This window comes from Mytilus galloprovincialis, chromosome 1 (genome assembly GCF_965363235.1).
Source record: "Mytilus galloprovincialis chromosome 1, xbMytGall1.hap1.1, whole genome shotgun sequence".
NCBI classification, from domain to species: Eukaryota; Metazoa; Mollusca; class Bivalvia; order Mytilida; family Mytilidae; genus Mytilus; species Mytilus galloprovincialis.
Genome location: NC_134838.1, coordinates 72,526,424 through 72,598,512, shown reverse-complemented (window position 1 = coordinate 72,598,512; position 72,089 = coordinate 72,526,424). Strand labels below are relative to the sequence as shown.

At 30.5% G+C, this 72,089-nt stretch overlaps 1 protein-coding gene across 1 annotated transcript; it reads right to left on the bottom strand.

Moving 5' to 3' along the window:
* Window positions 1–28,174: 28,174 nt before the first annotated feature.
* Window positions 28,175–69,396, bottom strand: LOC143083056 (receptor-type tyrosine-protein phosphatase epsilon-like). Its single transcript, XM_076259214.1, has 23 exons — window positions 69,224–69,396; window positions 68,214–68,387; window positions 62,154–62,354; window positions 60,253–60,387; window positions 59,014–59,151; window positions 53,930–54,035; window positions 50,061–50,128; window positions 48,502–48,740; window positions 46,682–46,769; window positions 45,336–45,403; window positions 44,935–44,971; window positions 43,960–44,057; window positions 43,108–43,245; window positions 40,107–40,252; window positions 39,632–39,767; window positions 37,078–37,227; window positions 35,938–36,037; window positions 34,821–34,894; window positions 34,110–34,235; window positions 33,329–33,439; window positions 32,514–32,662; window positions 31,567–31,702; window positions 28,175–30,350 (listed from the first exon to the last, which is right to left on the bottom strand). The coding sequence occupies exons 1-23, from the start codon at window positions 69,387–69,389 to the stop codon at window positions 30,279–30,281; spliced, it is 2,856 nt and encodes a 951-aa protein (XP_076115329.1). The 5' UTR covers window positions 69,390–69,396; the 3' UTR covers window positions 28,175–30,278.
* Between the last annotated feature and the right edge of the window lie 2,693 nt (window positions 69,397–72,089).

Genomic DNA, 72,089 nt, shown 5'->3' with positions numbered 1-72,089 from the left:
AGAGGACGTAGTAGCATCGTGAAAGAAACGAAAATTTTCATTTTCATGCCGCTCATACCGCGACCTCACCACGATCTAAATTTATTTTAGATCGCGTCGAGCGTGGTGCAATCGTGGTCTAGTGGGACTGGGGCTTTAATTAGAAAAGCTTGTGATAGAGAATGGATTTAAAACGACTTAATTTTAGCGGTTTATAAGAAAATGTGATAAACAATTTTTTTTTGTATTGTTGAAACATATTCAATGATGCCAAAACGTCAAGACTCCATGTGATGTTTCTGTGTGAAGAAAATCCTTATTTAAATGTATTACAATATTATTTGTCAATCTAAAATTGAAAAGATGATATAGGACCAATGAATACCGCAAGCCTTACAAATAATTAAAGCTATGCCGTAATCAACATGGTATATTTCATAAAAAAACTTACTTGTAAATAAAAAATACTGCTAATATTATCAAAATAATTGCAATGACAGCACCAAGGCTGCCACCTATAGTTGCTCCGTTAGATTCGTTTTGTAATTCAGATGATGTCACTGAAATAAAAAAATTCATTTAATAAATATAAATTGTTAGCAGAGTATTCCTTGATTTATTTCACTTGACTGGGCGGAGTTTACCCGTTTGCTCATCATAGACCAGTCCATGTATAGACAGGTGTTTTGGGATAAACTCATCAATGAAGTGTCCAGTTATGGTCATGGTTCCGGTAGAAATATGTTAACACTATCTGACTATATGTGTATTCGCGAATTGAATAATGAGACACAGCTAGCCATTGATTTTCTTTGACAGGTTGTTATCAAGCTTTCAACAAAAACAGCAACAGACACAAGTGCCTCTCCGAGAGTCTGCTAGGTATACTAGTTAGAGACAACAGAGATCACCATGATGGGAGCAGGTTTTAAAACAACCTTTCGCAATAAAGGTACATATCATTAAATAGATTCCTGAGGACCAATCGATTTTTTGTGGGGGAAAGGGGATGTTAGTGATCATGGAAGGTTTTTGTTTAAAATTATACTTTTTGTCAATGTGTACACCACAGGCTACTTTGAGCTAAATACTTTATGTGAGAGAAAATGAGTTAAAATCTGAGGCAAAGTGAACCCAGAAAGTTTACCTATTATATAACGCTTTTGATTTCTTTGATATTGAAACTTGATTGCTACAGTTTAACATATATTATCAACAAAGACACTTGTTTTTTGGTATTTCTTGCAGAGAAAATCTTCAGTTAACTGAAATCTTGTATCCAGCTTTCAACCAGATCAGCAACATATCTTAGTGCCTCTTCCATAGTGTGCCATGCCTACTATCTACAGACAACTGAGGTCACCATGATATATTCAGTTTATTATACACCATTTCTAACTATATATATAGAGTCTATAAGAATCTACCAACCAGTAAACTTAATAGGTATTGGATCATCAAAATTGACAATACTACACAAACAGGAAAAATTATATGAGTCTGAAAGATTGTGTAACAATACCGATATATATATATGTTACAGTGAATTTGTATAATCAGTGATTATGTAGAATCCCTGAAATTTTCAGGGATTATGTAGAATCACTGGCTAGTTTAGGGATTATATATAATCACTAAAATTTTCAGGGATTATGTAAAATCACTAGAAAAAATGTTAGGGATGATACATAATAATTGAAATGAAGAAATAGTTTTATTTATAAAGAAAATGAAGAAAAGCCAAATAATATATTCTATAAAATCATATAAAAACATCAATATAAACATAAATTGTAAAATGTTAAGAAAAATATATCAAAATAATAACCCCATTTAAAAAAAATGTTAGGCACAATATATTAAAGTGTGAAACGCAATATATTAAAATAATATGCTTCACATCTGTTTCTATCACAATATCCACATTTAAAAAAAACCCTTTTTCTTCACATATCGAATCAAATTTTTCGACATGCCTAAGAAAAATAAAGTTTTCAGTAAAACCACCTCAAGGTATCCCCCCAAAAAAAGGGAATAAGCAACCTTGAACCTGTTCAAGCAAAATGCATTGTTTTGTGGCCAAGCAATATTCTTTTTCAGACTTTCTTTGAACAATTGCCAATGATTATGGTTTTTGGGTTTCCCTATTATTTTTCCCCTGCGGAATTGCTATGAGAATATTACACCAAATACCAGCTTCCTCTAAATTTTTTTCCTATTTATCAATCCTTAGTTCTGCCTGTTTTATCATCATGACATTTAGATGCGTAAGTTCTCTCAGTTTGAATTTTCTTGTTCATTTGACAAAATATATAATAAAAAAAAACAAAAAAAACCCCACCACAAAACAGATGTTCCATAATCTTCTGTACCACAAGTAACAAGCTCTGTGGATTTACAAATAGCAACAAACAATACATGTAAAGTTATCGCTATCAAGGGAATGTTGATCATTATTAATTTTGAAGTCTTCAACTTTATCTCGAAACCCTGTGTTGGCTATATATTTAAGATTATCCTCTGTGTTTAAAAGCAAAATTATTTCAGCTGGCAAGGAATATGAAAGAAAAAAATGATAATTTGTCTGTATTATTTATTTTTTTACAAACAAAGGATCCTTACATTATTAATAATCCCTGATATCATATTAGGGAATATGTAGAATAATTATTAAAATGTTCAGTGATTATGTAAAATCACTGGTCATATTCAGGGATTATATATACTTACTAATGATTTCAGTGATTCTACATATTCCCTGAAAAATCAGGGATTCTACATAATCCCTGATTATACAAATTCACTGTAACATATACACATAAATAGATTCTGTGGGGAAAGTGGGATGTAGTTCAGTTTTGAAGATTTTTGTTTCAATTTTTGTTTTTTTTTTCCAATTGTTTGCTTTACGCTGATTTAGATTAAATACTTCATGTAAGTGCATTGATACAGAATAATTGAGAAAAGTAAATTTTGTGCTGCATAATTGACAATTATTGTGATCCCTCTTTTTCTAGGACAGTTATTTTTTCTTAGTTATTTTCTTTGAGCACCGGGGTCTAAGAGGGAAGTTATTGATGAGTTCACATAAGTGAAATATCATAAAAATAGAATGAAATCTGTTAAATACAATTCCTATTTTTTCAATACTATAATATGATTTTTTCTTTATATTTTGTAAATATAGGGAAACGGGACAAGACAGAAAAAAGGAAAGGCATTCAAATAGTCTTGCAACTTTAGAAAACAGATTGTTTTAGCAAAATTCATCATTTTAGCAATTTCGTAATACTTTGAATATTTATACCAGAATAAACAAATAGAAGACATGAATCTCATGTATTACCATACCTCAACAGTAAAAGTACAGTATTACAACAGTTTTACCAATAAAATCGTTACATGTTGATAATTACTGGTATTTGTCTGCTTAAAACTGATTAATTCGTTTTTTCAACTTTAAGAGGTACATATCATCTATATCATAAGTACACTCAACGTCTAAAGAATAATAATGGAACAAACTAACCAGTTATGAATTTGGTTGCCTTATATAGCTACGGGTTAAGTGTTGGGTTATATATTGGCCTGATTATATGTTTATCATTCTCTTCATTTTACAGAGGTAAGCATAAAGCTACCAACCATTCGTACAATTAAATCCATTCCATCCACTTTTACATCCGCCAATGCATTCTCCGTTAGTATGATAACATGATTCCTTTATACAGTTAACTGAGCATAGCTGCTGACACTGACTCCCATGAAAACCAAAATCACAAGCTGTAAGGCAATTATAATTATTGGATCCACTGTTGCTAAGGTAAGAATACGTCATTTAAAGAATATCATTTTAATTAAGGGACATGTATTCGATATGCAATTGCTGCTTCAATTTGGCTACGTAAAAATGGAAAGCCTACATTCACAAAGCTGTTGTTGTAATGTTATATTCTTACTCTTATCATCATTTTATGTTCGTTCAGGCATGCGACATATTTAATTGTAACTGTTGTACTGTTAATTTCAAATGTGAAAGGATGGGTGCGTTAAACGTATTCAAATTGTGATTTAATCTTGTTGCCTATATAAATAAATAATCTGTGTAGGTTATGGTGTACATGTATATGATCGTCCTAGAATCTAAGTAAAGGATTTTTATTTATATCGCATCGTTGTTTGACTGAAAAAGATGATACAAATTTTTTTATGGCGTTTTTTTTTAAATAGTTGATATCATTTCAATTTCCCATCCATATGAAGATGTTCGAGTATCAGACAACATAACAATGCTCCAAAAAGCGACATTATTAACGTAAAACTGCTATGGTTATTCATAGATAAAAGTAACAATGACCAACAACACGTTAGATTCACCATTGTTCGTGCTATAATTATATTGACTTTACTTTTAATATTTCAAGTAGGGTTGGGTTAGTGCCCCTTTCGATACTAACATTTCCAAAAATTGAAAAGCAGTATACACAATAAAAGGATTAAGAGTAATACTGAAGTACGTAAAAACATGTTGTTAATCTGTTTATTTCATCGTCGTCATTTCCGGTATTATCAGTAGTTAAAAAGCAGAAATCTGCGGTTTAGATCTCTAATTAAATATATAAATTCATACAAAGTTATGAAACGCAATTAATTTTCAAGTGTTTTCATATAAAAAAGACATCTGAAAGACACTTTATCTTGTATATGTGTTGTATCTTATTTTGATTCAAATAAGAGTATTTAAGACAATTTGAAAAAAACTGAATATATTGTTTGTTTTAATTTTAATTTTTCAAATGAGCTAAAGAGAGATAACTAAGAACTTTATAAAGGGATGTTTAGTCAACATAACTTTATGATCTTGTAGTAGAACAAAACGATATTCGTATTCCGATGTTTTATCTTATTATATGGTAGCACATTATTAGAAGAAATGGATTGAATTAGCTTGAAGATTTTTACCATTCGGTAGTCTTTCTATTCACATAAATGGGGTTTCCGATTATATATTATCTATGTAATACAAGATGTAATCATTTAACACGATATGAAGTTGAAAAATATATTTTGTGTCCTGCACTTGTTATACACTTTGCGACAGTCGCATGATATAAACTACACTTTGTCAAATCATTAAATATGTTACTGTTTTTAATTTTGCTCCCGATTGAAAACAGAAGCTACGTTGATGACGATAAAGCACAATAACGAAATGCAAAGTAAATAGATAGAATTTGTTTTTTAATCGTTGCAATACCGTTTTCACATTTTTCACCAATCCATCCATATAAGCAACCAATTATGCAATTGCCGGTTTCAAGATCACACGGTCCTCGACAATTTGCTGGACATGTTTTATTACAAAGTTGACCATACTCTGTAGCAGAACAACCTAGAAAACAATATTTAATGTTTCTGTCTATGAAGAAATAACATAAAAAATGTGGTGCACACTGAACAACACGCGTAACAGGTTATTATTAAGTGTGCACCACATTTTTTATGTTCTTTTAAATAGACAGAAAAAATATTACAGTCATTTCTTATAATTTAATACTAAATTTGATTTTAAACCAGCGTAAATCTTGAAAAACCGTTGATAACGTCACAGTCACATGGCAGAATTTTGTCTATGGGCTGATAAACATTACGACGTCAGCCAATCAGAAGACGCGTTACATCCACAATTAAATTATGTAATTATATTACTAAAAAACTCGTTCCTTTTGATTATTTTCCATATTGTCCCATAACACCGGAGAAACTAATCTGAACATCTTTCAAATTGCAATATTGCAATATTCAAGTTTCTATAATTATTATATGCATTATAAATATTAAAATAATATCTATTTGATAATAATAATAATAATAATAATAATAATAATAATAATAATAATAATAATAATAATAATAATAATAATAATAATAATAATAATATTAATAATCATTATAATAATGAATTCATTATTTGAAAAAGGGTAACTCAATTAGAACTTGTATATTTTTTTTTATAGATGCCCTTAAACAAAATACATGTATACAGTTAAGATTCATACATTAATATACAATGAAGATCACTAGTATAATATATACAATTGAATCATTCAAACATACAAATGTCAGTAATTGATAAAGTTTTGAATAAGTTTTAATATTCTAACCATAAAAAAAAATATTCGAAATTAGGGGTCAGTAGATTAGCAATGTGTATTATTCAAAGTCATTATAAACTATATAAACTAAGGTTTCAACTCCCTCAGGCAAAGTTGGCTTAAAATGAATTTGGCCATTTATTTTAGGTATTGTTAACACATACCTCTAAAAACGGTTTCGGTACTTGTACATCTTCGGATTTTAAATGTTTGGATTTGAGCGTTCCTGATGAAGGTAAATCCAGGAAAACGCTTCGGACGCAAGAAATTATTAACGTGTTGTTTTCATTTTTTAACATCACTGGGTCGATACCTCTGCTGGTGGACTATCAGTCCCCGAGGGTATCATCAGCTTAGTAGTCAGAACTTCGGTACTGGCATGATTAAACAAACTTTACTAAAAATGTCCGTTTATAAATTTTGAAATTATTAAAAAATTTAGGATTCAACTTCCTCAGACAAAGTTGGCTTTAGATGAATTTGTCAGTTTATTTTAGGTATTTTTGACATATAGCTCTTCAACGGTTTCGGTACTTATACATCTTCGGATTTCAAATGTTTGGATTTGAGCGTTCCTGATGAAGGTAAATACAGAAAAGCAGAGCGGACGCAAAAACATATTAAACGTGTTTTTTTTAATTTTTTATTAGTAATTCTCCTTATTATCTGTTTTAAGATTGCATATTTTAAAAAAAATTATTATTTCTATTTTCTTTTTTAAGAATCATGCTAATTTAAGGCTTCAAAACTAATTTTGACACTTCTATGTTTAACAAAACAAGAATATATTACATTTAATGTTCGTTCTAAATATCTTAATTGTATGTTGTAATGGTATATGATGTTGTGTGCAATCTTAAAATGTTACATTATGGTTTTTAGAGATTGTGCATTGTGTAACGGTTAATGATATATGGTGGTTAAATTAATGGATTATAGAAAGTAATAAGTTTCCACGATGACCATTCAGGGACTTTTAACACGAATTTAACCTGTTTAACCAATTCCATGAATATTTTAGATTTGTATATTCTGTTGCAAATAATGAACTCACCAACAATTCCAATTTCACACATTTCCAGTTCAATAAATGAACTGTGCATAGCTGGTACCAATGTCAAGTATCTGAAAACAGCTGTAATGCTGATATGCTGAGTTAAAGATTCCACTTGATATAACACAGCTCCCTGTTGTGGAGATCCACTAGAGTTTGAAGTGTAGATTGTATGCTTCTGACCAGGAATTGTAGTGTTCACTGAAAACGTAGTATATCAGTAAAAATTGAATATGAAAAAAATAGATTTTTAAAGTACATTTGTTCTTATCGTTATATGAAAGACAACATTATGCTGTATCTTATTTATTAATTGTTTTCAAGGAATTATTACCTAAAATAGTCTTTGTCAATGAGCTATTATAGTGATACTATTTTTAAGGAACTATCAGCGCGACCAATGTCTAAACACTTATCGAAATTTCAGAATAAGTTTCAAGGTCTTGTTGATAACTGTCTTGTTTCTGTTGGTCACGGTGTGATTTTGTTCTTCTTTAATATTTAGTTGCTAAAAGTTCCATGACCGTCTTTACACATATTAGTCACACTTCAATAACTCTTTCTTATAATATGCCAAAATGCCAGTTACAGAAACGTAGACAGTATACCAAGAACGAAGTCATTTTGTGGATTCGGGTTTACATTGATATAACAAAATTAACGATACAAATCTAACTGAACAATATACGAAGTCTCTTTAGGTTCTAGGCTAATGCAATCTACAAAAGCTGACAAAATGAAAAAAAAAATAACAAAAAACAATTAATCTTATGTTGTAAGTATAATTGTTGCGAAACTAAAAAATAATTGTTGCGAACGTAAAAAGTATATCATATGCTTCAGTATCATTTATAATCCTTAAAATCTTGACCCTGTCGGTACTAGTGAAACAGACAGAAATATCTATTAATCTTTCAATTACACATGTAACATACCTTTACCAGTAAGATAAATATCTGTCGCAATTCTCATTTCCTTCAAATCAACCTGAAACATTACGTTAGGTCCCTGTGTTTTAGAACACGATGTTTTATCTCCATCAATTGCTTGATTAGCCGGTTGAGTTCCACTTGGACTTTGTGAGACTAAAGCGCCAGTTGCAATGTTATCTATCATAAAATTATCATGTTATCTCTTATGATCAATTAGATTACTCAGTTACAGTTTATCATTTAGTTACAATGTTTATAAGGTAGCAAACATGACAATATAGGTTACTGACTGGTAGCTTTCTAGAATCAGTCTCGCACATAACTGATGAGTCTTTTGTAGAAAACACGCGTCTGGCGTATATATAAAGTTTTATTCCTGGTATCTATGATGAGTTTATTTCATACATTTGACCTCATAAGATATTGTTTAGAACGTCAATTATGAAGCTATTTCCAAGAAAGTTAATCTGACTTGAAAAAAAACATAGTCCCTTTGGTTCTCTTTTACTCAATCGACAGTAAAAGCTTTGACAACATTGGGTATTTGTTTGGTTCATGTAAAAGTATTCATTTGGAATCGAGACGCTAAAGCCGTAGTCTCATGAAGAGATATGCCTCGTTCTTTTCAAATTAAGAACCCTTTAAAAAAAAACTCATTGAGGTTACTGTAGGGGGTCTGTTAAAAGGGAAAATTCTGCTCCTATCCAATTTTCCCTTATTTTCCAGTCGCAGTCTATGAAAAATCACAAAAATACTGAACTCCGAGGAAACTTATAAACGGAAAATCCCTATTCAAAAGGCAAAATCAAAAGCTCAAACACAACAAATGAACGGACAACAAATATCATATTCCTGAATTGATACAGGCATTGTCTGGTTGTATGACTAGATTAACCTGTCACTTGAATGACAATCGCAAAAATTCCATCATATGGACAACGATGTGAAAACAACACAAACAGACATAGTAGGCAAAAATGTATAAACTAGGGGTACAGCAGTCAACAATGTGTTATTTTCTTCATCATTATTAAAACAAACAAATATGTTAACACACATTTGCACAATAGCACAATGACGGTATGTTTATGTTTCAAAGCAACACAAAAGGCATATAGACAAAGCATATTTAACCCCGCCACATTATTTATGTATGTGCTTGTCCCAAGTCAGGAGCCTGTAATTCAGTGGTTGTCGTTTGTTTATGTGTTACATGTCTGTTTTTCGTTCATTTCTTTTTACATAAATAAGGCCGTTAGTTTTCTCGTTTGAATTGTTTTACATTGTCTTATCGGGCCTATTATAGCTGACTATGCGGTATGGGCTTTGCTCATTGTTGAGGGCCGTACGGTGACCTATAGTTGTTAATGTCTGTGTCATTTTGGTCTTTTGTGGATAGTTGTCGAATTGGCAATCATACCACATCTTCTTTTTTATATTAGCAAAACTGAAATATAACCATACTTAAATCCAACTTTCCCCGACTACTACAGGACCAACTTTTGTATTTATTGAAAATGTGTTCTTGTCCTTTACATGAATGACGCAAAGCAAGCATCAATTCCTCTATTACAAAAGCGCTTCGTACGCATGATATTGACAAAGAGTGATTTAAATGTAGTTTCAACTTAAACCCGAACGTTCTTTTCTATTGACAATGCTTTATCACACTTTCAGCTATCTGTTAGTTGTATATTTGGATACATTGGAATAGGAGACGTGGGATAAAGTATTGCACGTTGTAATGATGCTAGTTGCCTTATTACTAGTATGTCCTATTTTGGAAAAAAATGACTTTACCTATTGATACTCCATTGATCCCCACACACACAATTGAAAAAAAGCATTCAAACAGTTTATTGATGAAATGATGAAAAAAGGTCAAAATTGATTATCCATGAAACGGCTAATGAGAATATGAAAGAGACGCAATTAAACAGTAAAATATATTATTATAATAAAAAGTAAAAGATTCCAAAATTTTTAGTTGGAGATCATGTTTATTCAAAAATAATTAGGATTCGGTCCGGCAAGAAAAGAAACACAACCACTAATTTACAGGCTCATGACTTTGGACAGGGATATGCATAATGTTTAGGAGTAAGTAATATATGCACTAGTAACCTCGGTCAGTGGTGAAGTGATATAACAATAGTATGACAGAAGACTATAAAACTAAATTTGTTTTGTCGAATTATTTTGGTCAATTCAACAGGTTAAAATTGAAATCATATTACACGCAAAGCAAAATGTGTAAAAAGTTACAGTGTACCTTTTTTGATAACCAATAAATACTGAAAGTTAAACATAATCATATATGCTACAAATAGTTCGGAAAAACTATTTTTAACAAATAAAATTATGATTTGGTTCTTGAAAATGAATCTAAACAATCTAGGTGAAAGTTTTTTGTTTTTGTTTGTGTTTTGTTTTATGTATTTCATCAGTTTTACGAGACTATGCAGTCTATCAAACTACTTTCATGATAGTTTAATCTATAACGAAAATTTATAAAATTTACTTACACTTGTTGCAAAGGTTTCCAGTACGTCTTTCTTGACAACCGATGGTACAAAATGCAGTGCTTTTGTCACAAATACCATTCAAACAGTGTTTGTCGTAACATCCCCAAACGCAAGAACCATTCTCAGGATAACAATGCTGATCTATACATTTTTCTAAACAGGACTTGGTGCAATTAATTCCCCAATAGTTCTTCTGACAACCTAAAAAACTAGAGGCTCTCAAGAGCCTGTGTCGCTCACCTTGGTCCATGTGCATATTAAACAATGGACACAGATAAATTCATAACAAAATTGTGTTTTGATGATGGTGATGTGTTTGTACATCTTACTTTACTGAAAATTCTTGTTGCTACAATTATCTCTATCTATAATGAACTTGGCCCAGTAATTACAGTGGAAAATATTTTCGAAAAATCTACAAAAATTTATGAAAAATGTTAAAAATTGACTATAAAGACAAGTAACTCCTAAAGGGGTCAACTGACCATATCGGCCGTGTTGACTTATTTGTAAATCGTACTTTGCTGAACATTATTGCTGTTTACTGTTTATCTCTATCTATAATATTATTCAAGATAATAACCAAAAACAGCAAAATTTCCTTAATATTACCAATTCAGGGGCAGCAACCCAACATCAGTTGTTCGATTCTTCTGAAATTTTCAGGACAGATAGATCTTGACCTGATAAACAATTTAATTCCCGTCAGATTTGCTCTGAATGCTTTGGTTTTTGAGTTATAAGCCAAAAACTGCATTTTATCCCTATGTTCTTTTTTTAGCCATGGTGGCCATCTTGAATAGTTGACCGGGTCACCAAACACAATTTTTAAACAAGATACCCCAATGATGATTGTGGCCAAGTTTGGTTTAATTTGGCCCAGTAGGTTCAGAGGAGAAGATTTTTGTAAAAAATTACTAAGATTTACGAAAAATGGTTAAACATTGACTATAAAGGACAATAACTCCTAAAGGGGTCAACTGACCATATCGGTCGTATTGACTTATTTGTAAATCTTACTTTGCTGAACATTATTGCTGTTTACTGTTTATCCCTATCTATAATATTATTCAAGATGATAACATAAAACAGCAAAATTTCTTTAATACTACCAATTCAGGGGCAGCAATGATGATTGTGGCCAAGTTTGGTTTAATTTGGCCCAGTAGTTTCCGAGGAAAAGATTTTTGTAAAAGTTAACGACGACGACGAACGACGGACGACGGACGATGGACGACGACAAACGCCGGCCACCAAGTGATGACAAAAGCTCACTTGGCCTTGTAGGCCAGGTGAGCTAAAAAAATTGAAAAAATACTGAAATTAAGCTGTTTAGAGTAAATGAGCGAAGTACATTTTATTTATTTTGACATTAAATGTTGTGATAGATATAAAAAATAGGTATGAGTGTCAATGAGATAACTCTCAATCCAAATCACAATTTATAAAAGTAAATATTAAATTGTATATTTAACATTTGTTTCCTACTGCCTGTTTCAATTGAAGCTAACTAAAAATTTGATTGGTTGAGACTATATCCTCGTGACGTCGAAATTTTTTTTTTGCATTGAATGTTTGACTAAAATTTCAATAAATCTGTTTTAATGGATCAGGAATGTATGTAAATTGTCCTCAAATATAGTTTATCGATCTTTTGTTTGACAGAGAAATCATTTCTTTAATACACAGAACTACACTTACCATTAATGGAAACATAACATAATTCAATAACACTTCCACGATCGCCTGGTCCCGGTACATCATCATAATAAATGACGTATTGTCCAAGGCGATTGCAAGAAATGGTCTGATTGATATCTGGGTAAGGTTTTCCTGGTTGATCTTTGTAACAGGCGTAAGAGTTAGTGGGATGAATGGTCGATGTGTTAGATATATACAATTGAAATCCATCCATCCGTCTTCCAACTGCAAAACAATTTATACCATTACTTAAAAATATGTTATAAAGTTATGGATAGTTAACAAAACTGTTAATTTTTAACTTCGGTCTTATCTTAGACAAAAGGAAACATAAGACATACACAAAGTAATACAAAAAAGAAATCAAATGTCGTGTTATATAAATAGTAAGTTAGACACATGTAAAATTAGACAATGCGATAACAAAATACACAATTCTATGTTTCACTCATAAATATCCCAATAGGCTAATGATTACCAAAAGGTACACCCGTGCATATAATTATATGATTAGTTAATTAAAGTCAGCAAATTAGTCCTTCTTTTCTGTTTTTTTTTCTGTCTTGTTTGCCTTTTTGTTGCTGTTTTGTTTCTCTTGCCATACCAATCACCAATTAATAGAGGGGGACAGTAGAAAATAATATAATTAGTCCATTACATAATGCGATCTCGATCATTCTAATGCGTATACGTTATTATTGTGCAGCTATCCACGGGGAAATCCAATTGCGGAAAGTCACAAATAATGGTTTAAATGTATCATGAAACAGATACCATAGTTCATTTTATTTCTCTGGTACCATGAAACGTTGCATAAAAGTTTCAACAAAGTAGTAGTTCGGGACAAAAATGTCTATATTGATAAGTTTTACATTGCATTTAAAAAAATCTAATGCAGGAATATTGTAGGATTATAAATCATAGCCCGCTGTTGAAAGTTAAGTTTCGCAACTTTTCGTGCTTGTTGTGAGACGGTATTAGTGGTTTCGATTGTTAAAGGATGTGCTTAGGTGAGGTTAAGTAAAAATTCAGAAATTAAGAAATTAAAATTGATACTATAAGCTGGTAGCACATCAATTAAGAATAGAGATAAGCTAAAAATTTGATAGGTCATGGACCTCCTTTTCGAGATATTTGAGATTTAGAATATGGCGGGAAAAGGCCTACTCGAACTTTTACCTTATATTTACATTGGTATTATTTGTGTCTCAAAACAAAAGAAAGAAAATCAAGAATCTTCTAAAAGTTTGGTAAATGACCTTTCATGGGCTATTAAGTTTTATATGAAAGAATAAATGGGTGTTATGGGGCAAAATATTTTACATTGTATTGTATGGAAAAACACAATATCAAAGAATCATGACCTCTAAAATTCTTTACAAATAAAATAAGTTCTTAGTATCTCAAAATGTCAAAATAGAGCCCCTTCTAACTAGACATAAATTGTATAATTTCATTCAGAATTTCTACTTTTTATCAACCGGAAGTGAAGTATTTTGAGGATTACAAATTCGTGGCTACATTACACGTTTAACGCAAAATAGATTGAAATATTTTTTTGTTGTGTTTAAAAAAACACAGTTTCTTGTGTGTAAAATAATTTTTTAATGGAAGCTTTTTAAAAACCTCGATGAGTGCACTATCAAAACATAAATGAAAGAAAAAACAACTGTAATTGAAAGAAAACAAAAAGGCAATTAAAATCTGAATTTAAAACGATGGTATGTAATAACACAAAATAAACCCGAAAATAAAAAAAAGCCCAAAATAATCTATTGCGGGTACCTGTTCTTTATATCAGGTCTTGTATTCGGTGCAATCGGACTCAATCCTTACTGCAGTTTAAAAGGCATGAAAAGATTTATTCAATACGTCATAAACCTAATAAATATGAATGCAGTCGCACCATAAACATGTGAATAAAAGTAAATAAACCCAAACTGTTTACATACATTCTTGTCTGTAGTATATCTTAATATCTGTGATGAATACTATTCCATACGAAATATTGAACATCCACCAAGATGGAGTACTAAAAAGTGATGTGTGTGTACATTTGTCGAAACCGAATTCATTAGAAATGGGTGGATTGATCGCATTTTGTGGTGGTATACCAGGTCCCTCAAATTTGGAACTTTGCGTAGCCTTACCAAATGGTGTAAGGTTTTCTGGAAAAAAAACCAATAAAATGTTTTAGATAAATTTTGTACATTTCCTGGCTTTGTGATTATAATGCTGCGCGAAAAATAATCAGATGAAATGAAATATTGACGGCAGACTGTGATGTGAAAGTGCTTTGATTATTTGAAAACAGCGAGTTTTACAAATGATACCAAAATATACTCTCGACCCCTCGGGATATAAATGTGCATTTCATTCATAATTTAGTACAGACAAACAAATATACATACTAACTAGAATTCAGTGGCTGTCGTTTGTTACTGCATGTATGTTACGCATTTGTTTTTTCGTTCATTCGGTTTACTGGAAATTAGGCCGTTAGTTTTCCCGTTAAAATTGTTTTATGTTTGTCATTTCTGGGCAATTTAAATCTGACTTAACGGTATGGGTTTAGTAACACAGCAACATACAACAAACTGATGCGCGTGCATATAAAGGTGCGAGTCAGGTGCAGAATGTTTTACGGTATTGTTTTCAGTTTACATTCCAAAGAATGTATATCTTACTGCGTTTGTAAATTTAAAGTGATGTCATTGTGTATTACTATTATATTTTGTGTACTACTGTCCACTAAAAAACATAGAAGCCGTCGTTGTCAGATGTATTTGGATTGTTGTTTTACTTTTTAGAATCAGTTGTATAACATGTCTCTTATGTATGTTTACATAGTCAGTGTTGGCTACTGGGTCATACTTGTGTGGATGCCCAACCAATTATGTCAATATAACGGAGCTATCAACAACTGTCATGCCGTTAGGAGGTTTCGCTTACTATAAACAAGGTTTAATTCAATATTTATTTTTCTTAAAATACATGTACAAAGTCAGGAACGTTATTGTTTCATGCTTGTTTTTTTTATATAGTCTTTTTTTTTATTTATTCAGTTATATTAACTTTCTTTTTTTTAAATTTGTATTGGATTTTGTTATTTTTGTTAGTACTTTATTTTACACTTCTTAGACATAATGTAAAGGATTAAAAGAATATTACTAACGAAATGAACAAAAAATAACTTACTCTGTGCTGAAACAGTCACCACCACCGCCAAGGAAATAGGTAACACACATAACATAGTATGGCAACTTATAAAGCGTTTCCAACAGAGCTAAATTTCTACTAATAAAACTGTAAAATAATGATGAAATTATCAAGAATCTAAGTAATTTGTCTTTACTTCTTTAAAGTAAAAATATTACTGATAAATGTACCTACATTTACCCTAACTGAGTATCGCTTACTCGTAGGGTATAAAGAACGCCGACAAAAATCATTTTGTCTCCAAAGTTTCTTTATATCTACTTCGGTAAAGGACGATCAGCAAACAGCAGAATTTATGATAAGTTATTTTTTAATTTTTTATAAAACTGAAGAATATAATTACAAACAATCACGCACATATACATTCCTATTGCTGCAATTTTGTTGGGCTCTTTTAGATATTTATTGATATATAATAAATGAATATGTGATACAAATCGGGTACAAGAGTGACACAGGGCTTGCACCTTTATTGTCGACATCGATTTTATTAACTCGGGTTGTTCATGTAAGTAGAGATCAAATCGAACGGATAGAGTTTCTCTAAAAGGTCATCAACTTAACTTTTTGACCCGAGTCGAGTTCTACCTACATCTTGGACAGGTTAAGTTGAGTAGAGTATAAAACAAGATGGAAAAACAAGTGGATAAAAAAAGTTAAAAATGAAAAATCTTCAAATTTAAGCTATTTCCATCTTACACAGTGATGGCAAACAACAACTTTATAAAACCAAAACATAAAAAAGCAGCTTAGTTATTGATTGAATACAAAATGAAGATGTTTTCATCAATTTGGTACGCTTTGATAAAGCAGTGGTTATTGTGCTGGCGCCGCCAAACTACAACATCTTACATTGCCGTCTCTGTTTAAAATACCTTGATAAACGCCGAAACAATATCATACTTGTATATCATATGGTTATTACAAACCAACTTTTTTTGCCGACTCTGATAAAATGCTTTAATAAGAAAAGGCCTTTTTCCCCCACTATAAAGAGTTTGAAGAGTTTATATACTCATCTTGTAAATTTCTTTTAGATTGGACTGTGTAGTGCGCTTGCGTAAAATGTTTACCCGAATAACCCGAGTTTATAAAATCGAAGTCGACCTAGACATACATTAAAGGCAGTTGTATATTATAAGTTGATCATGTTTGTAGCCCTGGTGTTAGCATGGTTAAGATCAATAAGTTATTATAGATTCAAATTAAATGAAGAGACTTGTCTTTCATGTTCGAATCCCTGTATTGTCTTTGTTGTCCCTATTCTTGAGGTTCTGTTTATTCTATTGTGTATGTTATTTTGGATAATGTTGTATGTACCTATAAAATTAGGCTTCTTCCTATAAAATTCGATAACATACTGATTATATACGATACATGTACTTATAGGAACAAGTTCGAATGATCATGGTTTCATGTTTAAGAATCAACGCTTATTCATTGTATCTATATATCATAAAAGTTGCATTTGCCTTATATAAATTAAAAAAAAAAACAAAAAAAAACAGATGCTTGAGTCTACGTTTGACTGAACCTTTTGACTACAATTTACCAATTTAACTGGCACAAAGTATTGTTACCCCTCCGTAATAATAAAAATCAAACAAGGAAATGTCAGAATGAATATCGAGAACTACTACATTATTCAACAAACTTTTTACGTGAATTATCATTTAAACAACTAGCAACTTAATAATTTGAGAAGACTGAGGGGAGAAGTTAAGTTTTTACTCTATTATATTTACAGACGTAATTTAATGTTTTTTTTATTGCAAACTGAGATATGTACTTGACAATTTATTACATCTAGTTTTACAATAAAAAAAACTTAACTTGTCGAGTACACTACCTTTATGGGTACGCACAGAATAGCTGAAACGACGAGTCACAATTACGCGATTGTTTTTCTCTAGGAGTTATTGCTCTTAAATTTGTACCATTTTTTGCATTTCTTCCTAATATCTACAAAAACTAAGATATAAGTTAGAAAACTTTTAAAAGCATAGATTCCGGTAAGACAATATTTTCAATTGAAATAACACTGTCTTCTGAAATCGGACTTGTTGCCCTTAAGTGACAATTTTTACCGATCTTTGCGTTTTTGCCTTTTATCGTATAATGATAATGCATAGATAGAAACTTTTAAAAATGGGGAAAATGAGATCAAAACAGGATGTACAAATAAGTAATATTGAAGAAATTGATTGACAACTCCTAATCGGACAAATGTCGGAGTTATTACCATTTAATGAAGATTTTTACGAATTTTTGGAGTTTTCCTTATGTCTTGATTTTTTGGTTTGATAAAATGGAGTTTCATGGGACTTTTATGAACGTGAGCTATAAACCCAGGTTTTATTTAGGAATGTCTGTACAAAGTCAGAAATAAGACAGCTGGAGTGGTAATTATGTTATAACTGTATTTGGATTTTGTGTGTGTATGTGTGTATGAGTGTGGGATGTATCCATTGTTGAAGATGAACATAGACTTATGTGAGCGACACCTGTTCTTTAGAGAACATAGTAAAATGTATTCATATGCATCTGCAATCTTTTAGAATACTCGTAAAACCTTATTTGTCAATGGGAATTAATGAAACAATAAAAAATCATTATTTAGGATAACTACAACTTCATTTGCCTCTTACCATCCATGAATGTGTATCCAAATAACACGGTGATACTTAATACAGCATAGACCTGCAATAGAAAGTTAGAAAGAAGGAAATAATTTTTTTATGAGGAGAAGCAGACAGTCTAAATGTATATGAGGATACATGTATACTAAAATTTACATTTGTAAAACTCAAAATATCGGAATCAATTTCTTTTAAGTCATATAAGTAATTAAGTCGTCTGGAATATTACAAAAATGCATATACACTTTAAATTGAAAAAAAAATAAAAAAATTTGTATTCAATGGAATGAATTAGTTTAAGATTGTCCCGTCGGCTTTAATGGTCCCCGAATTTATACAAAACGTCACTTTGCATGTCCATGCGTCCGTTTGCTTTTGTTTCGGCGATTACTCCTGTTTACGCTGCTTGTTTGAAACTTGATTTACAAAGATTGAAGATATAAGGAAGGAAAAAAATCCTATTGATTGTTCTGTCAATATTTTAAAATTCTAGTTTACTTAATAAATTCTTTCCAATAGCATTTTGAGGTTCACATGTTTAATTGCAATGAGATATATTATTAACAAGAAATGCTCAAACACATCTAAGGACTGGATAATAATTGTCATATTCCTGACTTGGTACAAACATTTTCTCATGTAGAAAATGGTTGATTAAATCTGGTTTTAAAACAAGCTAAACTTCTCACTTGTATGACAGTCGCATCAAACTCCATTGAATTTATAACGATGTGCGAACAAAACAAACAGAAATAATAGGTAAAAATATCAAAAATAGTGATGCAGCAGTCAACATGGTTAACATTGTGTAATCATCTTCATCACAATAAAAAAAAATATGCAACAAAGAAGCGCACAATGGCATGTAGATGAATATATAAGCGAAAAATTCAAAACAAGAATACACAATTTACCATAGTACAATATTAATGACAGGATGAATAAGTACAAAGTCACGTCGTATATGTATCAAAAACATAAAATAGCATATAGACAAATCATATTATCAAATATGAAGGACAAGAATAAACAATATTTTACATTAGCATAACAACGGGTAGTATAAGTACAGAGCCATGTCATATGTATCATAGAAACACCAAAACGACATGAAGACAAAACATATAAGTAAAAAGGAAAGACAATACTACGAAAACTATCAGAAAAGAATAACACAATGACGGGATTACACATACCGAGCCACGTTAATTGGATATCAATAAAAACAGACTAAACAGTAAAGCAATATTCAAAAAAACAAATAAAAGAATAGTACAACACGTTTTTAAGTTGATTATCTATAAGCTAACACCGTTATGAATCATTTGTGAAGTTGATACAGAAGGTCTTGGTACCTTCCGATGAACTATTGTTTTAGCAAAATTACCAGACGTTCTATGACATAACCCTGGTTCATCAACTTTCTGCTTAGACACTGCGAAGTTTAATGCGATACATAACACTACATGGAGATTTTCTCTGTAAATAAGGGCAAAAGTAGTATACCGCCGTTCGAAATTCATAAATCGATTGAGAAAAATCCCGAAATCCGTTACAAACTAAAACCGAATGAAACACATCAAATATAAGAGGAGTACAAAAACACAACTAAATACGACACTAAAATTTAACATACACTTAAACGAGTAAAACAATGGCCATTTTCCTGACTTGGTACAGGACATTTGTTAAATATATCATTAAAATGACAACATTACATGACAGGATTAGAATACAAAAAATGGGAGAACATACAGGACAGATAAACACACAAATGATAGCTATCAAAAGGTACCAGGCTTATAATTGAAAACGTCAGACGCGCGTTTTGTCTATATAAGACTCATCAGTGACGCTCAGATAAAAAAGGCTCGAAAGCCAAAAACAAGTACAAAGTTAAAGAGCAATGAGGACCAAAAGGTCCAAAAGGTGTGCCACATACGGCTAAGGTTATCTGCTTGGGATAAGAAAATCCTTAGAATTTAGAATAATTAATACGCATGCAAACAGTAAATTTATATAAATGACTATATAATAGATATACATGTTATCACCGAAGTTGTGACTAACTACAGATTAAAAACGAATATGTAAACAACCTAAATTAGCACATAAATAGGCAGAGCCGGAAAACGTACTATATGTTAGCCAAAGAGATACATCGTATAAGTTTAGTTGACCCAAACTGAAATCTTAAAAATGAAGTAAGTGATCAATAGAACAGAAAAACATAAGATTTGAAAACACAAACGATAAGACTTTGACAAAATCCGATGATACTATCAAATATAACATTGAAACTAAATATATGAATTCGGATAGAAAAATACCGTGACACGTCTTATAGCAACGCTAGTTCACACTTAGCAAAACAGTCACAATCGGAAATAAGTCATGTTCGGTACTAAGAAGATCAGACGGCGTAACGGCAAACCACAATCTAACACGTGGTAAAAATGTCATTAGTAAGTTTGGACAAAGACATATCGTGTGTGCCAACCAATTCGTGGTGGTGTCCATAAAATTTATGGAGTGTGATATTTAATCTGTCTTCCTTATAACTTTGTTGAAGCAAATGAAAAATCAGCTTAACGTTCTAATCACATTCTATTGTTAAGAAAATATGAAGCTTCTCAATGATCATATTTCTGTTTGCCAAACTGCTTTATAGAGTTTTTAGAAATTTTACTTTTAAAAGGGTCAAAGTGAATTTTTTTTCATGAAAAGTAAAGGAGTCAAATTTATTTTAGGCAAGGTGTTAGGTACCACATTGAAAATGTGATTATTTGAGTTTTGTTAGTTGGTAGCGTAGGTATAAAGAAAAATGATTCTTTATTTAAAGACTATAGGTAGATTCGAGGCCCAAAATGCTAGAAATTAAGTAAAAATATACAACTTCATATCATATGTTAGTCGAATGTAGAATTTTCTAGATGATTTATATGTTAAACCCCGCCGTACCAAATCAGGAGCCTGTAATTCAGTTGGTTGTCGTTTGTTGCTGTGTTACATGCTTGTTTTTCTTTTATTGTTTTGTTCATAGATTAAGCTATTGTTTAGACGTTTCAATTGTTTACATTTGTCTTTTCGAGGCCGTATATATCTGCAATGTAGCCTTTGATCGTATGGTGACCTTAATTTGTTTAAAGTCTTTAACTAAATTCGTTTAAAACAAAACGTAGTCAGGTATATATTTGATGTAAAACAAATTACTCATTGAAGTTAATAGAAAGTCCAATAGGGTACACCCTTTTCTTGTTACGGTGAGTTATGACAATTTTCGTCTGTTCGTGAGATGTGAAGGAACCGCTTTTAATATATATAATACATCATAAGAACAATCATGAACTCTTCGTTAAAGATTAACAAAGAAACATAGCGGCCGAAATAGAAAAAAAAAAAAGATAAAGCTAGAAGAACTGTGAGCACGATACCAATCTCACCTGACTAAAAAGGATAGGAACACCTACTATTAAATTCTAAGGGAAAACACGATATTCGTTCATAAAGAATCTACAAAAATTGATTGCATTTCACTCAGTGAATAATGAATAAGGGAGAGTTTAGAATGGATAATGTTATAATCATAATATGATAGGGCAACGTTCATGTTTTTTTTTTGGAAACGCAAGAAAGAATTTGTATTAAAAGGTATACGAAGGTGCACAATGACACTATTTAATAGAGAATATGAAAAATATGAAGCTGCGGAATTAGGATGCGCTATTTAAATTTAAGAGCAAAGTGTATGTGTTTTTAAGAAAAATCATTATGACCAAAATATAAAAAAAAAACTTCATATTATGACATAAAAAGATTTGCAAAGGTTTTATTGATTTTTTTCAATGTTATTGTAAGAGTTCTTTGTAGGGTCTAGATGAAATACAGCAGATTCGCTCACAAGGGTTGGAATATAAACTACAGTTGTAAAAACAACGAAAAATACCCTGAAAAACTGAGCAGTACGAATTTAAAAGAAGATGAAGTGTGAACTTTTATGTCCCAGATCGGTAACCAGTTACTGATGAACATTCTTGGTTTTTTAAATGTTGCGGTTTGAGGAAATTATGCTTTCTCTAAACAACTCAGTGTCAGTGATTTGCTATTATAGTTATTCTTTTTAAAATAATTCACGGTAAGGTAATCACATTTCTATTTGAATATCGCATGCTGACATTGAATTCTTTATCGTTTTTGGTTAACTCTTGTTGACATGCATCCCCATGGCCATTTGATAGGTCTTCACGGTGATCAAAAACAAAAACATTCTTCTCGATATGATTTTAGCTTATTACATTCAACCTTTATTAACTTATGGTGTGTGTCAAAATAGAATTTCATTTCATGTGGAAATTCTGTTCCTTGTATAGAAAACTACTGTACGCCTAATTAAGAAAAGTCAATAGGCTTGATTTCTTTATTTTCTTCCTAGCGAGTGTTGCCTATTTGGATAGGGTAAGTTATATTAATTGTGTGGCTCGGTACTCAACCATATCCACGATACGCCTGTTTGCCGTAAGTTACATAACGGTACAATATAATTGAATATGATACATTAAAGGGTTTTCTATTTAAACAATATATTGTCTTTAACATTTTATGTCTTGATTTAGGTTATGTTTACTTATATTTATTGTTGGTATTTAATTTATCAAACTAAATAGTTATGATTTGATTTATATGCAGCAATTTAAATACCTTCACATAAACGTCTAACATTCCCACGAGAAAAACATATTTTTGGGTTTTTAGAATGCATTCCCAAATTCATGTATCTGGTTTTCATGTTATATTTGTTATTCTCGTGGTGTTTTGTCTGATGCTTGGTCCGTTTCTGTGTGTGTTACGTTTCGGTGTTATGTCGTTGTTCTCCTCTTATATTTAATGCGTTTCCCTCGGTTTTAGTTTGTTACCCCGATTTTGTTTTTTGTCCATGGATTTTTGAGTTTTGAACAGCGGTATACTACTGTTGCCTTTATTTACCCTGATGTTTGATACTTTAACTGTTTGTTTTTATCTGATTACAATTTAAAATTAACGAGATTTCTCTAAGAAACATCCAAATTTTATTGGAAAAATTACACATTCTGTTCACTTGGTAAAAGATTTTTTTTACTAAATAAATATTCAAATCAATTATGTGACAGTTGTCAAAAGAAACTGCAAGTAGTTTCTTTAGATTTTTATGAGCTCAAGTTCGTTTTTATCTAAATCCTTCTTTTAACTTCAAACTACATATTTATGGCAAAAAAAAATCATGATTAATTTTTTTCAACATAAAGTCGTTTAGGGGAATCGCATAGGTATATCGAAGAAAAAAAAGCACGTAAAAGAGGATTTGGAATCATGTTGTCTTATATATCCAATTTTACTCATGTAAACCACTAACTCACAATTAACTACACTACATTTGTACATGTATGTTACATTAAAATCCGTAATTTTTTATTTGCTGACAACAATCTTGATGCATTTCCACAAACAATTTATTTTCGTATAATTTACATCCCCTATAAAAGCAATTGCTTTCTTTAATAGTGTTAAAACAATGCATAGAAAAAAAACCCCGTAAAATCTTGATTTAACTTGAATTAATAGTTGTAGCATAGCAATTAAGTTGCAAGAATTAAATGCCTCTTTTATAATTTTAAAAGGCTATCAGAGTGTTGGTTGTGCGCACATTTCTCATATTGAATCGCTTAAAAATTCTGCCTCTGTAAAAGCTTCAAACCCTCCTCCCCCCCAAAAAAATCACAAAAAGAAGCATTCAATTCTTAGATAAACACCCGTAAAACAAATTGACATGTAAAAATGTGTAGAAGACACCATTGTGTAAGCGATAAAAACATAGATTCTATATGTTCAATTTAACATGTAAAATCTAATTAACCGATAAGTTTGGTAAAAAAGTTGATCTTTATTCTAATACCTCACATTATTTTCTACACTTACCGTTCTTAAGTTTAAAGTAAATACAGGGTTGTATGCCTCTGTTGCAAAGACTGAAATCAACGGAACGACAGAATCTCCGTTGTGAAAAATTCAGCTTCAGTCTTTGTTTTTAACTGTAAGACAGTTTGAAATGCATGTTCACTGTAAATGTATTGTATTTTGGTTTTACTCTTGCATTTGTATTACTCCTTCAAAAACATAATAGCATACAAAAGAAACAACACAAGGGTCATACATAGTAACAAAACTCTACACACAAAACTAAAAGTTATAAAAAAACCATTGCAAAACCAGAAATAATCTTAGATGGCTCCGGAGGAAAATCCCTCAATTACCACAATACGTATGGTAATTATTTAACAGAAGTCCTCTTATTCATTACCATAGCTATACTATAGGGAAAACGCATATATATCCACTAAGGCGATGACATAAATTTCAAAAGAGAAGATTGATCTTTTGGTTTGAAATCGAATACCCATTATTGTTTTTTGAGTTTGACAGGAACACACAAACAACAGATTGAGCACACGTGAGTTTTTGTCCTATTTAAAACAGTCCAATACAACTGTTGTAAAACTAACGTCAGTCTTTTAAAGAACGAATATTATTTTTCTTCTACCTCATCGACTCTTAAAGCACTTTTGAGTTAAAAAAGTATAGGAAATAAGATTAACAACGTAATGATAAAAAAAATCAAGACCACCCACACGAATATCAACTATATGATAATTTTTATGAATTAACTGTCGCAAAAGAATGAATTTTTCGAAATACTAAAGATGTTCTTATTCAAGGCAAAGATTTCCTTAGATGTATTTGGCACAACCTTTTGGAACTTGTGCTTTTCAACTTTACATTTCTTTGGCTTTCTAACTATTTAATCTGAGCGTCACTTAGGTGTCTTATGTAGACGAAACGGGTGTCTGGCGTATCAAATTGTAAGCCTGGTAGATATGATAACAGGGAAGTAGTTTAAGGAGTATAATGTAAAGTAAAACAATTCAAATCAATTAATAGAATAAAAAAGAAACAACACAAGGGTCTTACCTTGTAAAAAAACTCTCCACACACAGACATAAAACTTAAAAGCTATAAAACAACTAAACCAGAAATGAACTTAGGTGATTCGGGAAGAAATTTTTTCAATTACCACAATACGTATTGCAATTATTTTCCAGAAGTCCTCCCATTCTTAACTATAGGAGGAAATGCATATATATCAACTAAGGAGACGCACTTGACTATTGGGGGAGACGACTGCTCTCCTGATTGTATATCGAATAAACATTTTTTTTTCCAAATTATTATCACTTCAGTCTTTTCACGAACGAATATTATTTTTCTTCTACCTTATCAATTCTTTACGCACCTTTGAGTTAAAAAAAAGTATAGGAAATAAGATTAACAAAATAATAATAAAAAAACAAGAACGCCCCCATCCCCTCACACGAATATCAATTATATGGTAACTATTATAAATTAACTGTTGCAAAAGGATGCCTTTTTCGAAATAATAAAGATTTTTTTATACCTGGCAAAAATTATCTTAGCTGTATTTGGTATAACTTTTTGGAACTTTTGATCCTGAATTCTTTTAAACTTTACACTGGTTTGGCTTTCTAATATTTTCATTATGTAGAAGAAACGGGTGTCTGGCGTATTAAATTGTAAGCCTGGTAGCTGATAACTATTTCACTTAACTATTAACTTACCTCGCAGGAAGAACATAGAGTACCATCATATAATAACAAGGAAGTACTTTAAGAAGTATAACGTAAAGTTAAACAATTCAAATCACATTTCATAATTTGGCGTGTAGATATAGTTTAACCGACAAACAACTGATTATTAAGATAAGAATTAAAGGAAATGTCAAATGATTTTAAAATAAAATTTTGAGACACACTTCAAAGTATCATAAACACATAACGTACTTCTAACTTTTCTGTATTTATTTTATGGAAAGTTTATGCCTGATCTAGTTTAAATTTAAGTAACAATACAAATATGTGGTATGATTGCCACTGAGACAATCAAAATATATTACGACACTTAAACATTAATATCGATAAAATGGAATTGAAACAAAATATTAACCCTTACAGTTTTCATTATAATTCACAACGCTTACCATCACTAGCAGAAATGTTGTACCGTTCGCACTACATATGAATTTTGGCTTCTGTTTTTTTTCAAATTAAATATTACACAGCAGTATTTCCTTTAAAAACAAGTTGCTTATTTAAGGTCGAGAAAACAAAAAACACAACAGAAAAGAAAAATATTTAAATATGGACGAATCGACAAAAATATACATAATGAACACTGTTTATGAAAAGTCAACTTTATAAAAGTAACTGTCTAAATTATGTTTGAAACTTTTATATGCATTTGTTTGTCTATTTGATTTTTTTTAAATTATTTTACACGATATACTTTTCAGTATTTAAATACTTGTATTTTTACACTACTTTGTAATGTTTTTCATAGAAACGTAGCATTGAGGTGTGTTTTCCGGAATTTGCCGAGTATCACCGGAATGCCATGCGATAACTTTATGGAAAGGCATTAGATAACAACCGAAGCATGTGATAAACTTTTCATATCAGCCCGCTAAGCACCAATTCAAAAAAATATGGAATTTACGTTAATTTAATGCTATTATCAGACAGTAAAAATCATATGTTATTCAGTGTAAGTACATGATAAAGAAAATTATCACACATTTGTACTAATATTTACGTTTTTAAATGGTCAATATCAGCCAGAAGTTTAGGTTAGTTATTTGCCCTAGGGGCCAATATCGATAACAGCCCTCCAAAATCCATATCAGCCCCCGAAAATCAATATCGAGCCCCCGACGTTAACTTCCGGTAACCTTTTAATCAACAACACTGGAAAATATGTGATATATAGATTATTACATGCCATTTTTCACATTTACCCTGGTATCAGCCCTCAACCCATATCAAGCCTCTGGCAATATTGAAAATGCCATGTAATAATCTATAAATATTTATACAAACAAAGAAGAAAAACAAAGTTTATTTTTACAATAGTTTAAAAGATACCAGCATCAATATTAAAAGAAATATAAGACTAATAATATATTTAAACCAACAAAAGTGAAGAAGTTATTGAATTCATTAAAATACACATAAGTTAATTTTGTAGAGTAGTGGTAAACAGTATTTTGATGTTAAGATGCTTTTAAGAAGAGGAAAGTGTCAGTTATCAATACACTAAGAATGTATTACGTGTAACACTTATGATAGTTTTCATTGCATTGTGGACGAGACCATTTATTGACGTTACGTGAACGTTCTTCTGAGGATTATGCTGAATTATCACATCGTTCTTGTCTTGAACTTTACTCTTTTATTTTATCTTAATCCCCATTGAAAGGTTTTTGATAGACTAAGTGCCCGAAAAAAAATTGTTATCGATAGCCGATGGTAAACAGGTTGAAGGTAAATGATTCAGTTTTCTACCAACATAAGTAAAGCAGTTGCCAACACTGTTACTGGAATACCTGTATATATTTCTTTCTAAAAACACCAACACTTTTGTTGGTTAATCCAGGAAAACTCCTAGGACGTATATAACTAATTACGAGTTGTTTCGAAGTTTCATAGAAAATAAACACATCATTTATAGTATTGGCATCATGCACATAAGTAAAAACTACGAGCAAAGATAATGTTTAACTGTTGTCAAAAATACAAATGGTATACACAAGATTACATTGCAAAATAGTTAGGATAATACACATTAAACTTGTCACACAAAAGTACATTAGATGTAAACATAGTGTCTTATAGTATTGTGGTACCAATTCACAAATTAAATTTGATTTAACGTTCCTTTACCACGCTTTTAACGCAATGTTTACAAACATATATTAAAATATGACAAATACTCATAATGGTAAAAACAATAAGTGTGATTCTTTTTTGTAGCTAAAACGAAAAATTAAGCTTTTTGTTTTTTTTCTAAATAGAACTTACAACTTACTAACCCTATTGCCTGTGAACCTTTATTTTTGTTCAACATTTCTTCCTTTGACATTTGGGAAAATTTTTATTTTGGACCGTTTTGAGTACCAATATTCTTATTGGTATTTTAATAGGTGTAGGGAAAGATAGAGAAACGACAAAACCTATCGACCCTTCAGAAACCATTTGATCTGCATGGAAAAAGTTATCGAACCTAAGTCTGATTTCGTTCCGCATGAGAGTTCCATAATAGGTAGAACGGTATTATTTGCATTCCAGAATTTAAGTAGCTTTTTTGCGTACCCTACTGAAGTCAATGTATTTGAACAGAGTGTTTGGACAAACAATACAATCAATTGAACATACTTTCCAAAACTAAGAAATGAATCAGGTGTAGAAAAATATGAAATTATTTGACATACAAATGAAAATGAATTTTTTTGAATTTTTTTGAATTTTGTATTCCCTGCACGATAAAAGATCAAAATGCACTAGTGGCCTTAGATTTTTAAAAATAGCAAAAAAGGTAAACGGTCATGATACACATTCAATTTCATTTCTGAATAGTAAAATGAAAGTACTTCAGTTAACTGTGAATGTAAAAGTGGTAAAAATTCTAAAAAGGCTAACATTATCCCTTATGGGCCAGGAAATACTACCGTGCCACCAATATTAAACAAGGAATCCGAACTCCTAACAACCCATTCGGAATTGGAAAAACAAAAATACAGACATGTAGTTTAATGTACAACATCGTAAAGATAAAATGTTCTTGAAGACAAAACGACTGGAACTACAGCGAAAGTTACAATGTAAAATAATTATAAAAAATTATTGAAACAACTAGCCGGTTATTCATATCAAATGAGCGTTGCAGCTTAAATATGCAAATGGATACAAAAAATAAATAACAATCATATGATACCAAAAACTGTCAAGGAAATAAACGGATCCATATAGTCACCCAAAAAATAGACTGGTTATTAAAATTGGACATACAAAGCTAGATTTTTCCTTTTATTTTCGGATCCTTGTTTACAGATACGTTGGATGAAATTAACCTAATACTTGTTTTCCTCCTCAAATAAATTCTTTTAAATACTGTTTTTTAAAATACCGTTGTCCACTTCTGAGCACGTCATATGACAATTCTTTTTTTTCTTAATAAAAATAAGTTTTTTACAACTTTGAATATGCCTTTATGTTTAACTCATGAACTATTGTTCTTTAGTTGTGTAAATTATAAATCTTCTCATTTATCACGATATGGATGGCTACCATCTGGTATTCATATCATATATTAGAACACACCCGTGATATCGCGGATCCGTGACTGAATTAAAGTATATAACTATGCGTAAGCCTTATTTTAGTATTGGTATTGTCATCTGATAAAGTCAGGCCGATTATAAGATACACAGTTGTTTCTGCTTTCAAATCTTTATGGTTGAACCCGTCGACCTGGAACTTATCAATTATTAGTAATAATAATTATTTGGAAAATAAAAGGTCCTGGGATGGAGTATTTTTTAATAAACAGCATTGTCCTATAAAGTTGAATTCTTTGATTCGCTGTTTTACGTCATGTCCGCTAACAAATTGAAAAATGTACCTATGTACGCCTTAAATTTTAGTATTCGTATTGTTATCGTATAAAGTCTTACTGATTAAAATACTACAATAGGTAACCATGGTAACAATTTGACAATGATAGAATTTAGTAGTGTCAACCCTGTGACTATGACCCGTGTATATAGCAAAATCAAATACGCCGTTTGGTGGTGCGCCTGTCAGATGCGGAACGTACAGATAAGGTTATAGGTAACAGGTGCATATACTTATTGGTATCGATATCGGATTCGACCCGGACCTTGTTAATTATTGTCAATATTAATTATGTGGAAAACAAAAGGGTCTGGAGTGGTGTAATTTTTAATCTACACCATTGTCCTATATTAGCTAAATATAAAGTTGAATTCTGTGATTTGTCGTGTTTATCCGATGGCGGCTGAAAAATTGGACCTCGTTAGATACGGTAACAAAAACTTTATGCAAAATTGTGAACAATAGTAAAAACAGTATATGCATTGAAACGTTTCCATAACTGATGAAAACCATCCGTAATTAAGTATTTGCATACATAGTTTCTTCTTCCAGTAGTTCGTTGACACACTTGTAGATATATTCATACTGATCCTGTAAACAAACGAATGAATGTCAAAGTGAAATCGAACAGAAATGGAAGTTACAACGATTTTGAACCAAAAGTAAAGAAAACAATTAGAAACATTAAAAAAAAATATTCATAAAATGTTATTCGTAGTAACATCATGTTAGTTTCATTCAAATGTATTTTTTTAATTCTAAATCAATTTTCGTCAAATCAGTTGTACAGTCATTTACTTCCGTTAAATAAATATTTTGTTTTCAGTCTTAAATGCTAACATGTGTAATGTAATTCGATATCCACTAACAATATTTCAATGAAACTAGTCTTTTCCTAGCTTAAATATTCGGAAGTAACCGTGATCTTGAACTTTGACCTGTTGGTTATTGTATTAGACGGACGCCTAAATCAAGTCAAGAACATGACTTTGTTTTTCATTTGTTCCATTAGTTGACAACATTCAACATTCGGTGTTGTCAGTTTGTATGGACTTCTACTTTTTGAATTTACACGGGACTCCGATATTTCTATTTTACTATTTTAACGTTTCAATATTTCCGATATGAAAAAAACCCTCTTTTTCAAAAAGTTTCTTCCTTGTAAATTGACACTGTTTTTGAACCATGATCATTAACTTTAAAATCAGTAGAAGTCTTCCTCTTCTCTAGATTATATTTATAAATGTCTTTCTGACTACCCAATTCAGATCTCTTATTCGATATTTTTCAATACCAATCTTATCCTTAGATTCATTGACAATTGAACTTATACCTTAAAAAAATTAAGTATCTCTTTCTCCCTATATCTTCTATTTGTACAATTTTGAATTCCATCTGTATAGAGAAACAGTTAGAAATTATTTTCAACAAAATTATATATTAAATTACAAAGTACGTTAATTTTAATCTTTTGACCCCAAAATATCGATAGGGTTCTTTGTTTATTTTTTCCTAATTCAGTTCAAATTCAATCAATCAAGGCATACTCAGCATCCCTGTAGTTAAACCATTCGCCTGGATCACACGGGGGATATGGCGGAAAGATGACGACCAGACAACGCGATAACTTAATGTATATCATCTTTAACGTTGAAGGTACCATAAACAAGAATTACTAAATAAATGTGAGGTCAAAATAGATATTGAAACTTGACTGTACTACGTGTAATTAGTTTTATATATAAAGGTAAAGGGCAACGATAGGAACATGAAATGTTATATTATACATTGTGGACCATCTACTTACGCAGTTCTTCAAGAATTCTGGACGTCTAGTCTGAATATTCCTTACTACTTGAAATATATCGACCTCTTCATCTATTTTCATTTTATCCAAAATAAGATAAAGTGCAACAAACAATCCACTTTTGGAGCTACCATCTCTAAAATGATACAATTTAATGTTATAAACGATTTGATAAAAATAAAAGATGTTTCTGAATTAAGAGGGATTTCGCTGTTTGTTTTTAACCAATTTCAATAAGAACAAATCTTTCACTTTCAATATTTCTACTTGCAAACATCGACTTATTTTTCTACCAATTGGATAAATTCTGTTTTATAATTGTCTTCATGTTTAGTTTATTTGAAATATGTACAAAAAATGTATGTAATGAATGAACTTGAGACTGGAAATGGGGAATATATAAGAGAAAACAACCCTACTAAAGAGCAGATAACAACCGAAGCATATTCATAACTTACAAAAATATTCATTGGTAACATAAAGAAGGAAGACTGCAGTTATTGTTTACAAGTTCAAAATGTGTTACCACATAATTGGCAATCGTTACCTAATCTTTGTTTTTTTAGCGTATTACATACATTCAAAATTTACTTTAAATTCCACATGTGACATTATTATTAGTTCCGTCTCATTGACACATTGTACGTTGGTATTATTTCACATGTGATGCATATAGCAGATGTGTATTACACCGACATACAACTTGGTTTTTTGGTTCATGCATGATTTTTCTTGTATTTAGATTCAAAGAGTGTGTATAATACTTTCATTATATATTACACTATTGTTGATTAACTCTTAATAAATACAATAATTTAATTTTGTACATCAAGGACTCGTTTCGCGAAGAAAAACTCACCAGTGATGTTGAAGAAAAAAAGTGAAAGAGGCCACATATAAAATATAGTTTTGGAATTGAGTATATTCTGATATTCTAATGTGGGTACCTGCATACGACAGTAATCGGACATTTCTGTGAGTTCCAACAACTAACCACACTTTTCAGTAGATCCACCATCAGCTTTGTTGATGGTAGTGCGGCACCTTGCCACTCACTTGTCGTAAAAACCTTTATTATTCGTTTATTCTGTTGTTTCTTGAAAAGGAGAAAAGAATTATAACGTTATCATAGTAAAAGGTCTCGTAAAAGTTGAATAGGTATGCACTTTTCTTTCGTAAGGAAAGGTAAACGAACGAATGAAATCAAGACAAAACAGTTTATACTTGTTACGATTGCAACTTTGTCGACTCAAAACTATTTCGCTCGTTTCAAGTTTCTTTGGTTCACTAATGTGGTTTTTTATCTTCTTTTTTAATTTAAAAATTGATCTACCACTTTTGAAAAATCGGTAAATGTTATCAAAATAGTGTACCGAAATAAAAATATCAAAAATGAAGTTAGAGCCTAAATAGAGGCACACCAATTTTAAAAAGCATTCGGAGTGAACTATAAATAAGGCAATATTGATTGCAATTTGATTGGTCCCTTAGATTGATAAGAAATTATTAATAGTTCAGAAAAGGTTGGTTTAAAATATTTCAGGTATCAATGTATTAGACCTTTAACTTGAAAAAAATAACTAGCTAACAATCTTGTGATTTGGTCTACGGTAGCTAGTAGTTTCATAGGTCAAACATACCACATATCCGTTTTTTGATATCAAACGATAATTTCTGAATGACTATTTAAACTTTTGTTACGATTTTAATATTTATTCATTTCAAATTGAACAATTGCTCGTACAGAACCATAATCGTTTACCTTATACTCCAAAGCAATTTTCAGCTCATCCACATTATTCTCTTCCTCTTGCATTATGCTAAAGTCATTCACTACTAGCATTGCTGACTTTCCTAACCATAAGTTTGCGTTCTTATATAAAAAAAAAGTACAAAATTACGCTTCCAAGAAAGATTACAAGCAATGAACGATATGAATATGTTGATACCAATTTCATATAAATATAAAGATCTGATAAAACAGTAAAACAATTTCAGAATTGCTGTCTGGTGAGTTTTATGTATTGAATTATAAAAAAAACCCAAACACGATGATGATAAGAATGCAGCCATACGCACTTTTATCTTCTAAAATACAATGACCAAAACTTCCGAACAAATAGACAATATTTTGATATGCAAGGACATATTCATTTTCATGACTCAAAAATTGTAAAGAGAAATATAAAGGAGAGTATCAGGAAGACCAAATCCAACTGAAGTCAACTAAAAATCTACACCAAAACTAGAGGGATACATTCGGCGCTGCAAAATTGCTCATGGCAATTGAAAATTTGCTAATTAGTCATAGTAAGTGATGTCAAAATCGCGGAAATGCACATTATGATTTAAAGATTCAAAAAGTACAACATAGTAATAGATGTCTAAGTAATTTGTTGGCAAGAACTTTAACAATTTGGATTTTATTTGACAATAACCGTTATATAGTTATCAAGTCTCGCTTAAATTTTAAATATGTATATGCACTTTTCTTAAAAATAAACTGAATATTTTCACTGTTGAAAAATGTACAACAAACTCACTTTGTTCACTTGGTCTAATAACACAATGATTCTGGAATTATGGTCATATATCATTGTATAGAAATCTACAACAGTATCTTTCATAGGACATTGTGTTACGAAGAATTTACTTTCCTCTCTATATCCCTGCAAATGAATTAAAATCATATGAATTAAAAAAAAAAATTGTAAGAAATGAATCCGGGTTCGTTTTAATAACAAAGAGAAAATGTGTGCACGAGCAAACATTGATTGACTGATTAACGCCTTTTTTAACACTATGGTGCTATTTCGTGGTCAATTTTTATTGGTGGTCGAAGCCTTTATCCAAATAGACGAAACCGACCTTCGGGAGGAAAACTGAAGATCCTAAACAATTACGATGGAAGTCAAGTGCATCTTCCCCGAGCGGGTTTCGAATTCACAAACTCAGTGCTGACTCACGAGCAAACACAAGCATAAGGTAAACTAAAATAAAGTACTATTTTGGTTTTTGTTTTAGTAGGCCTTTGTTTTACTGACACGCAGTTCAACATTAGCAGTTGACATTAGCATAATAAAAACCCATCAACTTTGTTGTATAAAAGATCTGTCTAATTCGTCAATACAAATTTCACAATCATTTTGTAGTCATAAAAACTCGATAACCATGGTATCTGCATCCATGTTGCCAGTATTTGTTTCTTTCAATACTTCCATACTTTCGAATGAACTGATAATAACAATACTTACAGGTATTATCACGGCGTTGATGTAATCATTTCGTTTTCTTCCATATGACATAAGGTATGGTCGGAAGTTGTCATCTACAATAAAATGTAATGTTTTATATTTGAAAAAGGAATTATTGATTAATGAAGATCTAATAATTACTAAACGTCCAGCAGCAAATAGAGGACACAATTACGTAAATCATACACACGACTTCTTGCAATTGCAAGGAGCCGAAACAAGACTGTACATGTATATGCAATTAAAAGGGCTTACTGCAATAAAGTTAGATGTATTTAATTCGCAGAAATATGAATGCCTAGCAAACAAAAAATAACATATAGACAGAAAATACCAGAATCTTACGTTAGATATATTTAGATGTTGCAATGGTTTTTAAGGGCATACGATACAGTTTTGATCCCGTATTTAAATTTTGATGAACATTTGCATGTAGGCTATTTTTTACCTGATTAAAACAAATATGTAATAAAGAATATACCTTCATGTGCTACTTTTTGAGTAAATTGAGGTTCAAATTTCAGATATTTTCTTCAAAATACGGATTTCTGGACGTTTTGTTTCCTTTCTATAGAAATACATAATTTTTTTGTTTTAAAAGATAAACACGAGCTGTTTTTTGTTAAATTATTTGTATTTATGTGTTATATAAATATTGCATAAATTGGTAAATTTCATTTTTACAAATAACTCAAATTTATCAAATGTTCATGAATGTAGAAAAAACGTCATTTTTTGCTGTATATTAATCAAATTAAAAAAAATTGCACTATTTACGTTTCATGAAAATAAGGTAACATAATCTACTTACGTAATCAAACCAAATGTCATTTCAAAAAAGAGTGGTCCATGCATTTGTTTTCATGTTAAATCATGTTTGAATGATAAAAATCAGCCGAAAACTGCATCTTTTCCCGATAAGTCACCGTTTGACGTCGCGAAATTAACAATTTTCGTTAGCAACGTCATTACCTCCCCTGTAACTGTATCGTATGCCCTTAATATCCATGAAATGGAAATTAATCAGTATTTTGTACACGATTGGCTGACTTAAGGCAGATATATTTCTTAAGTATATACATGTATTACTGAATAGAAGTTAAAGATATGTACTTACGTGGAAGAATGTTCTTTACCAAATTTTTTAATATATTTTCTTTTAAGTTTGCAGCCGTGAAATTCGATGCATCATACAATGGCCGCAGATTTTCTAGTGTCTAATTCAAATAAAATGAAATAATTGAAATATACCATTAATGAAATCCCAGGACTTGTTATCTTAGAAGAATAATTTATTGTTTTTGTCTGTACAATATGTGAGATTTAAATAACATTAATTTTCTAACAACTAAAGAGTGCTATAAAGTTAAGGTTGATTTTCAACTTATCCATGAAACCGTGTACGTTTATATCCAGGATAACCAGGACTTGTGTTTTTGGCTAACTTGCAGCAATTGGTCGTACATATTGGTTGGCACTCATATTTTGTTGTATATTCCAGAACCAAAAACAAACCTAACAACCTATTCAGAATTTCTTAAGCGGCATGCATCGTTGTAATGCGAATCTTGTGCAGTACAATTGTTAATATTGTTATTAATTGGGTGTGTCAATACCGTTGGTGGTAGATTTTTGTTTGTCCTCGCGGGTAATATCAGTTCAGTTACAAGTATTATGTCATGAAAATACGGGTATTGTTTAATTTGAATTCGCTCTCACAAAATTTTGGAACATATTTCAAATAAAAAAAAAATCTGTGTATCTTCCTCATACAGAGCTACGATTGCGTGCCTAGCTTTGGCTATAATCTTGTCCTTTTTTATTTAATTAGCTCATTAACTTTTGAAAACATTTTTGGTTTTCCAATATGTTGACTCCAGGGCATCAATGCAGAGCCATGTACTGGTGAATTGTGCATCTAGCGCAGTTAAAAAGGTGTAAAAATGTTATTGTAATCAACCTTTCTTTAATCAGTGTTTCACTGTTTATGTCAATGGTAACACTGAGGACTCGACAAAAGTGTTTGCCAAAAGAAAGTATATAACATGTTAATATCACGTTCCATTTAATTTGCTTGGCTTTAGGTACTGTTATTTGTCCCTTGGAAAAGTATAATCATTATGTTATTTTTCACAGGCACCAACAATGTCCCAATTTAATGTTGAGAAATGCTTTTACTAAAATATATGTCCTTTTCAGTACTTTTGAATATCAATTAGGGTTGCTAATTAATTTTGTATTGAATTGATCATCCTACCTGAAATTCTCGTTTGTACACTTTCTGGTTTTTCGGTAATGTCTTACATTCCTGATCAGCGATATATTTACAGAAATCATTCTTTGGAATAGACGAGTCTGGTATTGTAAACAATTCTAGAAGTGCTTCAAATACAGTCTCATACTGTTCCTGTATAAAAGTTATCACAAGGAAAATACAAACTGTACAGAACTGATAACCGAATTCATAATAACAAAAAATATGAACACCAACAGTTGGGGGAAAAGGGCTGATTCAGAATAGTTGATGCCTAAAAACAGGATTTTGAGTGGTAATTATATATAACGTGAGGGTACCCATATTGAACCTATTTTAACAGTTTTTTTCCTACGTTTTTATAATTCCGTGTCTATTTTGTAGAACTATTCTTATTTCCTATATAGTTACACGAATATAATTTTGAATCCGTATTGAATCACAAAAAAATGGACTTGAAACGACCTCAAAACCATCCTCGATTCTAGAATGAGGAGTATCCAAATTGCATCCATGCCTAAATTCACAATCTTAAAAATTAAATAGCAGACATTTTTGGTCTATTTCTTCATATATTTAAACCATCTTGACATGAGTTCATGCTTTATTTTAATGTTTTTAGAAATCAATGCTAGTAACATATTACATTTGCTCATTTTTAAAAGATGACGGCGCATGACGATATTCTGCAGATTTAACGTTTTTAATGAATGATTCATCTTTTGATTATACCACATATATATGAACGTTTTGTGTGTATAATGACATGTGTACATATATTTAAAGACGTGTATGAGTGTCAATTTATAAAATTACAAATGGTGAAGTCTCAAAGAAAAATTTGAAGATTTCAACAGCTATTTTTGTTGAATAGGTGCAATTTGGGTGCGAAGTGCAATTTGGGTACTGCCCGGTACGTTGATTTAAATTCATTTATAAAAACCAGGATGACCTGGTGTAGATACCATACACTTTATTTGAATGACACAACAAAACAAATAAATGTACAATATCAATATACATATACTGCAGCTACCTACTTTTTTAATATGCTATCAGTTAGTTATAACACACAATAAAAGGGTAGTTTGGATTAAGTTCGAACGTCATACAAGACCTCAGCTAACAATTCAAACTTTATAATATTCAAACTATGTAAACTAGATATATGCAAGTGAAATGTTATGCAAATATGTATTTCAATTGCATAGCGAAAAATATTTGTGTGTTTTAATATTTTCTTCTAAGATAATCATCATCATTAAGGTAGATAGGGTGTCTTCCTCCATCTTGGATTTTGAAATACTAGAAAACAAGGTCTAGATCTTTGATGAAATGTGCAAAGTTTTATAGTAGTAGGTAATTCATGTGTAAGAATTTTCATTATAATATAGAAAATGCCATGTTTGATCATATTTATGATTGTATTTTACAAAAATAAAAATCCTTTTGTTTGATTCATTTTTTTCCAACTTTGTCAAATAAGGGGAGGCAACTCAAATGCAAGGGCAGATAATCCAGATAGTGTTACTTTTACAATAGAATGTGTTAGGAATTTACCCATTTTTACATGTAGCAAGAAAACAAGTTCGGTGACCCCATTTTTTCTTTTTCTTATCTGAAAGCATAATATTGAAGCTATCTTCTCATATTTTATCTCAAAATTCTATGGTGTGGTTTGCGTTTTATGGCGGAAAAATGGGATTTCCATGCATAATCTATACAAAATCTTGACAATTTTGAACAACCTGTAGCGTGAAAATAAGTCCGGTGACCCATTCTTTTTATTAATGTTTTTAAACAAGCAGGATATGAACTACATTTTGGCAAATTATTAAAAGATTCTATGGATTATAATTTAGACACCCCATCTACCTTAAACAAAATATGATAACATTTTGTTCGGGTTGTTGTCTCTTTGACATATTCCCTTTTTCAAATCTGAATTTTTATGATAACTTGCATAAATTAATGCCGTTCGTTCTTGTCAGGATATTAAAAAATAAATTCTCTGCGCGTCTGTCGTATATAGTTTCTTTCATAATAATAAAGATAACAGATAAGAAATGCAAGACGCAAAAAGGATTCAAACGGACTAGAATACTCGTTTTAGGTCACGTCTGCCTTATCTTATAAGATTTGTAATCGTCTTTATTATAATTACACATTTTTTAAACAGCAGTTTTAAGTAATGTAATTCTTTCAAATCATTCCAGTATCAAGACAATAACTACATAGCACATTGTACCATTTGTGACTGATAAACCCCTATGTACAAAATGTATCTCGAAATAGATTTACTGCCGATCTACAAAAACAATCTCTGTCTTTAATATTCTTGTTGAAAAATAATCCAGAAAAGCCATTTAAAAGCAGCAAACGAGTTTTTTTGGAAATAAGAATCGACACTCATTATCATTTGCGTAAACGTCCAGGCTTTGATAATAAAAGTCAGATAAGGATTATATTTCTACTTTGCGAAAGGAGTATATTTATGTACAATACATTGTTTAAGTTTACCAAATCATAACCGATATCGCTACATAATTTGACATACATGTGTTTGAATCATATTCATTCTATCCTTCCTCATTATCTGAACATACTCCATTATATCCACATAGCCGACCTTCTTTCCTTGCTCATATAAAGCATCTATAGCAATAAATGTTCCTGTCCGTCCAACACCAGCGCTAAAAATCATATATCGAATAACAATATCAATATGAAATCCGTAGTAGTGAAAACGCATCAGCAATCTTTTGAAATAAAATTCGAAAAAATATTTAGTTTTTATATTTTCACTGCAAAGATATATAGCTTATGCTTGAAAAAAACAGTCATGACTGGTCCTGGCAAATGACACCAAATATAATACCCACATTGATGTTTAAGATATTTCAAAAGGTTTTTGATAAGCGTTTTATAGATTGATAGAGATGTTTTTAATGATCAATAGAGATTGTTTCAATGTGGTATGCATATCATTAAGTTAAAAACTAAAGTATAATCGCCAAATGTCACATTCCCACCTGCAATGTACAACTATTGATTCATTTTGATCAAAATGTTGACTTTTGACTTTCCTGTAGAAGTGGACCAATTTGATACTGTCAGGAACACCGTGATCTGGCCACTGGGTGAAATGGAACTGCTGAACTTTTCTTTCTTTTTGTTTCTACAAAATGACCGTTCTTGTGAAACCAATATACCAAGGAGACATATACAAAGAAATATAAAACAAGTAAATAAAAACTACAATCAAATGATTATAAACGGAAAACTAAACGAGCCGCCAGCAAACAAGATGTTGAGACTAGGTGGGGACATTTAACTTAATTGAGTGTGATAGGTATATGAACAAAAACTATGGAATACTATGTTGGAGCAAATGTTGTATAATAGCAATAATTGTACCAATGTTGCTGCACCAGATGCGCATTCCGAAAATTATTTTTTGTCTAAAGTGATGATGAATTACAAATAATTTTATAAGTTTAATACCAAAAACAAATATTGAGGAGTCGATAATGAGATGGCAACATATAAACATGCTATCCTTATGCTTGTATTTGATACATCTAAATCGTCTAATATTCTTTTTTATAAATAAGAGTTTAATCAGAAATTAAGAAATCATACAATTACATCAACTCAGTTTTCTTTCAAGTGGTGAATGATTTTGATAAAATAAAAAAAATGAAGAAGGACCAACTAGGTCTTATTTGCTAAGCTACGTATACAGATATGCGAAAATTTAAAAATAGGTGTATAATTTTTAACTATTGATTTTTGTGCTAATATGGCATTATACATAAAACTAATACCATGCACTTAAATATTGTTTGAACGGATGCTCTGTGTTCCGATATCTTATTTTTCTGATCATTTTTGCTGAACAGGGTTTTTGTTTATCCATAACAGTTTCAAGATAATAATAAGAAGTGAAATGATTTAAAGTTGTGATTTATGGGAAACAAACACAAATTGTGAGGATTCTATTGATTGCTTCAATCGTTTCATTTTTGATTGTATAACATCTAATTTTTGTTTTTCTCAAAGCTTCCGTCTATCTATGATTCTTTTCAAAACATTATGTAAATCAAAAATAGCAGCAACAAAACGTCATTAAACGGTTCCTCATACTTAGTAGACCTCATTTTCTATTAACCATTTCAAACATGTAATAGGTACCAGACTAATAATGGCACGCCATACATGTTTCGTGTCCATGAAATTTGTCGGTTGGTACTTGATTTAAAATTGGAAAGCCTTAGTTAATTACGAATTCCGAGTTATAAAGCACAGGAATTTTTTAATGACGGCCAATTATTCTAATTAGGAGTCTACAAACTAAGACAATAGGATAAGGAATCGTCTGACGATATCGGCAATGTAAAGATATCAAATGATGTAGATCGTTGCTCGCTGACCGATTTTGCTGTACAAAGTTTCTATTTTTTTTTTCATTTTAAGATTATAGACATGAAGTCAAAACGACAAATTGATGAATTTCGACATTTAATGGTTATGACTCATTTCACGTATGCCCTAATTTGGCTACGTAATGCTATTCAAAATGTCCATGTCCAGAATAATTTTTTGCAGCAATTTTTTATAAAAAAATAAATTTCTCTATTATGTCAAGCACGCAACCAATTAGTTGAATAATAAATTCTAGGCAACAATTCCTATAGAGTTTATTCGAAATTCTCAATGACGGCCCTTGTTAGATTTTCCCTACAATTAAACGGTTTTAAAGATAATAAGCTCTATTGCATTTATACTAATCTTCTTTTTAAACCATGACGGTCATTTCGGTGTGTAAGTGTGTTCATTCAACACACTTTTTAACCAGAAAAGATGGTTTCGGCAATGCTTGGTTGCAGTTGACCTTACAGTTTCATCTGATAAGATTTGTATAAAGATTAGAACATGAATCAATAAAATAGTTAACACGGGTATTTCCAACATGGAAAGCGATTTGAGATGTTGCATTAGTACCTACAGATAATAAAAAAAAATTTAGATTGAACATGATGAAAGAAAACTGTTTAAAAAAGGTTTATCCCACAGCAAACAGAATTCAATAATCATTATCATGACAAACGGATATATTTTGACGAATATATTTTACGTTTGATAAAAATCAACAACCTAAATTACCATTGAATGTGATGATGCATATTTATTTATTCATGTATTGCACTTTGTGTAAATTGTTATGCAAGATAAAACCTGTTGGTAATACCTGTACATTGCACCAAATTGTACGAATTATTTTGTTACTTTTTTTAGTTAGGTTCGTGTACTAGAGTACCAGGAACTGAACAATTTTATTCATACTGATGAGACTATCGACCATAGTTCCAATAACGATGCCACCGGTATAGCAAACGTTTAAAACCGCTGCGATTGTTTACACCTGTCGTAAGTGAGGAATCTGTTGTTCAAAATTTGTCGTTAATTTATATGGTTCATAAGTACTTCATGTTTCTCGTTTTTCAGATAGATTAGATAGTTGGTTTTCCCGTTGAATGGTTTTACACTCGTTATTTGTGGAGTCCTTTATAGCCCGCTGTTCGTTGTGAGCCAATAGTCCGTGTTGAAGACCTCACGTATACTTATAATGGTTTACTTTTATAAATTGTGACTTGGATGAAGAGTTGTCGTATTGGCACTCATTCCCCATCTTTTTGTATATCTATATATGTTAACTTCAAATTGAAGTTGTCATTTATTGAGTACGGACTAATATTTGAGCATTCAATCATCGTAAAGTAAATAAACAAAAAAATGATTTGTTAAACATTCATAAAAAGAATTGAAAAATGAATGATTTAGAACACGTTCGTGTGATTGAAAGGCTAGATATACTACAATATAAACACACAAAAAATCCGGTAGAATAAGTATATGAAATATTGAAGTTTCCTTAAACATGTTAAATCATTGCAATTTAAGATATCAATATATGTTGATTTATTTCTGATTTATTTTACTAATTTCAATTACCAAAGTAGTGATAATTACCGTATTAGTAGTGTTGGATATCGTTATGAGTCTGTATACATAAGAAGTATGTTCTTTTTCCTTTGTCATTGTGAGACAATAATTATCTACAACCATTGGGTCATCAACTGCATCAGGCCAATATTGTATACATTTATCCTGAGAAAAGAAATCAAAAACATTTGCCATTGACTAAAATGTAAAACTGTGCTGAAAAACAATTATATCGTACATCTACAAAAAACTTTTTATTTAGAATTTGAATAAGCAAAGTTATGTTTCGTGTTTCGCCAGATAATTTTATTCAATAGTGTCAAAATACAATGTTTTATGTAACTAACAAAGTTTCCAAATCAATACCCACGATCATCAGCAATAATTCAGAGTTTCTTTTTTTTATGGTGTAAGACCACACAATCAAAGTTTTTACAACCCTGTAAATATGCACATCTATATCAACTGCCCGGAAATGCCATGCTCTAAATTCATTACAATCCGTTTGATGATAATAATGATGAGGGTAAATTAAAATCAAGTGGCAAATATTACATTTACCATTAGGTCGAGTATATGTTCCTTCGATGATAGAATTAACTCAGCTTTCTATAAGAACTATATTCAAGTAATGAAATTTGCACGAGCTTGTCAACTAGGTAATAATTTCAAAGAGCTTGTGTCATCGTACTTAAACACAGTTTTTTTTCCGAACCAACCAGTTTTAGACTCTGAAATGTCAAAAGCTTGGTAATGAAGCAGAAGACATCAACTATCCAATAGATAAGTATCAATACAGTAGATTATTACGCCAGTTAATTACTCGTTCAATATACATATAAATATATATATAGTTATTTTGATTATGAAATTTTATACCCTTTTTCCTTCTTTAAGCTGTGTAACCATTACAATTTTTCCAACATTTTCCTGCCATATCATATGCCAGAAATCTCTCTTTGTACTACCCTTTGGACCTTCAATAAAACACGAATTTGAAAAATAAAAATGTATTCATATGCTAAAGGCAAGTTTCACAAATTGCCATCGGATACTAATTATCAATGTGAACTTTTAATGCTATAATTTTTGAAGTTCCGTTTTCTGAAAATCTTAACAAAATATATAGCAATGTTCTGCATTGTTATTTCGAAACAAGTAACCAGTTCTTTATAAATAAACCATCATGAAAATATCAGAACTAAAGTTGTTAACGCCAGAGTCGATTTTTTTCTACAAAAGACTCAGTGCAATAGTGAACCTTCAACGGTCAAAACGCCACATAAAATTAAGTGAACATAACAAATATTTGAATCGACCTTTTGATCATACGACAAATAACAGGTGAAATTAGCGGAACAGGATCTCATTACCGTTTTGAGCATCTGGAATCTCGAAAAAATAAGTCTACTCCTCTTAATATTTTGTTCATCCCTTTTATCATGTTTATATTTTATATCTGTCATATAAATGAAGTGATTATGAATATTTCAGGACCAAGAAATAGATTTGGATTCGGAATGTTTGTTTTCGCACGTTAAATATATTTCTACAAAACATAAAATAATTAAAACCGTAATTTACCCACACACAAGATACTTAAACATCTAGGGATATCAGCATCATTAAATACTTTTTTTTCTCCAAACTTAGAATAGGCATTACTGTATTCCCCTTGATAACAAGACTATAATAGTTTAACGTTAATCAATGTCTAAAGAACTAAATCTACAAAAGCCGAGGACAAATTTCGTTTCCGGAACAATGTTTTCATTTTGAATATTACCGTTTAACATTGTCTAAAAAAGGTTTTAAAAAGCTTTTTGCATTGTTTGAGCCTTAATCCTCACAAACCTTGGGCTGCTATGTAGGCCTTTTCTTTGTCATAACTCTGAAATGCAAATGAGAAGAAATATTTATCAAAAGTGTTATGTTTCCGAAAATGTAAAGAATCCTTAGCTATATGACATATACATTTCATTATTTCAAGTTTATTTTCTTTTAGAATCAAAAGTACAAGAGCGTTTGTTAAGGGATAATTCAACGATTATATTTTAACAATTTGAAGATTCAGACGAAATAATTGTGAACAATATTAACAGGCTGGAGAAATGCATACATGTCAAAACTGTATTTTTGGAAGGAAATCTTAACTTGTTGATAAAGATATAAGGACCTTTTAATACATTTAGTTGTTAATGCAAGCGTTAGGTATATGACGATAGAAGATATCAAATGAAATATTTAAATCTTACGTCAATGTAACTAGCATTAATATAATCAGTCTTTGTGTTTCCCTTCAGTACAATACGCGAATGATCATCTGCAAAAAGACACAAATTATGCAAAAAGAATTAGATCCTGCATTACCCAAAAAGATATTTACATACTTTGGTTAATTTAACAGGTAAAGCAGACTGATACTATTGAATAAATTTCTTTTGCTTTTAAAGGAAAAAAATAGTTTGCTACTGACGAATTCGCATTGAGGTAAATGATTGACCCGCTTATACATGCTTATAATATAAGTGTATACACAATTTAGTCATCTGTGTATGTTCTATCTTTTTTTATTGCATTCGTAACATAAAATCAGCAAAAGAAATATTTCATTCATTGCTAATCATATGAAAAACTTGGTTTCTTATTAATTTTCGGGTTTCATGATGAAGTGCACCAATTGTGACCTTGATACAATCAAAACGTAGTTATTGAGAAAGTGAAGCATAATTGAAATAATAGAGCGATACGCGTTTTTTCTATATTTTGTACAAGCGATATTCGGAGCATTGCTGATGAGTCTTCTTGTAAACGACACGCGCGTCTGGCGCAAATACAAAAGTTCCATCCCAGTATTTATGATGAGTTTATTTGAATAAAAGTTGTGAAACGATTTAGTGTATACATTTGTCTTCTAGATTTGGATTGATATAATCTTTTGTCCATGTTTGTTTACCTTATCTTTTGATACAGTTTGTCCCTTCACATCATTTGCATGATTAATGTATATATTTATATTGAATCCTTCTTACATATCGTAATTTTATCAAACAATTAAGAGCAGTACCAAAATGGCAACACAAATTAAAACATTAACACATACGTATGTGACTTCTGTTATATAACAAAATAATTACATTAGATGTATGTTTCATTATAATATTTTATTCTGATTGGCTAACTGCACATCACTTGTTATTCCGTAAGCAGTTGCATTGCTCAATACAACTTTTCACTCATGATAACACGTGCTCCAACAATAAAGTGCACAGGTGAATTAAATGATAAAATATATAAAATTCGTGTTTTCATGATCATAGCTAAAAAATGCAATTATAAGTATTGAATGCTTCTTTTTGTAACTTTATAGGGTTGTAAAAGCGTTGACCGTGCGTACATTTTTAGACAAATGTACTTCGGTCAACGCTTTTACACCCCAATAAATTTACAAAAAGAAGCATTCAATTCTTAAATGTTTTATAATGTATACAGTAAATCAAATGTATATATATATATGTCTTAATACAGCTAGAATGTTTAAGTATTTCGTTTCGTTTAATTGGAAATGTCAGATCTGAATTATTTTGTAATTCTAACATACATGGCCATGTTGTGAGGAAACGATTTTTAACTTTATTTTCTTCTTTTGAACCTTCAACATGTGAATGAACAAGACCTTTAGGTAAAATCTAAAACAAAAAAAAAATCATAATAATCGTTAATGTTTTAAATTGTAATTACAATCACAAATCGAAAAACCACAAAACCAAACCAATCAAAACACGGTACAGCAACCAAATGAAAAGCTACGAAATAAAAAATAATCTAATGAAAACGTAAGTTTGTGCAACAAAAAACCCTCCAAAAGGTTGTTGCATACATATATATTCGGCGCTCCGGAAAGATCAAATTAATAGAATGCTAACTCGGGTGTTCTATAATACTTAGTAATTTCTAATTGAATAAGTTTTATTGCACCTTTCCGGTTAACAATGTACTTTATCTACAGCTTCAATAAAGTATTTCTTTAAACAAGAAAATTTATTTTTTAACTTTTTTTCTTCTGGAAATATTGTTTATAAAGCAACTTAAGTTTGTAATTAGAATTTATTCAATAAATATCAATAATGTTCAAATCATTGTTATGAAACAAAAATGGCAAAGTGACTTGGTACTTAAATGGCTTCATGGTGCCAAGAAATATCTCCTTTGCATGATTGAAATTTAATACATTTTTATTTAACAAGGCCTAGGCCTATGAACAATTCCCTACAATTAGAAATGAATAGCTGAAATAAAAAGAAAATATTTCAAGAACTTTCTTTTTGTCCTGTGATTTTTTGTCCTATCACATTTGTGACTTAATGTCCTGTGACTTTCTGTCCGTTTACCGTTTATACATGTGTACTACGTAGATGTAAATTTCATTGATTATGTGCTAGATTTGTCAATTTTTTTTTAATATGTCATGTTTTAATTATAAGTAAAACAAATAAAATACTTGAATAACTGTCATCAGAGTAAATCGTGTACTTTGGGTATGAATTAACTATTACAAGCGTCAATATGCTCCAAATTAAATGTGAACACAAATCATGTATCACCCATAAGGTAAAAGTCAAGGAAAGGATGTGTAAGAAATGACAAAATGAGTAGGAACTGCGATTACACTTAAATCATACTTAATTGTTATTTGACCTGTTGATACAATTTGTAATGATTTTTTGTTATTTTATATTTAATTGTTTTGTGTTTTATCTCGTCTTTCTTTTTTTTAATATATACCAGCTTTGATAAGTGTTTTATATGTAAACTTTTTTACTTCTGTTCTCGTTTTATTTGTAAAAAACATATTTCGGAAATTCGTTCTCCATGTATACTGTTTACCTTACAACGAAATTATTTCCATTTACCTGTTTACATTATTCTATTTGTTCACTGTTATGGTTGACTTACTGAAATTGTTTATTATCTTACCCTTATTTTATTGATTTTTTATTTACAGTGGGTTACTCAATTTCAATTGATTTGTACATTCTGTTTTTATATGTTTTGATGTCATACTATTGTTTCAGGTAAGGGTGAAAATTGATACCTATTAAAACGTGTAAACCCGCTGCATTTGTTTGCACCTGTCCAAAGTTAAGAACCTTATGTTCAGTGGAGCCCTTCATAGCTTGAAGTTCGGTGTGATCCAAAGCTCCGTGTTAAAGACCGTACTTTGACCTATCATAATATTATTTTACAAAGTTTGACATGGATGGAGAGTTGTTTCATTGGCATTCATACCACATCTTCATATATCTATGAAACCGATTAGTTCAAATGTTTGCATTTACTGCATACACGAATGAAGATTCTGACCCCGATGGAAATACGAAGAATGTTTCATATTTCAGTATAGAATATTGCATGTCGTACCTCATATTCTTTTTTGAAACCTTCATCTTTTAGTTTTATATCTATAACCTCCTTCAAATTTCCAATAGGTATCCTGTAAACTGACCGTTTAGTCGGTACATTGTTGTACACAATGTCATCGCTTTCAGTTGGTAGTTCAGCATGCTCTGTATCTTTAAGATAAACAGTTACGTCCTGTAGATCAGATGTAACGGCTGCATTTACATATTTGTCTCCATCATTGGTTTTATTTTTTCGATCTACAAGTAACTTTCTAACATTATCATTACTCTTCTTTAGCAAATGTATAAGTTGTAACGACTATTTCCACTATATCAATGAATTAGAATAAATATAAAAAGAAATAAAGATAAAACGTTCATAAGACAATCTTATCTTATACGGAAATAAATTTGTAACAAAACTTTCGGTCTCCATAAATAATTTAAAATCCACATCCTGATTAAAGTGTAATAAGGTTCCTAAGATCCGGTATGTTTGTCACACTGCTCGTTGCTAAACAAAATTTTTCTAATATTTTACAATTTATAAGTTTGTAATTAGAATTTATTCAATAAATATCAATAATGTTCAAATCATTATTATGAAACAAAAATGGCAAAGTGACTTGGTACTTAAATGGCTTCATGGTGCCAAGAAATATCTCCTTTGCATGATTGAAATTTAATACATTTTTATTTAACAAGGCCTAGGCCTATGAACAATTCCCTACAATTAGAAATGAATAGCTGAAATAAAAAGAAAATATTTCAAGAACTTTCTTTTTGTCCTGTGATTTTTTGTCCTATCACATTTGTGACTTAATGTCCTGTGACTTTCTGTCCGTTTACCGTTTATACATGTGTACTACGTAGATGTAAATTTCATTGATTATGTGCTAGATTTGTCAATTTTTTAACAAATTTGTAACAAAACTTTCGGTCTCCATAAATAATTTAAAAACCACATCCTGATTAAAGTGTAATAAGGTTCCTAAGATCCGGTATGTTTGTCACACTGCTCGTTGCTAAACAAAATTTTTCTAATATTTTACAATTTATAAGTTTGTAATTAGAATTTATTCAATAAATATCAATAATGTTCAAATCATTGTTATGAAACAAAAATGGCAAAGTGACTTGGTACTTAAATAAAAAATTAAATATACGCAAGTTAGTTTTATGTATGGACAAGTATTCATTTGAATGTAAACAAGAACATGCAAACGATGTCTCTAAATCGATTTATTTTTTGCATATAAATAAGAATTTATTTCCCAGTGAAATAATAGAAGATTAGATAACGTCAAACAGGAATTGACTGTCCGGACAGCAGAACATTATATATAACAAACAAATTCCAAATTATAAAATCATTTCTTAAGATAGAATGCGAACTATACGTAACAAGATATGCTCCACCAAAAGGCTGGGCGTTCGAACTGAAAATCGCTTACAAATATATACCAATTGAATTTAAAACAAAAAGCTTTTACAATTTTTCTTAACATATATATATATATCTTATTCAAAATAGCTTGTCACGAAAGCTATTAATAAATATCTAAAATTGTAACTCACTAGAGGTAATCTTGCGATTTGATTTTGATTTGTCCAAATATCTTTCTTTTCTCGATTTAAGATTGCGTCTGCAAATACAAAAGAAAAAGCAATAAACAAACAAATTATAAAACACGTTTAAGAACATATTTCATGTAAAGTTAATAACTTTTATCATTCATTAGGACGAACTTGTAATCACTTTTGAGTCTTTTGTAGAAATACGTGCGTCTGGCGTACAAAATTTTTAATGCCTCGTATCTTCGATGAGTGTAATTCATTTGTAATGTTTTGGTGGAATTTTGATAGATTATCAATTTACGTGAATCGCATGATTTTAAACGACAAAGCCTCATAGTAAAGCTTCAATATTTTTTTTAATAAGCTTTGGAATTTCAAATATTTTGTTCTAGTATCACTTTAGAGATAGTTATCAAAGGTACCAGGATTATAATTTAGTACGCCAGACACGCGTTTCGTCTACAAAAGTCTCATCAGTGACACTCATATCAAAATATTGATAAAGCTATACCAGTACAAAGGTGAAGAGCATTGAGTATCCAAAATTTCAAAAGTTTGTGCCAAATACAGCTAAGTTAATCTATGCCTGGGATAAGAAAATCCTTAGTTTTTCGATAAATTCAAAGTTTTGGAAACAGGAAATTTTTAAAAATGACCACCTTATTGATATTCATGTCAACACCGAAGACATTGATTGTCGAAATGTGCATCTGATGCGGGAAAATAGGAACCGTTTATGTGATTGAAAGTGTAAATTAAAAAATATTGGAACATTAAATTCTAATATGATACGAAATTATGTTAGACATAAATCTAAGACACCAGTTTCACACAAACTAATTATCTGCCATGATGGGGCGATCAATTTGTTGCAAATTTTGCATTAATAAAGGACGATTATGAGAATGAGAGCTAATAACCTTAAATAATGAAGCAATCACCCGAAACGTATGTGGTGTCATATCATGACCTGTGTCACTGTGTACCACGGGTAAAAACACAATGACAATAAACACAATGAGTGTGTCGACATTAGGAAGATATTCAGACTTCTCTCAATTCTATTAAATGGCAGTAAACAGACACAACAAGACAGAGATTTACAGACTTTAATCAATGTCAGTCTAGATCTCAGAACTAGAATTTAATTCAACACCAGGGAGGTCAAATCGGTAATCAGGTACATAGTTCGAGAGTTAGCAGCATACTTGTGAGAAAAATATTAACGATATACCAAAGTGATGTGAAGGGGGTTTATATAAAGAAAATGGATGGCTTAGTGATGGACTAGAGTATTATATTATCAAGGCAGATGTCATGATCGCACACAGAATTTTGACTTATGTATGCTTCACAATAAATGATTATGGAATTTCTTTTTCTTATGTCGCAGGGTATATATTAAAAAAATATACGTTATATTATTTTTTTTAATCCTTAGAGAGAAAATATATCCTGAGTGATATTATTATTTTCCTAAGGGATAACAAATCCCTTAAAAAATGTCCTATGGGATTATGACTTTATCTTATAGATCTCTAAATCCTATGGGAGAAACAAATATCCTACAGGATTTTGTCACTGTTTTCACTCCAGACTGATTTGTTTTAGTATTGTGTTATTTATCCCCAGAGGTACAGTATTGCCAAATTTGATGAATCTAGATAAAAAAATTGTGGTTCCAGTTTGCACTTATGAGAAGTGCAAATTAATCAAGGAACATGTTTTAAGTTTCTTGACATTAGTCATGTATAAACACTTGTTTGTCTGTTTCAATAATCATGAGCATATAATGCTAGTTTTTTTTTATGACGATGTACATTTTTTTTTTCAATCGACATAATTCTGCTTTTGACGGTTCATTACAGTTAAGCCCTTTTAAAATGCTGATACAATATTCTATAGATTAGAATTGTCTTTGATAAATTTATGTAATTTCATATCAACATGGCTAGTATTTAAAGCGATTCGTATGTTCTTTTTTCTTGAAATGAGTGATTTCAAAATGACAAGCACCTTGCGTCTTCCGCGAAAAAAAACCCATCCAAATTGAAAAGAAAACTTTGAAAAAAACGATTTTCATGCTATAATTTTGTGAAGGTTAATAAAACATTAACATTTTTTTTTTATAAAAATACAAAATTGATTCACTACAAAAAGATCAATATTCTGACCATCATGACCGTAGGTAAATATTCATATAAAACTCCATTGATGTCCAGTGTCATGGCTAAAAAGGAGGTTTCTTATTGAATAAACCCCCAAATTTTTGCAGACTATTTCAAAGTAATATACTTGGCTTAGTTTAGAAAAATCACCTAACTGACAATAGAGCAATTTGATTGTGTAGAACGATTCAATACATTACGTGGTTTTCACGCCAGTAGAATTTGAATGTAAACAAACAGGTTCAGCAGCAATAGTATGGAACAACATCGTACATTCAGTAACTGAGAAACAATTTTGAGTAACCAAGCATGACAATGCACGGTAATAAAAAATCAAAGCTAAGTCTACAGAAAAAAAAGTAAAAATAATCATAGTTGAACGACTTACCACCATAGCAGGATATATTACCCGAAACTTCACAGTTTTAATATTTTTCAAATACATTTATTGTTAACCGGCGGTAACCGAAACTTAATCACGATTTAAACTTAACCCACAAACTTATAAAATAATGTCACTCACTATTTCAAATCGTTGTAGAATAATTAGTTCTAGGCCGATTTTCAGTTGTTATGCATTGGTCGATTTGTTTAAATAAGTTGTTCACGAATATAGGCATACCTACGCGATCGACATAAGTAAAGGTGCTTTTTCGACAGGTAACGATATTGAGCTATCGCGATAAAAACCACATGATTGATAAGAAGTATCTATGGTAAGTCTATGACCGCGGTATCGCAAATAGTCAGAAAAGAATATGTTAACAGTTTATTAACAAATTTACCTTAAGAGTTTCCGAAAGTTTCATTTGAGGTTAAGACTTTGTGATATAATGTGTCTGCTTTTAAATGTATTGATATTATCTTTGGTTGCTGACAATTCTCGAGCTGTTTATATTTAGTGTCAATTTTGCTCTTGATTTCATATGAATGTTTGACTTAAATTAATAATGGAGGTCAAAACCAATTCTTTTGATCGTCAATTGTATAAGATAATAACACTGCCTGTTAATTTCTTTTCTTAATTAAAATATAAATTTGGCTTAAATATCATGACTACTTTAAAGAAATGCCATCAAATGTAATCAATTAAGTTTAAATTTCTGTGTAATTGTAAGGTAATCGATTGAAATAATCAAAGTAAATTTTATTCAACTGATTACATTTTAAAGTAATCAACCCAATTTCTGATAGTATAATGTATGGTTGATATTATTTATCACATGAATTGTTGATATATGTGAATCTTATTAAATATAATACTTGAAATCTTAATTAGTTTTTAAAAACTAAGACCATGAGCATTTTCTAAAAAACATTTTTTTATAGCAGGATCGTCCAATGTCCATGTTATAATATCCTTAAATGCTGTTATTATTGATAATTGCATTTATGCATTATCTGTATTCTTACGCAACTATCAAAAAACTGAAATTCGATACTTGCGATCGTGCATGTTTAGATCAGAGCAATAGACATAGCAAGGTCTTATGTATCATTTGTACACGAGAAATTGTACATTACAAAACGCGATGAAAATATCATATGTGAAAATGCAATGCGATTTACATTATATTGACTATTCCCCTTATATGTTACCTACATTGCACAAATCTTCAGGTTCCCTAAAACTGAAATAAAACAAATATACAAAGTGATACTATTTGTAAAGATAGTTCTTTCCTTGTATAATAACCTTACTTGTAAATAACAAATCCTGCTACTATTATCAAAATAACTGCGATGACAGCACCAATGCTTCCACCTATCGCTGCACCGTCCAGTTTTGTCAGTAAATCAGATCTCACTAAAACAAAACCTTTACATTTAACAAGTATGATTTGCAATAATGGATGGTTATGGTCTCTACAGTATTTTTCTTTATCACTCATCTCCTGACACTAAAAATGATATTCTGTTGAATGAAAATAGGTTCTTTGTAGAATTTGTTGGTTAAATTTGGTTATTACAATAATTTATTCATCCAGTCTATTGACGATGAATTTAAAAATGATAGAATTGGAATGTAATTGTCACTTTTTTTCTTGTCTTAAAAACGTTGCGTTCACATAAAGACTGATTGACTTATTTCAAACATGTATTTCAAAGCATGCAAATAAACTGCTAATGAGGGACATTACTAATAATGCTAATGCGTAGCACTACTTAATCAGCAAATCAATTATAAGTTGTTGAGAGTGTTTATATTACGGTAAAGAGTATTATGACTAAATAGTGAGATGTTTAGAAAGATAAAACATAAAGTTGTTACTAGTTATCAAAGGTACCAGACTTATAATAATATACGCCAGACGCGCGTTCCTTCAACATAAGAGTCAATAGTGACGATCAGATAAAAAAAGTCAGACAGCCAAACAAGTATAAAGTTTTAAAGCATTAAGGACTCAAAATTCCAAAAAGTTGTGCCAAATACAGATATGGGCAGATATGCCTGGGATGAGAACATCCTTATCATTTCTAAAAATTCATACTTCAGCAAACGTTTAGAAAGAAAAACATTCATGAAAATTTCGTCCGAATATTTTCATTATCTGCAGTTTCTATTTACAAACCAGTAACAGTCTTAAATGGCCTATATTCTTACTCGACTGTACTGATTGTACTCGACCAGTCTGAATTGGTCTGAACTTTACTTGACATAATTGGACCCAAGTCTTTACCGTACTCGACTGAACTGATTTGTTCTGGACCCTTGTCTTTGACATTGAAAATAGTCTGAAGTATAACTCGACCAGTCTCAAACAGTCTTAACCCGTCCTCGGTCTGTACGCGACCTGTATTTTTCAGTCTTAACAGTACTCTACCAAAGGTCTGAACAATACTTGACCTGTCTGAACCATACTTGACCAATTAACCTCGACTTTTTTTTAAAATTTTAACTGTTAGAATAAATTTCTTTTTAAATGACATGACAACAGCCATAATAAAATAAAGATATATATTATATAATAATTAAATTTTAATAATTTTAAAGTTTGAGAGTTTATCTCAATAAAACATTTTTTTTTACCTAAAAACTAAACTTATACTGAAGGAATACAAATTTATAATGGTGCTTCTACTTTGGTATGTTTTTTTTATATCTTAAATTAGGTTTCATGGTAACATACTATACAGTAGTAATATAAATTTTTTTTAATGTTGTACATGTAGCAACAGCCAACACAATTACCTAAATTGTTCAACCTTATATTAGAAATATATCTTTTATTATAATTTGGGATATAGTATATTTCATATATATTAAATTGAAAAAAGAATAAAAAGTTAAAGAATTTAGAACAATTAGCAAAATTACTAAAATTATTCTTCTGATTAGTGTATAAGTTAATACCTCCTGATGTGGGCAAATTCATTATACAGATCACACCTGGTCAGAGAGTTAAATTCTAAATAACATTCATCCAAAATTGCAACATCCTGAACAACTTAAATCGCAAAGCCTTTTGAATTCACTAGATAAGTAATACACGAGTTAAGAAAAGTAGGGGTTTCTTTTTACCTGTAAAACACGCAAGTACTGACGAAATTAAATATAAACTTAATAAGTGCTTCTTGTATGCCATGTCTTTAATTTTGACAAAAGATATTTAAATTTAAATGAAATGAAAAAAATATTTCTCAAGTTACTTCAATTTTTGAACGCATTACCTTTTTTAAAAGGTTATCAAGAATTGCTATGGAAGTTTAGTAATATTGTTTTATAAGTTCATGGTTTTACAAAACAAACGTGTATTTTTTTAAAAGTTGCTTTATATACTATTTTTCATGTATATGTATTTTATTAAAAAAACAAAAAAATCACTGCCTTATATACTTTACCCAATTGACACCCTACATTTTTACTAGGCTAAAGTTTAAATGATTTGAATTACATAGTAACCATCAAATATAACTGAGAGATTAAAAAAAAATTTGAATAACTTTGAAAATATAAGTCACAATTCAGTTTTGAGATAATTTGATCAGCTTGTTTTAATCTAATTTTAAAGGTTATATAAATGTGTAACTGCTGATAAATATGGTATTGAATTATTATTAATGTATATTGTGAAATGTTGGTTTAAATGCTATAAATTATAATGAATACATTTATAATTTGAAATTGTTGTTTAACTTTCCGGTTCCTAAATTGATACAATACAATGTATAGATATAAAAAATAGGTCTAGGTTGGTTAAGACTTGGTCGAGTATTGTTCAGACTATTACGTATGGTTCAGACTATAGTCGAGTATTACCTAGTAAATTTCAGACTGGTCGAGTAAAAATTAGTTCAGTCGAGTACAATCATAGGCCATTTCAGACTTTTACTGGTTTGTAGTGTAAGTTACCCAGATGGCGTGGTCAGTTTATTTTCGATTTATGAGTTTGACTGTCCCTCTGGTATAGTTCGCCCCTCTTTTACGCAACTTTTGCTTACAAAAGCAGACACGTGCCATTCAACGAACAACTTTATCTTCTGGATATTGTATTCTTTCTCTGTTGTTTTTAATCTTTTTAATTGCCAGTTATGATCATACACGATATAAACACTACAAAATATTACGTGTGCATACAGATATCTCGAGAGAAAATTATGAAATGAACAAATAATTAAAAAATCATTTCTAAGTTTTGCATTTTACATTTCGTTAATCATGTTAATGTTGTTGTATAAATCCACCAAAGATGTATCTTGAAAACATAACCCGAAACAAAGCAAGTTTCAATGCGTAAATGACAAGTATTTTAATTTAATTATCAGATCACTTTTTGTCATAAAATTTGACCTGTTTCGATACTTATACATCCCTAGATTTATTATTTATTTCCTGATGAATTCCATTATGAAGTGTTATCTATATATTTTTAAATTTTTAAAACTGGTGAATTGTTTTATTCTTGTTTATCAAGTCCTTCTAGATTAGTTGTATTACTTAACAAAATTGGTTAAACATATAACTAATATGTTTGTTTTGAATCAGAACATTGAACCATAACTTTATCCTGCAATTGGGTGTCTTACTACAGATACAGCTCTACAGATGTCGCTATTCTGTATCTGTATACTATACAGATATCGCTTGACTATTTTATTTATTGTGTCTGTTTAGTTAACGCATCGTTGTAAATATAACGTAATTTGATGAGACTGTCATCAAAGTTAAAGGGTTAGCGATATAAAACCAGGTTTAATCCACCATTTTTTACATTTGAAAATGCCTGTACCAAGTCAGGAATATGACAGTTCTTGTCCATTCGTTTTTGATGGGTTTTGTTATTTGATTTTGCCATGTAATTATGGACTTTCCGAATTGATTTTCCTCCGAGTTCAGTATTTTTGTGATTTTACTTTTTGAAAGCTCCGCTCACTACCGGACTACGTTTGTGTATTGTTGTTGACGAGTATTGTAAGAACCTGCGTGACCTCAGAATATGTATTGCAGTAGCATTCAAATGACGTGTTACTTGACCTAATGCGAACTAACGATTACTTTGATACGTTCTGATTGTTTCAAACATTTCTTTAGAGTAATAAGAATTAAACCAATGTTCGGATAACAGACAAACATGAACAGAAGTATTTTCTACGACAAAAATCATCGATTTAAAACTTGAATGTGTACATGGGATACAAAAGCAACCATGTTAATTTCGGCATGCATGATGATGTTAAATGAATGTGAAGTTCAGTTCTAAATTCTGAAGCGGAGGACAACTGGTAAACTTCTGTTTCAAATTCGACTATGTCTTGTTATTTGTTTTTACTATTGAAATTAGTTGTTATGCTGAAATTTATGATTATTTACCTTGAGCGAAGTATTATTTTAACCGTTCTAAATTCTTTTTTTTGCGAACCCGTCTTAAGCTAAATGTGTGATTGATTATTACTACGCGGGTCTCAAGGGATTTAAAATCGAAATAAATGCAAAAATGTGAGTTTTTGTGTCTTTCAAAGAACAAACAATATACAGAATTAATTGCAGGATAGAGACAATAACTGTTTACTGTCTATAACTATCAGCTGTTTTTGTAATCGAGTCGAAACAGGAGTAATTACACATATTTCTTAGCCTCGAAGAAATGCAGCAGATATTTAAAGACACTAAACAGTTATTGTCTATATAATGTAACACTTAATACTAAATAGATTACTTTTCTAGAATAACCGTACTAACCATAATAACCGTAATAACCAGGTATATATTCAAAATGAACGCTTGTAATCAAAACCAAGTTAAAATTGAGAAAAGAAAGGGGTCAATGAGACAACAACCCGACCAAAGAGCAAAGCGCAGCCCTCAATGGGTCTTCAACACAGCGAGGAAATCCGGCAGCCGGAGGTGGGTTTCAGATGAACTCCTTTGAGTTAATCCGTAACCAGTACATTTAAGACAGTAATTTCGTGATCATTGAAAAAAACAATACTAAAAACGCAACATGCAACTCTTAATTATTTCAAAATCAATACGCGCTGATTAAAAAACAATTTCCCCAATAACCGTAAGAAAAGTATATAGATGAAATCATCAAATGAAAAAAAAAAGATATATCAGTGATTCCGATTCCAAAAATTGTTAACGTTTAATGCATAATTCGCACTTGCGCATTTCAGTCTTGACAGAATAATATTAGCACTTGCATATTTTCTCGTTGACAGAGACTTCTATGTTGTTAAGTTTGATTGGTAAACAATATTTCTCAAGAAATGATATAAATTTTGAAAACTTAAAAAAAGTAACAACAAACTCATATAAAGAATATACATAAAAGACCAATTACCTTGTGTACAATTGAATCCCGTCCATCCGCTATTACATCCATCAATGCATTCTCCAGTGGTGTGAACACACGATGACTGTATGCAGTTTATTGAACAATTTTGAAGACACTTACTTCCATAAAAGCCAGAAGTACACGCTGTAAAACCAAAATACCAGATGTATATAACGTATATGTTAACGATTCAAATCTAAATTGAAATCATTTGAAAGTACTATTTTATCTTTTTATGTATACGAATGATAATGGTAGCTATTTCTGTCATAGCTTATTTATTGTTATATAGGAACAGATACTACTACATTTTAGTTGAGCTTCAGTATTAATAGTATATTGTGTTATTTTTTGTGTCAGGAACTGGTACACCAAAAATATGTAATGTAGTTGTCACATACGCAATCATCGCCTTATGTTAAGAGCATACGATACAGTTTTGATCCCGTATGTATAGGCTATTTGTTGCCTGATTTAATCAAATATGTAATAAAAAATATACCTTCATGTGCCACTTTTTGAGTTGAATGAGGTCGACATTTTGTATATTTGCTCAAAATTCGGATTTGTGAACATATCTTCCATTTCGAAAGAAAGCCATAACTTTTTTGTTTCAAAGATAAACAACAAATTGTTTTTTGTTAAATAATTTGTAATTTCTGTATTTTATAAGTATCCTAAAATATTATGCATTTTTTATTCAGAAATAACTCTTATTTATCAAATGGTCATGCATTAAGAAAAAAAACGTAATTTTTTGCTGTAGATTATTAAAATTAAAAAAAATACAATATTTACATTTTTATAAAATTTGGTTCACATAATCTCCCTGCAAAATGAATCAAAATGTCGTTTTAAAAAATAGGGGTTCATGCACTCGTTTTCAAATTAAATCAATTTGAATGATAAAAATGAGTCGAAAAATGCATCTTTTCCCGATATGTCATAGTTTGACGTCGCGAAAATAACATTTTACGTTAGCAACGTCATTACTTTCCCTGTAACTTATCGTATGTCCTTAATCAACAGATGGTTGAGGCATCGATTTCGTAATTGTTGTTCTTTATACAATTTTGTTCTTTTAAAAATGAATGGACCTGTAATTTTAACCCATGTTTTCCTTAATTCTTGATTGAATGGAATAGCGTAAGATACACATATTATTGTCTCGATGTCAATTTTCAATATGTGAATAAAATGCACAAAACCAAAGCTTATCTATAGAAATATATTTGATGTGTATACCTTGTTCACATGTTTCACCAATCCATCCATTTGAACAGCCAAATAGGCAACGTCCGGTTTCAAGGTCACATGGTCCATGACAATTCTCTGGACATGCTCTATTACAAAGTGGATCATATTTAGTAGATGGACAACCTTAAAACAAATACATATTCAGGGTATAACATGAAGACATTATTAAATTAACAAAAGGTTATCGTAGTTGTTTTCTTAATCATAGTTGCCAATAAATTTGGCATTATAGAACACAGTTTACATTTTTTTTTTTTTATAAAACGAAAACCTGAAATATTTTAAATAAGAAAAGAACATTAATATTTCAAGTTTCATTGTAAAATTGTACCTCAAGTAATATAGTGGCAAAGTCGGAGTTGTGACAGCTCCCACGTGACTTATTAAAAAAATACAATTCCATTATATTTTGGATTTCGTAGAATTTTAACTGCAAAGAAACAAACTCTCTTGTTTGAGAAGCTTTTAAAGTAAATGAGCATAAAGATGGAATTTATACCTTGTATACCTTTGCAGAGCGTACTTTTACATGCATTAATGTGGATAAAGAAGATTATATTGAAAAATTTTCAAAGCAATACAAAATTCAATTTACTTAGATATACTATTGAGGTAGATCATAAGTATATATTTTTTGAGACAGAATTTTACTATGTTTTTTTCGAAAATTTAATATAAAGTATTGGTCACCGTGCTATTTTTCAAACTATGAATCGTTGAAAATTACCAAAATTTGGTTAGTTTGTTCATGAAAAAACGCGATTAGTGTGCATAAAAAAAGTTCTATGAGATAGAATTTTGAAATAAATTGTGAGAAGATAGGTTTCATAATATGTTTTAAGAAAATAAAAAGAAAACATGGTGTCACCGAACTTGTTTTCTTGCTACAAGTAATAATAAAAAATTTCCCTATTAGCCCAGTATAAATTTTGTACTAAAAGAGTTATCTCCCCTTAAATGGCTCATTTGATAAAAAGGATTTTAGAACCCAAAAAATGATATTTGTAAAAATATTTTGTATAATACAATTAATTAACAAGTTTTCTTTATATATCAAAACAGTCTAACCATCGAATTGTAAATCTCTCTCCAAATTTGCAAATTTAGGCAAATAACTAGACCGATTTTGTAATGTGATTGTACAATCCAAGATGGCGGTATACCATGAATCTACCTTAAACATATTGTTACAGAAAAGTACCATACCATCACTATGAAAAACTTTCAAATACATATAACAGTTCTAATCTTTATAGCAAAGAAATATTATATCATATTAGAAGACTAATTGCACAATCTAAACAAATTCAATAGTCGTCAATTGCAAGACATCCTCTTATAGATGGGATTAAAGCCCTTATGCTTAATTCTAACCACCTTGTCCCTTAGCTCTAAACTTTTAACCTAAAACACTTTTATAACTTAATACTGTAAACCAAATATTTTCGCAGATACTTTAATTCACGTTTCACCAATTCTAGTCCACTTAGCGTAGCGGCTTTTTTAAATTCTCATTTACTTAATGTAGTTGAAAAGTGAACGATCAAAGTTTTCCATATTCGCGACGATTTATATTTGCGTTATGTTTATATTCGCGAAAGTCGAGAAAATAAGTTGGTTTACAGTATAGACATTTCTTGTAATATTGTGGGCTACACAAAGTAATGTATGGAGTTACGAAACTATAGTCCACATTGGCCAATTATCTATATACTTATGTACAAATAATATTCAGCTGACTTTTTTTAGGACATTTCTCATGTATCGTATGTTTCTTGTGTAAATGTAATGTTTGCATGTTATCCCATCAGGATTTTAAATTCTGCACAAATATATAATGGAACCTGATCTCATAACATTTCATACTTTGTATCGATTTAAATACTCACCAACGATTCCAATTTCACAAATTTCTAGTTCCACTTTTGCACTTTGTATAGATACTATGTACGTCAAGTATCTTAAAACGGAATACACACTGATGTGTCTTGGTAAAATTTCTCCTTGATATAAAATTGTTTCATTTTCTACGTTATCACTTTGATTTGAAGCGTATATTTTATGTACAAGACCATTGACTGTAGTATGCACTGAAATAAAGGAAAACCTATTACAATAATAATAAGTTTTATATATACAAGTAACCCTTTTTATATTAATTATTGAAAGTCATCAACTCTCAGCCACTAAATAAACAATGCATGTATTAAATAATATTAATTTCCTTTGTGTCGAATGTTATAATTATCTAAATTGATAATTATACCAATGATATTTGTCTATGTTGTTATAATGTGTTTTAATGAGTTTGTACTGATTGTTATGATGTTCTGTTTTAGGGTTTCTTTTATTAAAATATATCTGATTATTTATGTTTATTTTTCACCCAAAAAAAATAAGATTGTTTTTGGATTTAAACAAAGTCATGTGAAATGTAATGATAAATTTTAAATTTTAAAAATTTTTAATCTATGTATCTATCATGTCTATGTTGAGTGTATTGACTTATTTTAAACAGTTATCAAATATTTTTTTCTGTGGATATTAAATCACAAAATTGTCTACCTAAAACAAAAGTCCTTCAAATTTACATTCGCTAGATGCATCGAAAAAAAGAAATATCGATTGTACTTAATTGTTACTTACAAATATATACAAACAAAGTAAGCTGTCAATTAGAACTTTTCCTTTTCCCTTGGCTGATTTGTATTACGTTACATACACATGTCTAATTACATTATATTAGCTAGAATATGCAGTGGAACCATAAATCGGAGCTTTGTTTAAAGGTATAACTTTGTTTTGTAATATTGTTTATCTACAGAAAAACATTGATGATGGTCCAAAAAAAATCAAATACCTGAATGCATGCCCTTTACTATCAATTCACTAAGAATGGTGTAACCAGATTTATTTAAGAAAAAAATTAGACGATTTAAAATTGCGTACAAACAAAATGGACAAACATTTACTCAACCAAAGGAAAACTGAAAAGGTGAAAACATTGAAGGAGCAGTACCAAGTCAAGAATTTCATCAGTTGTTGCATAGTGTCATATTTAGTACGTACACAGTTTGTTTTCGTAAGTTCATGCTGTATAATACCAAACCGTTTCAAGACTTTTACGCTATTACATATTATTATAAATGTTTGTAGACTCGGCGAATTTCATAGAGTAATCTATATATTGATGCAGTCTAAAAACATCTTAATGTATTTTTTTAATTTTTTTTAAAATGCTCGATTCGTAGTTGTCCTACTGGCGGATATGTCACAATCTGACGTTTAATTATTGATACTCGAGGTAAGTACAAATATCGTCCGTGTACATTTACGCCAAACATTTGTCATTTAAAAAGAAAAATAGATCTCATAAAACATATGTATGTCCCGGTCAGGAGCCGCTGGTTTTTGTTAGTCCTGCTTTTTTTATGTTGTTTGTTTTTCAATTTCATTTCATTTAATTTTTATATTTTTGATTTTAGTGTTACATCCATTTGCACATGTCCTACTGGCGGATATGTCACAATCTGACGTTTAATTATTGATACTCGAGGTAAGTACAAATATCGTCCGTGTACATTTACGCCAAACATTTGTCATTTAAAAAGAAAAATAGATCTCATAAAACATATGTATGTCCCGGTCAGGAGCCGCTGGTTTTTGTTAGTCCTGCTTTTTTTATGTTGTTTGTTTTTCAATTTCATTTCGTTTAATTCTTATATTTTGGATTTTAGTGTTACATCCATTTGCACTGAACAAGTACATATTTTTTTAGGGGCCAGCGGTATGAAGTCCGCCTCCGGGTGCTGGATTTTCCCGCTGTGTTTAAGACCAATCGGTGGTCTTGAGCTCTTTTCTGATCTTTAATCGGGTTGTTGCCAATGTTACACGTTCCCTATTTCCATTCTAAATGTTATCATACATATATATATATATAAGGATATTTGGCATGTTCCAGACACATGTAGGTATACAGTCGTACGTGTTTTGTGGGTTAACTAATCAATAAAAGTTGATACCACACACAGTGCACATGCATACATAATTTACATGTTCTTCGAGATATTATGCTTAAAGCAAGGGGAAAAAAGTAAACCGTGAAAAATTTATAAATATTGTCGACAATTTTAAAATAAAAAACACATATATTGAGACAAATTTCATTTCGTTCTACTCATAATAAATAAAAAAAAACTGAAAATATTTGATAATTTTTCAAATTCTAATTTTGCAAAGTAAAATGAAAAATGTTCTACGTTAGAGCATTTTTCATTTTCAATTTGTAATGTCAAAATGAAAAATGCTCCAACGTGGAGCATTTTTCAATTTGTTTTTTAATATTGAAAATAGAAAAATGCTCCAACGTGGAGCATTTTTAATTTTCAATATTAAAAAACAAATTGAAAAATGCTCCACCTTGGAGCATTTTTCATTTTTCATTATTTCAAGTCAAAATGATTCTTTTTTCATTTTTCAATATTTTAAGGCAATTGAAAATATAATATGTGTTACATTTTAATGTTTGTTTTCTCTTATTTTTGATTGTAATTTCACATTGCGATAAGACGTGTCACGGTACTTGTCTATCCCAAATTCATGTATTTGGTTTTGATGTTACATTTGTAATTCTCGTGGGATTTTGTCTGATGCTTGGTCTGTTTCTGTGTGTATTACATTTTAGTGTTGTGTCGTTGTTCTCCTCTTATATTTAATGCGTTTCCCTCGGGTTTAGTTTGTTACCCCGCTTTTGTTTTTTGTCCATGGATTTATGAGTTTTGAACAGCGGTATACTACTGTTGCCTTTATTTGACGTTATCAATTTCTATATTCACCTTTAGAATGAAATTAAAATATATTGTTTTTCTTGAACAAGCAAATGCAAATGTTTAATTTATCCAAACTGTTGATAAAGTAAATCATTTTCAAAACAAACTTATTATTATTTTTTTAATATCTTGTGAAATAAAAAATTGTCATCGCATAAATATGATAAAAGTCAAATCTCATAAGGAAAGGATTTTTTAAAACTGACTTCGAAAGATTTTTGTAACATGTTTTCTAAACAACTTTGAAATTTTTAGTGCAATTTGCAAAATCTATTGTGTCAGTTTAAAATGACATTTGGCGCAAATATACACGGTCTACGTATAAGTAAAAACATAATTTATGATAATGAATGAACCATTTACAAATTAATACTGATAGTAACATAATACAAGTCTGCGAATTCTTGCAGACATATAAATCAAACTGTCCAACACTGTTAGACGATCGTATTATTTCAAGGTAGTTTCATGATATAAACTTTCTAAAAAAGAAAAGAGATGATAAGGCCTAGTTGATAAATATTCCTGAAGTATCATCTTACTTACGTGTTATAGTGTATTTTTTTTGTCTTTGAAAAAAAATATTCATACCTTTTAGTCTGTGTTGGTAATATCTATTTGCATTGATTCTATACTTATATATCTCGTCATTGTCTTATTGTGCTCTGATAAATCTTTGTATTCTTGTATTTATTGTTTTCTTATGTGCTTTGACTACTTGTCTTTTTGCTCTTCTTTGCTGTCATATTTGTTTATTTTACTGTTTATAGTGATTAAGATTATAACACAATGTAGACACTGTACCCCTGATTTATGCAACTGTCATTCAAGTAAAACATTTAACTAGCTATTAAAACAAAGTTCCATATCCTAGTGCCACATATGGAAATGTCAGGAATATAACAGTTGTTATTGGTTCGATTAATGTGTTTGAGATTTTATTTTGCCATTTGATTAGGGACTATCCCTTCTATATTTTCCTCGGAGTTCGTTTTTTTTTACTATTTTGTATAGAAATGCAGAGCAAGAAATAAATGAATCCATTTCTACATAGTACCACTCACTTGATGAAACAACTTTAAGTTGAAAGGTACACACTTAAAATTAAAAGTGAAATATTTTTTCAAAGTTACAAGTGTCCTTATATGTATTGTTATTGTCAATCCCGTCCAATTGAAATAAAGAATACATAAGATACAGCTAGTCTGCGCCATATCTTGACTTACATCTAGAAATAACCAATGATGGTCTGTTGAGAAATTAATAAAATTACGACACAAGAAATACATTCAGCTTCCCATTTTTATAATTGTCCATTTCTACATGTATGTATCAAGATTCAATCAGCGCCTGCAAATGAAATATTTATGTCCTAGTTGATACATTATTCCAGACTTGCATTCCCTTTCAAATTTTCCTTGCTAAGTGGTTGCTTTTTACAGAAATCTATCGAACATGTAGTACAAGTAATAAAGTTGAAATCATAAACTCAAACATTTAACCGACGCCATCACAGAGTCGATTGACCGTTATGGACTTTTTTGCACAGGTAACGACTGATATGATATAGTTGTCGTAACCAAAATCCGTCCGGCTTTTCACAAGATATGATCTATTATTTATCACAGATGTCTTAACATGCGCATTACATGTCAATCATAATTTGCTTACCTTTCGGAGGAATGCAACCCCCCTAATGTGTTTGGTTTGTTAGTGTTGCTTAGTCTTTTTCAACTTGCCATTGTCAAATTATTATAAGATATGAGTTTGAAATGTACCTTTTAGGCGTGCGACATATTTGGAAAAGACACTTAGTTAGTTACTGTAATGCATCCACCTAACACACAGCTGATTTATTTACACGTGATAGATGAATATCTGAACTTTTTTGCCCGGTGGTAAAAACTCGTACAGTGCAATTTTTGTAAAAAAATGAATAAAAAAAAGAGATTTAATTTAAAAATACTTGTGTTTCAACGTTAATTACTATATTTTTACTTCCTCTTTTTTCAATACCATGTATTGTTTTTTTTGCGGTTAACAGATTTTAGTATAACTAAACAAGTAAAAAAAATATTGTGTTTTTTCGAAGAAAATGTTAGTTTTATCACAATTTTGTATTTTTTTTCAAAAACCTACCCTTTTCAATTACTTTAAGTTATGTTTGCTTATTTGATTTTGTTTTAAAACAAAACATATCTATTCATCATTCCAAGTTTTTACCCAGTTTAATACATATTTTATTAACTGTATTAGGTGTCAGACCACCAATTTCCTTCTCCAATTTACAACGTGAAGGTAACTACTCTGACACAAAATAGTCATATCATTCGTTTGAAAGGGTTTGAAACCGTAGCATGCTTAATTGCTTCTATTGGAAACAATTTGGATAATGGGGGTCGGGCAGATCTACTAGCTGATTTGGGAGTATACGCAGCAAGTACCGTTGAAAAAAATGCTTTCTGGAAAACAATTCAAGAAAGCAGTTCGAGCTCTTACTCTTATATATGAAGCAATGATGTGGCTATGGGTATCCTCTTATTGTGATTGGTGTAGGACCACATATTAACTTACCAGATATTATTTTTAACGTCCTTCCGATGTGCTATGATACATTTTCTTGTGATATGTCCTCGTGGAATCAGAATAAGGCCATCCTTAACTTTTTAGTTGACAAGCATCGAGCACCTCTTATGAATGAATTTGAGGAATGGAGCTCTGCTGTGTTATCTACTATCAGATTTTGGGACCTGTTTTTGAATTCTGTGAGTAGCATGCTACAAAACTGTCCAGCATAGAGAGCGATTGGTTTGATACACAAAACCAGGCCAAAAAGTAACTAAGTTAACAGATATATGTGACTATACCCTGCTTAAGTCATCAATTGTTTGAACCAGAAATGTAGACTATTTGGTAACATCATCACAGTTCATATTATACAGCTTTTAGGTGAGCAACAGTTAAATCAAACGTTTATGTTTTATGCTCATAAACATCAAACAAACTTCGAAATCCATGTGTCCAAACATAAAAGTTACAAAATTATAATTTTATTTGAGAGGTTTAGTGTAATTTGATGTAGGATGTAGAGGTTTAGAACTAGTCAACAATTAATCATACCTTTGCTTGTAAGATGAAGTTCTGTTACAATTAGAATTTCTTTCATGTCAACCTGAAGCCGTACGTTTTTTCCAACTGTTTTGGAACACGTTGTCTGATTTCCATCATTTGCTAGATTTGCTGGTTGACTACCACTTGGAATCTGTGAGATTACACCATCATATGCGAGGTTATCTATCATAGACAAATCATGAATAATAATCTTTTGTTGGTTTGTATAAATTGCCAATTGGTATAAGTAGAATTTTTTGTATTCTTGTATAAGTTTCGCTGTGAAAAAAAAAACGCGACGAAAAGTGACTGTGTTTGTTTTATATGACAATTAACTAAATAATACAAAGTAATTTATACAATAAAACTTTATGAATCCAAAGTAATTAAGTAAAACTATCTTCATTCAACGAAAATACATGTAAACGAAAATAAATGAATAACAGTATTTAGCAACAGTTGGTTTTAATGTGCAAATGTCGTATGTGTTTTGGCTTTTATACGTTTTGTCTCTAGCTTATCTTCTACAGGTTTTTTCTAGAAAAAAAAAGTAATTATAACACGCACTGACGTCCATTAGATACTTTTTGTTCGTCAAATGTGTTTTTGACAAAAAATAAAAAATAATCATTATAGAAACGACTTTTGCGTTCATTGTATACATTTAAAAATGTTTCAAAGTGAAATAAGAACTAGCACTACTTAGTGGATTGCTTAAATTTTATTTGTTGTGTCCCATATAAAGACAGAAGGCGGCAGAGAAGTTCACAAGTTAATGCAATCGATTTGTTCTGTCAAATATCATGAACAATTTGTAAAGTTACTTCTAAAAAACAAATACATTTGTCAACTCTCTCTCTCTCTCTCTCTCTCTCTCTCTCTCTCTCTCATATGTGCACTAGATTCTACTCTCCATGCACCATATCATTCAACTGTATCTGCAGTAAAATTTCCATTCATACAATAACCACAAAGCCAGGTTTATATTTAAGTCTAAGTTTATATGTAAAGTTTCTTACACTTGTTGCAAAAATATCCAGTTCGTCTTTCCTTACAACCTTTTGTACATACTGCTGTGTTCTTATCGCAAACACCACTCAAACAGTTTTCAGAGTTACACCCTAATATGCACGAACCATTTCCAGGATAGCAATGTTGATCTATACAACTTTCTGTACATGACATATTGCAATCTTTACCCCAAAAATTCGTCTGACAGCCTGAAAATTTTAAGAAAAAAAATAATAAAATGAGTGACTTTTCATACATAATAATAAAATCATTTAAACCATGTTTGCAATGAAACAGACCTTAACACAATTCATATATAGGTTATAAAAAACATTCCCTAACAAATTGAACTTTTGACAACAAAGCAAATCAATGAAATATGGTCTTCATTAAAATTATTTGTTTACTGCTGCGTTCAACTTTTGGTTTGCTAGAGACATATTTCTATTTCTTAATTCTATTAGAATTCTCCCATTCAGAATAACATTTAACTTACCATTTATGACAACATAACATAATTCAATAATACTCCCACTCTCACGGCTTGCCGGTACATCATCATAATAAATGACGTATTGTCCAAGTTGATTGCATGAAATAGTCTGAGTGATGGCTGGAACACCTGCAGGATCTTGGTAGCAGAGATCATAACCAAATGGAGGAATGGTCGATGTATTAGATACATACAATTTAAATCCATTCATTCGATGTGCAACTGCAATTACACATATCAGTTTATACATACATGTTTGTTAAGTTGTATCATGTCCATATGAAACTTTTAATTTCTACCATAAAAACGTCTCGTTACAATCGAATTTTATGTTCTGAAGGTATATATGTAATTTAAAAGAGATATAGAATAATATACTTTTTATAGAATTTTTAATGAATATTTTGTTACGAAAAAATTCGTAAAATCAATACAACCTCATCAAGAACACAAAATATATAACATGCATACGCCACATAGGAATATCAAATACTAATTATAAAGTTATACACATTCCATACAATAAGTCATATAGTAACGGTTGTTAAGGGTTAACTAATATTCATAAATGATTAACTTTTCTCGAGTAGTTTATTTCATTTTCATTTTCATTCTTTTTGGCCATCTTTCTTAGGGCATTTGAGTAATTTGTTTTGATATCTGATTCTTAATTCGATCGATGAGTGAAGCTATTTCTTTCTATTTTGTTTATACTATGTCCTTTGTAAATAATGTAACGACATTGTCCCATATTAGAAGGAAGAATTTGGCACAAGGACACATGTTTCACTACGTCAATTTTACCTTTTGTAACACGAATGAAAAGTAAAATCACAAAAATACTGAGCTCCGAGGAAAATTCAAATCGTAAAGTCTCTAATCAAAGGGCAAAATTAAAAAGTTCAAATAAAGTCAACAGTAGTATACCGCTGTTCAAAACTCATAAATCCATGGACAAAAAACAAAATCGGGGTAACAAACTAAAACCGAGGGAAACGCATTAAATATAAGAGGAGAACAACGACATAACACTAAAATGTAACACCCATAAACAAAATCCCACGAGAATAACAAATATAACATATATATATAACATCAAAACCAAATACATGAATTGGGGATAGACAAGTACCGTGACACGTTTTATGATATCGCAATGTGAAACACATCAAACGAAAAGATAACAACTGTCACATTCTTGACTTGGTGCATACATTTTGTATGTAGAAAGCGGTGGATCGAACCTGGTTTTATAGCTAGCTAAACCTCTCACTTGTATCACAGTCGCATCAAATTAATTAATATTGACAACGATGCGTGAACAATATTAATAGACATATCTGGCTGTAAGTTGGATTTGGATTTTGATTGGCTAATCATTTGTCATTTTTTTCCAATTTCATCCCCTGATTTTTTTTTGAGGAAATTATAGAGAAACGGTCTCTTGTCAGTCTTGATTATTCAGAAGTCAGAGTATAAAATCTTTACTTAAGTCTTGTGAGAATTCAACTATAGCTACACGGAAAAAGAATATCAGGCTAAATGAATTCAGTACTCAGTCAACGTATAAGCATATTCTTTTTTAGTATGTGGGAAAATTACGGGGATGATTTATGACTGTTTCCAAAATTGACAAACACATATTCTGAAACTCAATTTAGTTTACACTAAACATTTGGCAACTCCATTGACATAAACAGTTCGGTATATACAACTTCTCCACTCTTTACATAGCTAATGGTGTACTACAAAAACGTTGTTGCCGCTTTTTTTGGCATCTGTTGTTTTTATTAAGGTCTTCCCTTTTTCAAAAGGGAAAGACCTTACTGTATATCTTCTGTTTATTATTAGGTCTTTCCACTTTTCCTCGGAAAGACCTATTAGATTTCTTCTTCTGATTATTATTTTTTTTTCTTTCGCGTAATTTTTTTCCTTCGCTGTTTTTTTGTTTCGCAAGATGTCGCTTAGATTTTTGGAATATGATATCTAACAGTTTATACGTTTTTGAAACCAACTCTGCTTAACCGAATACTTTCCCAAATAAGAGTTATCTCCCCGAACACTGTTTTTCTTGTTATCTCTAAGGCTTCGCAACCGTATAAGAAACTGACAAATTTATTTTTCCAAATTGCTCGTTATATCCTCAGGATGTTCTGTTTTATTTTGACCGAAGCCGTATATAGATTCCATATGAGAGTTATCTCCCCTTTTATGTATGATATAAGAATATGCATTTCTTACTCGTAAACTATAAGTGATAGAGACCTAGGGTCTTTTGATTTGAGATCCTTGGTCCAAAAAAATGAAAATAAGGTCAAGGTCAAAGGTCATATAAATTTTGATTTTGGCTTATTTTCGCTTATTTTCAAAAGCCGTCTAAC

Bases quoted from the DNA above. Each gene is read 5' to 3' on its own strand.
- LOC143083056 (XM_076259214.1), bottom strand. From the start codon at position 69,389: ATGTCATGTACAGAAAGTTGTATAGATCAACATTGCTATCCTGGAAAT. The intron at 44,972-45,335 runs GTAAGATTTAAA...TTTGCATTTCAG, and splicing joins TTAATGCTAGTTACATTGAC to AGTTATGACAAAGAAAAGGC. The intron at 43,246-43,959 runs GTATAAAATTTC...TTCTTTTCTCAG, and splicing joins AGCTTAAAGAAGGAAAAAGG to GATAAATGTATACAATATTG.